This window comes from Rutidosis leptorrhynchoides, chromosome 2 (genome assembly GCF_046630445.1).
Source record: "Rutidosis leptorrhynchoides isolate AG116_Rl617_1_P2 chromosome 2, CSIRO_AGI_Rlap_v1, whole genome shotgun sequence".
NCBI classification, from domain to species: Eukaryota; Viridiplantae; Streptophyta; class Magnoliopsida; order Asterales; family Asteraceae; genus Rutidosis; species Rutidosis leptorrhynchoides.
This window is the reverse complement of record NC_092334.1, coordinates 496,816,662-496,888,750: the sequence shown is the minus strand read 5'-3', so window position 1 is coordinate 496,888,750 and position 72,089 is coordinate 496,816,662. Positions and strand designations below refer to the sequence as shown.

Sequence of the window (72,089 nt, the reverse complement as noted above, 5' to 3'; positions counted from 1 at the left end):
ACGATCAATAATCTTGAATGGTCTAATATACCTTGGATTTAATTTCCCTCATTTACCAAATCGAATAACGCCTTTCCAAGGTGCAACTTTAAGCACGACCATCTCTCCAATTTCAAATTCTATATCTTTTCTTTTAATGTCAGCGTAGCTCTTTTGTCGACTTTGGGCGGTTTTCAACCGTTGTTGAATTTGGATGATCTTCTCGGTAGTTTCTTGTATAATCTCCGGACCCGTAATCTGTCTATCCCCCATTTCACTCCAACAAATCGGAGACCTGCACTTTCTACCATAAAGTGCTTCAAACGGCGCCATCTCAATGCTTGAATGGTAGCTGTTGTTGTAGGAAAATTCTGCTAACGGTAGATGTCGATCCCAACTGTTTCCGAAATCAATAACACAAGCTCGTAGCATGTCTTCAAGCGTTTGTATCGTCCTTTCGCTCTGCCCATCAGTTTGTGGATGATAGGCAGTACTCATGTCTAGACGAGTTCCCAATGCTTGCTGTAATGTCTGCCAGAATCTTGAAATAAATCTGCCATCCCTATCAGAGATAATAGAGATAGGTATTCCATGTCTGGAGACGACTTCCTTCAAATACAGTCGTGCTAACTTCTCCATCTTGTCATCTTCTCTTATTGGCAGGAAGTGTGCTGACTTGGTGAGACGATCAACTATTACCCAAATAGTATCATAACCACTTGCAGTCCTTGGCAATTTAGTAATGAAATCCATGGTAATTTTTTCCCATTTCCATTCCGGGAATTTAGGTTGTTGTAGTAGACCTGATGGTTTCTGATGTTCAGCTTTGACCTTAGAACATGTCAAACATTCTCCTACATATTTAGCAATATTGGCTTTCATACCTGGCCACCAAAAATGTTTCTTAAGATCCTTGTACATCTTCCCCGTTCCAGGATGTATTGAGTATCTCATTTTATGAGCTTCTCTAAGTACCATTTCTCTCATATCTCCAAATTTTGGTACCCAAATTCTTTCAGCCCTATACCGGGTTCCGTCTTCCCGAATATTAAGATGCTTCTCCGATCCTTTGGGTATTTCATCCTTTAAATTTCTCTCTTTTAAAACTCCTAGTTGCGCCTCCTTTATTTGAGTAGTAAGGTTAGTGTGAATCATTATATTCATAGATTTTACTCGAATGGGTTCTCTGTCCTTTCTGCTCAAGGCGTCGGCTACCACATTTGCCTTCCCCGGGTGGTAACGAATCTCAAAGTCGTAATCATTCAACAATTCAATCCACCTACGCTGCCTCATATTCAGTTGTTTCTGATTAAATATGTGTTGAAGACTTTTGTGGTCGGTATATATAATACTTTTGATCCCATATAAGTAGTACCTCCAAGTCTTTAATGCAAAAACAATCGCGCCTAATTCCAAATCATGCGTCGTATAATTTTGTTCGTGAATCTTCAATTGTCTAGACGCATAAGCAATCACCTTCGTTCGTTGCATTAATACACAACCGAGACCTTGCTTTGATGCGTCACAATAAATCACAAAATCATCATTCCCTTCAGGCAATAACAATATAGGTGCCGTAGTTAGCTTTTTCTTCAATAATTGAAACGCTTTCTCTTGTTCATCATTCCATTCAAATTTCTTCCCTTTATGCGTTAATGCAGTCAAGGGTTTTGCTATTCTGGAAAAGTCTTGGATGAACCTTCTGTAGTAACCAGCTAGTCCTAAAAACTGGCGTATGTGTTTCGGAGTTTTAGGGGTTTCCCACTTTTCAACAGTTTATATCTTTGTCGGATCCACCTTAATACCTTCTTTGTTCACTATGTGACCGAGGAATTGAACTTCTTCCAACCAAAATGCACACTTTGAAAACTTAGCGTACAATTCTCCCTTCCTTAATACTTCTAACACCTTTCTCAAATGTTCACCGTGTTCTTGGTCATTCTTTGAGTAAATAAGTATGTCATCAATGAAAACAATGACAAACTTGTCAAGGTATGGTCCACACACTCGGTTCATAAGGTCCATGAACACAGCTGGTGCATTAGTTAAACCAAACGGCATGACCATAAACTCGTAATGACCGTAACGAGTTCTGAAAGCAGTCTTTGGAATATCATCTTCTTTCACCCGCATTTGATGATACCCGGAACGTAAGTCAATCTTTGAATAAACAGACGAGCCTTGTAGTTGGTCAAATAAGTCGTCGATTCTCGGTAGTGGGTAGCGGTTCTTGATGGTAAGTTTGTTCAACTCTCGGTAGTCGATACACAACCTGAATGTACCATCTTTCTTGTTGACAAACAAAACAGGAGCTCCCCACGGTGATGTGCTTGGTCGAATGAAACCACGCTCTAAAAGTTCTTGTAATTGGCCTTACAGTTCTTTCATCTTGCTGGGTGCCAGTCTGTAAGGAGCACGAGCTATTGGTGCAGCTCCTGGTACAAGATCTATTTGAAATTCAACGGATCGATGTGGGGGTAATCCCGGTAATTCTCTCGGAAATACATCGGGAAATTCTTTTGCAATGGGAACATCATTGATGCTCTTTTCTTCAGTTTGTACTTTCTCACGTGTGCTAGAACAGCATAGCAACCTTTTCTTATTAGTTTTTGTGCCTTCAAATTACTAATAAGATGTAGCTTCGTGTTGCCCTTTTCTTGGTACACCATTAAGGGTTTTCCTTTTTCTCGTATAATTCGAATTGCATTTTTGTAACAAACGATCTCTGCTTTCACTTCTTTCAACTAGTCCATACCGATTATCACATCAAAACTCCCTAACTCTACTGGTATCAAATCAATCTTAAATATTTCGCTAACCCGTTTAATTTCTCGATTCCGACATATATTATCCGCTGAAATTAATTTACCATTTGCTAATTCGAGTAAAAATTTACTATCCAAAGGCGTCAATGGACAACTTAATTTAGCACAAAAATCTCTACTCATATAGCTTCTATCCGCACCCGAATCAAATAAAACGTAAGCAGATTTATTGTCAATAAGAAACGTACCCGTAACAAGCTCCGGTTCTTCCTGTGCCTCTACCGCGTTAATATTTAAAACTCTTCCGCGGCCTTGTCCATTCGTGTTCTCCTGGTTCGGGCAATTTCTAATAATGTGGCCCGGTTTTCCACATTTATAACAAACTACATTGGCATAACTTGCTCCGACACTACTTGCTCCGCCATTACTCGTTCCGACACCATTTGTTCCTTTCATTCTATTAACCCCTGGTCCGTAGACCTCACACTTCGCCGTACTATGACCATTTCTTTTACACTTGTTGCAAAATTTGGTGCAGAACCCCGAGTGATACTTTTCACACCTTTGGCATAGCTGCTTCTGATTGTTGTTGTTGTTGTTGTTGTTGCAGTTATTATTGTTGTTGGGATGATTGTTGTAGTTGCTGTTGTTGTTGTTGTTGTTGTTGGGCCGTTTGTTGTAGTTGCGATTGATGTTGCGATTGTTGGGATAATTGTTGCGATTATTGTTGTAATTGCTGTTGTTGTTGTATTGGTGATTCTTATCACCGTTTTCCTCTCACTTTCTTTTGACTTGCTTCACATTGGCCTCTTCAGCAGTCTGTTCTTTAATTCTTTCTTCAATCTGGTTCACTAGTTTGTGAGCCATTCTACATGCCTGTTGTATGGAGGTGGGCTCGTGTGAACTTATATCTTCTTGGATTCTTTCCGGTAATCCTTTCACAAACGCGTCGATCTTCTCTTCCTCATCTTCGAATGCTCCCGGACACAATAGGCACAATTCTGTGAATCGTCTTTCGTACGTGGTAATATCAAATCCTTGGGTTCGTAACCCTCTAAGTTATGTCTTGAGCTTATTGACCTCGGTTCTGGGACGGTACTTCTCGTTCATCAAATGCTTGAATGCTGACCACGGTAGTGCGTACGCATCGTCTTGTCCCACTTGCTCTAGATAGGTATTCCACCATGTTAACGCAGAACCTGTGAAGGTATGCGTAGCGTACTTCACTTTGTCCTCTTCAGTACACTTACTTATGGCAAACACCGATTCGACCTTCTCGGTCCACCGTTTCAATCCGATCGGTCCTTCAGTTCCATCAAATTCCAAAGGTTTGCAAGCAGTGAATTCTTTGTAGGTGCATCCTACACGATTTCCTGTACTGCTAGATCCAAGGTTATTATTGGTATGTAGCGCAGCTTGTACTGCGGCTATGTTTGAAGCTAGAAAAGTACGGAATTCCTCTTCATTCATATTCACGGTGTGTCGAGTAGTCGGTGCCATTTCCTTCAAAATAGTCAAATGGAACAAGTTAATCATACAGAATATTAAGAGTAGTTAATAGTATTTCGTAGCATAATATGAACTCATTTATAAAAGCTTTTTCTTCATATTAGCGTTTTATAAGTTTAAATTCGGGTAGTACCTACCCGTTAAGTTCATACTTAGTAGCTAATATACAATTCAACTACTACAATTCTATATGAAAAACTGATTATAATAATATTTCGCGTTCAAACTTTTATACAATATTTTACAAACTTACAATACCGCTTATTTTACATATAGCATGAAATATAGCACACAATAAATTTAATACAAGATGGTTGTGAAGATAATTCTAGCTAATACACAAGTCGTTCAGCAAAGGCAATAAAGACACGTAATTCATACGTCTAGAAACAAGTTATGCATTCTGGTTTTACTAGGATTACTTCCCATCCTTGGTCTTGTGGAACATAACCGTTATGGCCGTTGATAAGACAGCGTGTTGTAACGTCGTCAAAGGGACGAGGGTTACGTAATGTCCAACAGTCCCGTAACAATCTAAAAACCTCATTTCTTACCCCAATTACCGACTCCGTCACTTGTGGGAACGTTTTGTTTAATAGTTGTAGCCCGATGTTCTTGTTCTCACTTTGGTGAGAAGCGAACATTACTAATCCGTAAGCATAACATGCTTCTTTATGTTGCATGTTAGCCGCTTTTTCTAAATCACGAAGTCTAATATTCGGATATATTGAGTCAAAATAATTTCTTAACCCATTGCGTAAAATAGCATTTGGGTTCCCCGCAATATATGCGTCAAAGTAAACACATCGTAAGTTATGGATTTCCCAATGTGATATCCCCCATCTTTCGAACGAAAGCCTTTTATAAACCAAGGCATTCTTGGAACGTTCTTCGAATGTCTTACAAACTGATCTCGCCTTAAATAGTTGTACCGAAGAATTCTGACCGACTCTAGACAAGATTTCATCAATCATGTCTCCGGGTAGGTCTCTTAAAATATTGGGTTGTCTATCCATTTTGTGTTTTTATACTGTAAAATAGACAAGAGTTAGATTCATAAATAAAAATACTTATTAATACAAGCAATTTTTACATATATCATAAAGCATAAGCACACTATATTACATATATTACACCACACGAATACAACTATCTTATTCCGACTCGCTTGTTTCTTCTTCTTCGGTTTTGGTTCGTTTTGCCAAGTTTCTAGGGATATATGATGTTCCCCTAATACGAACCGTCGTTTTCCACATTGGTTTAGAAAAACCTGGTGGTTTAGAGGTTCCCTAGTCATTGTTACAACTTAAGGACTTCGGGGGTTGACGATACATATAAAGTTCATCGGGGTTGGAATTAGATTTCTCTATTTTTATGCCCTTTCCTTTATTATTTTCTTTTGCCTTTTTAAATTCAGTTGGGGTAATTTCTATAACATCATCGGAATTCTCGTCGGAATCCAATTCATCGGAGAATTGGTAATCCTCCCAATATTTTGCTTCCTTGGCGGAAACACCATTGACCATAATTAACCTTGGTCGGTTGGTTGAGGATTTTCTTTTACTTAACCATTTTATTATTTCCCCCACCGGTTCTATTTCTTCATCCGGTTCCGATTTTTCTTCCGGTTCTGATTCTTCTTCCGGTTCCGACTCTTCTTCCGGTTCCTCTTCGGGAACTTGTGAATCAGTCCACGAATCATTCCAATTTACATTTGACTCTTCATTATTATTAGGTGAGTCAATGGGACTTGATCTAGAGGTAGACATCTATCACATAATATCAAACGCGTTAAGAGATTAATATATCACATAATATTCACATATTAAAAATATATAGTTTCCAACAAAATTTGTTAAGCAATCATTTTTCAAGTAAACACGGTCGAAGTCCAGACTCACTAATGCATCCTAACAAGCTCGATAAGACATACTAATGCAAAATTCTGGTTCTCTAAGACCAACGCTCGGATACCAACTGAAATGTCCCGTTCTTATTGATTAAAAACGTTCCATATTAATTGATTTCGTTGCGAGGTTTTGACCTCTATATGAGACGTTTTTCAAAGACTGCATTCATTTTAAAACAAACCATAACCTTTATTTCATCAATAAAGGTTTAAAAAGCTTTACGTAGATTATCAAATAATGATAATCTAAAATATCCTGTTTACACACGACCATTACATAATGGTTTACAATACAAATATGTTACAACAAAATAAGTTTCTTGAATGCAGTTTTTACACAATATCATACAAGCATGGACTCCAAATCTCGTCCTTATTTGCGGAAGCTCTTAATAATCACCTGAGAATAAACATGCTTAAAACGTCAACAAAAATGTTGGTGAGTTATAGGTTTAACCTATATATATCAAATCATAATAATAGACCACAAGATTTCATATTTCAATACACATCCCATACATAGAGATAAAAATTATTCATATGGTGAACACCTGGTAACCGACATTAACAAGATGCATATATAAGAATATCCCCATCATTCCGGGACACCCTTCGGATATGATATAAATTTCGAAGTACTAAAGCATCCGGTACTTTGGATGGGGTTTGTTAGGCCCAATAGATCTATCTTTAGGATTCGCGTCAATTAGGGTGTCTGTTCCCTAATTCTTATATTACCAGACTTAATAAAAAGGGGCATATTCGATTTCGATAATTCAACCATAGAATGTAGTTTCACGTACTTGTGTCTATTTTGTAAATCATTTATAAAACCTGCATGTATTCTCATCCTAAAAATATTAGATTTTAAAAGTGGGACTATAACTCACTTTCACAGATTTTTACTTCGTCAGGAAGTAAGACTTGGCCACTGGTTAAGTCAGCTGTCCTCGTTAGTAACCTACAACTAGTTGTCCACAGTTAGATGTACAGAAATAAATCGATAAATATTATCTTGAATCTATCTACGACCCAGTGTATACGTATCTCAGTATTGATCACAACTCAAACTATATATATTTTGGAATCAACCTCAACCCTGTATAGCTAACTCCAACATTCACATATAGAATATCTATGGTTGTTCCGAAATATATATAGATGTGTCGACATGATAGGTCGAAACATTGTATACGTGTCTATGGTATCTCAAGATTACATAATATACAATACAAGTTGATTAAGTTATGGTTGGAATAGATTTGTTACCAATTTTCACGTAGCTAAAATGAGAAAAATTATCCAATCTTGTTTTACCCATAACTTCTTCATTTTAAATCCGTTTTGAGTGAATCAAATTGCTATGGTTTCATATTGAACTCTATTTTATGAATCTAAACAGAAAAATTATAGGTTTATAGTCGAAAAATAAGTTACAAGTCGTTTTTGTAAAGGTAGTCATTTCAGTCGAAAGAACGACGTCTAGATGACCATTTTAGAAAACATACTTCCACTTTGAGTTTAACCATAATTTTTGGATATAGTTTCATATTCATAATAAAAATCATTTTCTCAGAATAACAACTTTTAAATCAAAGTTTATCATAGTTTTTAATTAACTAACCCAAAACAGCCCGCGGTGTTACTACGACGGCATAAATCTGGTTTTACGGTATTTTTCGTGTTTCCAGGTTTTAAATCATTAAGTTAGCATATCATATAGATATAGAACATGTGTTTAGTTGATTTTAAAAGTCAAGTTAGAAGGATTAACTTTCGTTTGCGAACAAGTTTAGAATTAACTAAACTATGTTCTAGTGATTACAAGTTTAAACCTTCGAATAAGATAGCTTTATATGTATGAATCGAATGATGTTATGAACATCATTACTACCTTAAGTTCCTTGGATAAACCTACTGGAAAAGAGAAAAATGGATCTAGCTTCAATGGATCCTTGGATGGCTCGAAGTTCTTGAAGCAGAATCATGACACGAAAACAAGTTCAAGTAAGATCATCACTTGAAATAAGATTGTTATAGTTATAGAAATTGAACCAAAGTTTAAATATGATTATTACCTTGTATTAGAATGATAACCTCCTGTAAGAAACAAAGATTTCTTGAGGTTGGATGATCACCTTACAAGATTGGAAGTGAGCTAGCAAACTTGAAAGTATTCTTGAATTTATGTAACTAGAACTTGTAGAATATATGAAGAACACTTAGAACTTGAAGATAGAACTTGAGAGAGATCAATTAGATGAAGAAAATTGAAGAATGAAAGTGTTTGTAGGTGTTTTTGGTCGTTGGTGTATGGATTAGATATAAAGGATATGTAATTTTGTTTTCATGTAAATAAGTCATGAATGATTACTCATATTTTTGTAATTTTATAAGATATTTCATGCTAGTTGCCAAATTATGGTTCCCACATGTGTTAGGTGACTCACATGGGCTGCTAAAAGCTGATCATTGGAGTGTATATACCAATAGTACATACATCTAAAAGCTGTGTATTGTACGAGTACGAATACGGGTGCATACGAGTAGAATTGTTGATGAAACTGAACGAGGATGTAATTGTAAGCATTTTTGTTAAGTAGAAGTATTTTGATAAGTGTATTGAAGTCTTTCAAAAGTGTATAAATACATATTAAAACACTACATGTATATACATTTTAACTGAGTCGTTAAGTCATCGTTAGTCGTTACATGTAAGTGTTGTTTTGAAACCTTTAGGTTAACGATCTTGTTAAATGTTGTTAACCCAATGTTTATAATATCAAATGAGATTTTAAATTATTATATTATCATGATATTATCATGTATGAATATCTCTTAATATGATATATATACATTAAATGTCTTTACAACGATAATCGTTACATATATGTCTCGTTTAAAAATCATTAAGTTAGTAGTCTTAATTTTACATATGTAGTTCATTGTTAATATACTTAATGATATGTTTACTTATCATAGTATCATGTTAACTATATATATATCCATATATATGTCATCATATAGTTTTTACAAGTTTTAACGTTCGTGAATCACCGGTCAACTTGGGTGGTCAATTGTCTATATGAAACATATTTCAATTAATCAAGTCTTAATAAGTTTGATTGCTTCACATGTTGGAAACATTTAATCATGTAAATATCAATCTCAATTAATATATATAAACATGGAAAAGTTCGGGTCACTACAAAGTAAGGGCTGGTTTAAATCATAAATGGGAATTTAACGCACTACAATACAAACTAAGCTTATAAATCTTTAAGGATGACTGAGAACTATCAGAAGTTCTAATTTGTCTACAAACCCTTAGATTTTACCAAACCATTGACAGAAAGGAATTCGAAACACAATCATAACCACTCACTTAGGTGATACACTAAGGTGTTAAGAAAGGTTGGATATTATCTTTATAAGGCTATGCTACTTTATTCGTGCGCCCAAGGTATGCATTGCATCCAAGATGGGCCGCTTATATCCTTAAACCGGATAAAGCGTCAGAAGTCGAGCATAGTCCATCCGATCAGAATCACGATAGCCTAGTTCCCCGTGACATGCTAATCGAGAAATCAATTAGTAGGGAATCTAGTGTTTACACCAAGGTATATCTAACCAATGAGTGTCTCGCAATCATCCCGACATTACGTTATCTTAAATCATGGTGAACTACGTCTTCTCTGTCCTTAGATGTTGCATGCTAGCTAGCTTATTTTAATTATGTTGTTTTAATATTTTAAATACAATTATAAAAACTATTCAACCCACTATTTCCTTTACACAATTTGATATTCCGGATAAAAGTGGTATCTAGAATAAACCAGTTGGACTTGGTTGTTGGATTTTCCGAACAGTCGCCAATTTATTGGGACCAAAAGGATCCTGCCTCTCCACACAAGGTATACCTGGACACTAATCTTGGATACTAAATTGTGTACACCTAATCTTAATTACCAAATTAGCTGAATAAGCTCTGTTTCAAATTTGACCGCTCAAGGAACGAACCTAGGTCATATTTGCCCTTGCTAACCCATATGAAGGAATAATAGATTTAGGCCCAGCAATATATATAAATTAAATAATCAACTTCTTCTATTGATATCATGAATTGGCGTTTTGCGACCTAACGACACCGGATAAATAAACCGTTCGATTCGGGCATATCAGTGATCATTCCCCATCAAAATTCTATTCTTCATACCTATCTGTCTTTATCTTTATAGTTATATCATCGTACTAGTAGTTAATCTTAATCTATCACCACTTGTCAACTAGGGTTAACTATTTAGGCACTTTTGTCCCACGTTACTGAGCAAACATACAAAAATACGAACCCGAGTTATATTTACCACTTTACTCGTTAAAAGGAAGATAAGTAGGTGAGTTATAGCTAGGAAACCCCAGCTAAATATAAATAATAAAACCATTGTTACTCTCTTGATATCTAATACTAACGTAGTGCGATCTAACGAAATCGCACAAATAAAACCGTCCGTTTTGGCCATATCAATGAAAATGTGGGAGCTGAATTGAGTAATTATAATAAACGAGTTCGTAACTTGGCGGGGCAACATAAGTTGCAGCCATGGCGATTGATTATTTGTTGCTTAAGTTATGCACATGCCTGAGCCCTAATCTTATTACTTCTATATACTATTTCTTAGAATTGCCTACTGCCCCTCTTGAGTTACTGTCTGCTTTGGAGTGAGTTGTCTTTTTACAATATTTTTTTAGGTATTTTGGTCAATTTGCCTCCTGCTCCAGCCTCATATTTAATGATGATAGGGTTTTGAGACCCCCATTTCATTGTCTTATCTACCAGATTCTTTTTGGCGGTGTGTATGGTTTCATTTATCAGTTGGTTAGTGGCTATTAATGTGGTGAGAGTGTACACTTATTCAGAATCGGCAACGCGGTCTTTTCACTTAATAACTACGTTAACACTACTTGCAGTTCCTAGGTTACACAAAGGAAAGGCTGTGATGATAAACACGCGGGAACTCGGCCGAGTGATGAGAAAGAATGCATCCGCATCTTGGCGAGGCAACTGTGACGACCCGGGAATTTCTGACCAAATTTAAACTTGATCTTTATATGATTTCGACATGATAAGAAAAGTCTATTAAAATGAATTATAAAATTTTTGAACTAGTTTATGAAATCATTTGATCTTTGATCATTTTCGACGATTCACGAACCTTTAATCGTAACTAGAAATGTAAACATATAATAATTATATATGTAAATAATTATATTGAATATATTAATGAACTATTAAGTAATTTAGTTATTATGAAAGATGACTTTAAATAACTAAAGCTTGTTATTTTGAATATATAGGGTATGTTGTATATAAATGGTTCAAACATAAATTGTCAATGTTATCAAGATAATAAATGTATAATGTTATACTTGTGGTTAATTGCTTATTATATATACAGTTATCTATTTAATATTTGAAACATAATTGTATATATATATATAAATATATATATATATATATATATATATATATATATATATATATATATATATATATATATATATATATAAACCTATATATAAATAGATATGATTCTATGTATAATTAAATGTACATTGTAATACATATAATGTATAAATATTCAGTTATATATTATATAATTAGAAAACATTACATAAATAATAAATTGTAACACTAATATATTAGAAGTAATTACAAGTTAAAATATAGTTATTGATATTACTATATACTATATAGATATGAATAATGAATCATGTAAATTGTAATATTTTCATTATTAATTATAATATAATTAGATGTTATTATTATTAGTAAAGATATTATTATTAATAACGAAATAATACAAATTATTATTATCATTATTTTTGTTACATTTATTATTATCCTTATTATTATTATTATTATCACTTATTATTATTAATATTAACAAATTTATTATTATAATTAGTGTTAATTAATAAGATTAATTAACATATATAAATACAAATAAAAACAATTATATAAGAAAATTACGCGTAAGAGAGATATATATATATATATATATATATATATATATATATATATATATATATATATATATATATATATATATATATATATATATATATATATATATATATATATATATATATATATATATATATATATATCTGTATCAGTTTTATATGCTGCCTTCTGTACACTCGTGATGCCAGGTCGAGTTCAGCAACCCTACAATTGACTTGATCGATATTATATTTTTTTTTTGGATTCAACCGTTCAAATCACATCATATATGCATTTCTATTAATTGATAAGTGAGAGGGGTTCGTCATATTTTTTTTTCTTCCTTTCTTTTTCTTTCTGTCTTATAAACTCAAACCCATTTAACCTTGAAATTGATTCAAAACGAATTGACCAGAAGTAAAATTGCAGAAGTGTCCGAAATCATGTCGTGAATGTTTCCTCAAATTCGCAGGTCTTAATTCGTTATATCAAACACGAATTCTCGAGTCAAAGTTGAAATTTTAAAAGTCAACAGATTGTTCTTCACAAAAATTCGAGTTCGTGTTTACGTTTTAGGATCAATTGATGATTGAGGAAAACTATATAAATGTTTTAAAACCTAATTTGTGTTGTAACTTTTGTCCAAAACAAGCTTGAAATCAAAATCATATATATTTTTTTCTTCTGTAGCGACGAGCAGACCAGCAGCATATATATATATATATATATATATATATATATATATATATATATATATATATATATATATATATATATATATATATATATTATTTTCATTTTGTTTTAATTCAGTTAAACACTCAGCTGAATCTTTCTGTTTACTAATAAATCTGAAAACGTATTTGGTTTATTCATCTGTCGTGATTAAATGGGTGTTAGTCGATTGAATTATGAAGATGATGATGAAGGAAATAGAAAACAGGATATGTAGATATAGGTTGGAGATAATAACAGAAAAACTGGGCAGAGTGAATGGTTAAGGTGTTATGTTGGGTGAGCGGGAGGTCGGGGGTTCGAGTCCCTGCCTGGACGGTTTACCATTTTTTTTGAAGCCCTTAAAGGTAGTCACATATCAACTTAATATTATTATTATTATTATTATTATTATTATTATTATTATTATTATTATTATTATTAGTTTTATTATTATTATGATTATAAATAAATGTTATTATTATTGTTATTATAATTATCCGTAACATGATTATTACTAAGATTATTATTAATTTTAGTATCATCATTATGTATTATCATGATTTATATTATCCTTATTATTAATTTTATTAGAATATTATTATAAGTATCATTAATATAATTACTATTATTAATTTTATCAATTTAAGTATTATTATTATTATTATTACTTTTATAATTATTATTATGACTAGGATTACAAATTGAGATTATAACAACTTTAGTTATTAGTTTAGAGATTAAACATGAAGACTAGGATTATAATCAACATAAGTATTGTTATTATTGTTAATATTATTATTACTACTAATAGTGAAAGGATTATTATTATAGATATTATAATTATTATTATTAATACTGTTATCATTAAAATTACTATCATAACTATCAACGACTGTAAAATTAATATTTTTACAAGTATTATTATTAATATCAATGTTACTATCACTAATAAAGTTATTATTAACATAAGTATATTATTAATATATTATCATTATTTTTACTAATATTAATTTAGTATAATTAGAACTACTGTTTTGATAAACAAATGAAATACATAAATATATATATATATTTAACACATATAACATAACAAAATATTTTATTATATAAAAGGAATATATGAAAAATAAATATATTATTAATATAAAAATAACATCATTAATAGGTTATATATATATAAACTTATTCGATTACAATTATGTGTATTAATATATATACACAAATGATATAGGTTCGTGAATCCGAGGCGAATCCTGCATTGTTCAATATAGTCATATGTATTTTTACTACAAAATACATTAGGTGAGTTTCATTACTCCCTTTTTAAATGCTTTTGCAATATATATTTTTGGGACTGAGAATACATGCGCTGCTTTTTAAATTTTTTACGAAATAGACACAAGTAATCGAAACTACATTATATGGTTGAATGATCGAAGCCGAATATGCCCCTTTTACTTGGTAACCTAAGAATTAGTAAACCAGTCTACTAATTGACGCGGATCCTAAAGATAAATCTATTGGGCCCAACAAACCCCATCCGTTGTAGCGGATGCTTTAGTACTTTCGATGTTGTTTTTATCATGTCCGAAGGATTTCCTGGAATGATAGGGGATACTCTTATATGCATCTTGTTAATGTCGGTTACCAGGTGTTCAATCCATATGAATGATATTTTTGTCTCTATGCATGGGACGTATATTTATGAGAATTGGAAATGAAATCTTGTGGTCTATTAAAATATTGAAATGATTGTTATGATAAACTAATGAACTCACCAACCTTTTGGTTGACACTTGAAAGCATGTTTATTCTCAGGTATGAAACAGATCTTCCGCTGTGCATTTGCTAATATTAGAGATATTACTTGGAGTCATTCATGGCATATTTCAAAATATGTTGCATTCGAGTCGTCGAGTTCATCAAGATTATTATTAAGTCAATTATAGTTGGAGGTATTATGAAATAGTATGCTTGCCGTCAACTTTCGATGTAAAGAAAGTTTGTATTTTAAAAATGAATGCAATGTTTGTAAAATGTATCATATAGAGGTCAAGTACCTCGCGATGTAACCAAATGTAATGTATTCGTCCAGATGGATTAGGATGGGTCGTTAGAGTTGGTATCAGAGCGGTGGTCTTAGCGAACCAGGTCTTATATTAGTGTGTCTAACTAATAGTTGTTTAGATGCATTAGTGGGTCTGGACTTCGACAGTGTCTGCATGTCAAAAGTTTTGCTTATCATTTAGTGTCAAAAATTAATTGCTTATCATCCTTAAAGTCTAGACATGTCTTACTGCATCTATTGCATAGACAGTGTATAAATAAATTCATATCTTAGCGTATCTGTTATTGTTACCTTTGCCTGACAGCTTCCGTAGATTACTCCGTAACTTATGGGATTTTAGTATTATATATGCATATGTAAACTATGTATCGCAGGGTACGAATCTACATCCTATAATCTAATTCTTATCGAAAATCTTTCATCTGATCGTACGAGATGGATTCCTTCACCAGTACGCATTCCTCGGATTCCGACAGCTATTCCAACATGGATGTTCACCTAAGCTCCGAAAGCAGCGTCACCAGAATGAATCAACCAATCATCCATCCCCAATTCATCTGATGAGTTCGTAGTTGACTTAATTAATGAAGACGCGAAGAAGGCGATCCTTTTCACCAACCGAATTTATCTATTGACGATGAACCTGAAGCACTTATCAGCGAACCAGTCCGAAACACCATATTTACCCTCATTTCAAGGATATCTCGCAATGCTTATATGATATCCAAAATCCCAAACCTTATTCATTCACTCGTTCTTACCGACAATCATCCCGGAGTAATCAAAAAAGTCAACGAACTTCGTGCTCGAGTAATTAATTTGGAAAACGTGGTTCAAAAATTACCAGCTTCAGCAACATCACCGATATCAACAGCACCACCAGCATCAGCACCAACAACACCAATACCACCAACATCACATGCCCCAATATCTCATTCTGTACCTCGAGCATAATCATCGTTCTACGAATCATTCTACATTATTAATCTTCGTTCGACGTGGCGATTATATAATCTTTAATGTTTTAGAGATTATATACTCTTATTCTAACGGTAAATTAAATGAGATTAATATCATATTGACTCATTAAATCCATGATTACATCTGAAGAAAATGTATATGTATATATATTTTCATAAAGATTGTAATTGATAATTCTTTTGTACAAACTGTTAATGATGAAAATATTTTAACGGGTAGGTAATACCCGAGGAATATTTAGATTTCACATTAATAAATTACATTGTACATTCTTCGAATCTAATTCAACAAGTCATTTACTATCCTACTTACAACCACAGCTATATGAATCCGTTCACCGCAGAATAACCATTTCCATTCGATTTCATATTTGGATTTTGACTTATCAGAATCCAACAAGTGGCATAATGAAGAAAACATTGGACAAAATAAAATTTGTTAGAAACAAACAAATTAACTACGAGAAATTTTGTTAAGAATCCACGCTAACAAAATCCTAGCTAACTGTTCCTAGCTAACTGTTAATTCCATATTACATTTTATTTATCGCAATTTAATTATCTTAATTTATTTTATCGCAATTTAATTTATTGTCATTTAATTTCTGTTATTTACTTTACGCACTTTATTTATCGTCATTTAATTTTTGTTATTTATTTTTACGCACTTTAAATATCGGGACACGTATACAAGGTTTTGACATATCATATCGACGCATCTATATATATTATTTGGAATAACCATAGACACTCTATATGCAGTAATGCTGGAGTTAGCTATACAGAGTTAAGGTTGATTCTTCAATAATATATATAGTTTGAGTTGTGATCGAGTCTGAGACATATACACGGGTCACGATACGTATTAATTAATTCAAATATTATATATTAAGCTATATATGAATTATTAGACTGTTAACTGTGGACTAATGACATCGGACAATTAAAATGAATTAAAATATTGATTATAACATATGAAAGTAAACATCTCTTCAAGTTTGCCACTTGATTTCATCTTAAACCTCATTTGTATCTTGACGATTACAATCTGCGTTCAAACTTTTCATGATTCTTGAAAACACCTTAATCCAGAGGAATGAACCAACCTCACTTCATCTACGGAAGAAAAGATTGATGCGTATAGTTATGCACCTGATAACTCTCGAAAACTGAGTAAACGTTTAACACGTAGCTGTGCTAATTCCTTTAGTGTTATTATTACCTAAAATAACTTGGTAATCCCTTTCAAAGTAGCAAATTTTGTCACAGCTCCAGCAAGTTAATTTTGACTTTTTGATCGAAACAACCTTATTATAATCTTGATATATCTGCGTGCTCTTTTATTGTTACCGGAGAACCTTTTATATTCCGCCATATTACCATCAGCGTTTAATCATCTAAAAACACAATTCTCTTGAAACCACCTCAGATTGATAACCGATGATTCAGTTATGGTAGCATTAAATGCAGAGGAAACAGCAAAATCGTAGATGGTCTAAATGGCCAAAAGTTTGATAATAAAGAATGGAATGTTGGGAACGCTCGATAGAAAATTTGGAACGGAAAAAAACAGATTGAGCTAACCATGAAGGAGACCAAGGACAAATACAAGGACTATACCCTATATTCAAAGAATCCAAGTAATTCTGGATCCGTTGAAATCTTTAGAGAATATCTTGCTCTGAAGTCATGTTAAAATCTTGCGAAAAATTCTTCTTCATCAACCTTCGAACTTGGAAATTCCAAAATATCATCATAAATATCTTTGATATTTCTGAGGATATTTTCATAAATACTCTCGTCCGAAATTATTTATCTCTTTGTGCTATCTATACTATCTCATAAAGGAAACTACTTTAGTTTCTAAATTTCTTTAAAATTCGAGTTTGAATTATGAATGATTTTGAAGTAGTGTTGAAAATTGATGCATGAGTTAGTATAATATAATGACACTTGATCAACATGATTATATTACAGTAAGTCATGCTGAGTTTCTAATGAAATGTGATGATTTACAGATCATAACGTCATCATGTGCCATGTTACACAACTCTTGTATTCTATATAACCTCAAAAATATCAAGAAAAAATTTTCTTGATGATTCGGTCTTTTCCAGATATTCTGGTAATTCGACAAATCAAATCATGCTACTACCTTTCCTTTCTACCTTGTATATTATGATAATTCATACCTACGAATTCTGGACCATTACTTGCGAAAAGAAAACAAAAGCATGAAGAACCGAAATAGAAATGGGGTATAAATCGCAGCAAATAAGAGAGAGCATTAACTGTGAATGATGATGATTATAGAAGACGGAAACAGGGATTCCAGAATATAAGGGAGAATATGAAGCTCAATAATAACACGAAAGTTACAAACCGTGGATATTAATAGGAATAGCAATATAAAGACACGGCATAATTAAGAATAGTATCACCCCAAGGTTATATTAAAAGTAAACAGATTTTTCTGGTGGAAGATTGAAAAGAAGGATGACAGAAATGATAATTAGGAAAATATTAGGGATTAGAACTGGACTAAGCATTTTTACAATCTTTTGGATGTATGAACTAAGAAAGAAAGTATAGGAATGGAGAGAATAATGGAACGGAGGAGTTTAATTTATAATGGAAATATCAGACAGAGTAATCGAGGTATATCACCGTATTTAATTATAGAGATCTTAATCTCCTTATTCGCCGAAGAATCAAATCTCTCAGATTTCGAAGATTTATTTAAATCCCTTGAATTCCGGAATTTAATCGTGACTACGTCAAAAGTTATGGAAAATCTCCATTTCTTCATCTCGATCTTTTGTGATAACTTCACTCATACACTTCGAATAATCGAATTGTTTTATCTTTATTACTCAATAATGATAAAACACTACTTTTCAACTCATATTCGTCATGAAAACATTTTTATTGTTAGCCATGACCACCTCACTCAAATTTCGGGACGAAATTTATTTAATGGGTAGGTATTGTTGTAAGACCCAAATATTTATTGTACATAATGTATTTATGGTGTACGATGCGTGTATGAAGTTTACGTGTTGCTTGCTCGGACGCCGAAGGAAACTGGACGTTGTCTGAAGTGACAAGGTGTGTACGTATCCTTTCAACCCCAAATAAAGTTTGTGTTGATGTTCCAAAGCCTTACCATTGGAAAGGAAATCTTATCACGTTTCCAACGATATTTGATTCATCGAAAACGGAGCTACGGTCAAAAAGTTATGGCCAAAACAAGAAACTGAAAACTGACCTGAAGGTTGGAGCGGCGCTCCACCTTTCGGCGCGGCGCGCCGAACCCGTCTGATGCAATTTTCAGACTTTTTAAAAGGTTTAAATGAGGGGTACTTTGGTCTTTTCACTTGGGGTCGGTTTGGGGTCATCAAAACTGATCCATTGATCAGTTTGGATCACATCTCACTCATCAAACACTCCCATCCTCAAACCCTAGAGAGAGATTGAGTTCTAGTGAGAGAGAACTCCATTTGGAGAAGAAGGAGGTTGTTTCGGGTCAAACCTCAAGCATTAAAGTTGTTCTACTCGTCAACGGCATCATTTTGGCAGTATTGGTAAGTTCTAACTCCGAATTTCATTGTTGATTTTGCTATTCAAAGTTAGGGATTGAACTTGATTTGTTGATAAACCCATTTAAACTCATGAAGTGGGTTTAGTGATGCTAGTAATCGGGTTTATTGTTAGTGTTGGTGGATTTTGGGTTGGTGAACAAATTGGCCTTGATTAGGACTTGTAATTGGGTTTAATCACTAGGTTTAGTGATTATGGAAGTGTTGGAACACTTTTAGGTGTGTTGGTTGACTAATTTTGACTTTGGGTCAAAATTAGGGTTTGGTGATGATTATGACCCAATTGTCGAATTAATAAGGTTTATAAACTTAAAATGGATTAGGTTGAAGCATAGAACCGAGTTAAATATGTTTTGGTGTCAAAACTTGCTAATGGCGTGATATTGACTTCTTATGGGTCAAATTAGGGTTTAAGTGTCATTTTGGGCAAGATAGGTATTTAACACCTATGATGGGGTTTAATTGGCATATTAAGACCATTCTCACTTGTGTTAGTGATTATTGGTTAATTTTGGGCGCGGTTTGTACTTGGAAGTGCATTTGGGTCAAATTTGCACTAAGTGTCAAATTGGGTTGGTTTGTAAATCCAATCTAAGTGTGTTGTTGAATTTGTGATAATGGAATAGGTACTTTTCTTTGACGAGTTGCAGATTATTCGGTAGCATTCTTCAAGGCGACAAGGTGCGTGTTAATATCCTATGTGCATATGTATGTGTAGGATGGGTGCGGGTCGGGTGAAGTGATTCTCGGCTATAGAGCTCACTTCACATATAGGTGGATTTGATGGACTTGTGTATGGGTCCAATTGGCACGGTTGTGCGTTTTGGTTGACCACCTTTGATGAGGTGCACACTTTGTGTGTACGTTATCACATGGGCGTGTGATGTGGATTATATAACCCCAATGGCGAAGGGTTGATATTGTGAGTGGGATAAATATGCGTTCATGTTTATGGTGTATTTGTTTGTGGATGTTATGGTATGAACCACGTGCCGGTAGTACCATAACATGTATGTGACGGAAGTAATTGATGTGAACCACGTGCCGGTAGCATCGAGTGTGAACCACGTGCCGGTAGCACTATAAAATAATTTATGTGAACCACGTGCCAGTAGCATCGAGTGTGAACCACGTGCCGGTAGCACTATAAAATAATTTATGTGAACCACGTGCCGGTAGCATCGAGTGTGAACCACGTGCCGGTAGCACTATAAAATAATTTATGTGAACCACGTGCCGGTAGCATCGAGTGTGAACCACGTGCCGGTAGCACTATAAACGAGTGAGACTCAAATGCGTATGGTGTGAACCACGTGCTGGTAGCACCATAGCGTTGTGGTTAACCTTGGGTGTTTTTACGCATTGTTATATATGTATATGGTATACATATAATGTTGTATTGTCGTAATGTAGCTAATCTTATGAGTGTAGCTTATTGGCATTGTTCACATCGTTGCTTGTGAACTTACTATATTGTTGATGTTGTTAGCTTGTGCTTAGTGAACGTGCGGTATGCTAGGTTTAGCTTGCCTTATATTTGGACGCTCCGGTATGCGTTAATTGATTATTATTGTGGCGTGTCCATTTTATGCATATATATGTATGTAGTATATTATCACTCACTAAGCTTTAGCTTACCCTCTCGTTGTTGACTTTTCTTTTATAGATTTGCATGGATGCGGTGGCTCGGGTAAGCGTGGGACTAGTGGACTCGCGTAGTTGCTTTAGAAGGCTTGCTTTTGGATTGATTAGGAAGGGGTAGCGTATCCCCAATCGCCATGCTCGGCTTTATTTTGTGTTAACAGTCGTGTGATTGGAAACTTGTATTTTCGTATGAAAGTCGTAAAACGGCCGATGTGGGCCCGGCCTCGTAAAACTTATTTTATGAATGGAACGTGTTAGTTTTTCATATATGAATAGGTTGTGAAAAGCGTTTTGTCTAAATACGTCGGGAAGTGGTCAAACATTTTCGCATTTCATGACTTTTTGGACAGGCCAGTTTGGCGCGCCGCGCAGCCATATGGCGCGCCGCGCCATGTGCTGTACCAGCAAAATATTTTTTTTTCTGCGTTATTGGTTGGTTAATGGGTTGGGTTGTTACAAGTGATATCAGAGCATGGTCTAAGGGATTTAGGTGACTTGAGATAGGTGCCTAGACTTAGACTTGTGTGTGTGCTTAATTGTTGCGGGACTTGTAGGATTACGTGTCGGAATGGGTTTAGTTAGTGCCTTGTTTATAGATTGACTAACGTGTATATTAGTAATGCAGATATTATTAATATATTATTGTGATGTGATAATAATTCTCGCGTGTGTTTATATCGCGTAGGATTTTGTTTGTGCTTTGTTTATGTTGCGGTTGCATATATCATCGAGCGAGGCGGTCGTTGTACTAACGAGCCGATACGGTGTGTATGCGTAATAAGGACTTGCAAACCTTATTACGGGTGCAAATCGTGTCTAGCAAGTGATGTACGACGAGTGTTTAGAAAGATGGGACGGTGTTGTGCGTGTGGTTTATACGTTCGTGATCTAATCGTTTGCATTCCTTAGAATGAAAACGGAAGATGGATGCGGAACGAGTGAGCCTATTCACGAAGAGAAGGATGAGTTAACGTTAAAGATTGAGGCTGTGTTTGAACGATATGTCTCGATTTTCACCGGCAGAGTTAGAGAAGTAACCAAGGAGTTGGTCGAAGGACAAATGACGAAAGTGGTTCGAGACCAAGTGACTAAAGTTGTAAAGGAAGAGTTTGAAAAGAGGTTTCCCAAACCTCGAGGTAGCGATGATAAAGATGTACTTGCAAGGTTAGGATTACACGGTGCTCATGGTAAGAGGGCACGAAGTACGCCTGAAGGCGTTGGGAATGTGAAGAAGAAGAGTAAGAAGGGTTACAAGCTTACGTGCTTTAAGTGTGGGGAACGGGGTCATTTGACACAAGATTGTACGGTAGTGCCTTTAGGCTCAATCAGGTGTTTCATTTGCCGGATGGAGGGACACCGGAAGTCAGATTATTCCGAATCGCATGACAATCGGGTTAGGAGGTTAGAGCGTGAATATATGATGGGAAGTGGAGCACGGAAGCCCAACAGCGCTACATCAGGTACTTTTAGTACGAAATCATATGTCATTCGTTTGTATTAACATGCGGTATGTGCGTAAGTCTTAGCTAAACTTTATTCTCCGTTGGAGATAATTTGTAGCAAGCGGGCGGTTTACGTTTATGGTTCCGGTTTGCTCTCAGCAGAGCGTATAAGTGGTGTGTTGTGCCTTGACTCTATGGTGTGAATCCTTGGGTGCTTAGGCATTTTGGTTGGTATCGGGTTGTTTAGCTCGTTCGAGTGAGACCCTTAATGTAACGACCCGGAAATTTCCGACTAAATTTAAACCTTAAACTCTATATGTTTCCGACACGATAAGCAAAAACCTTAATGTTGAGTCTAGAAAGTTTAAAATCTATATTCGGATAATTAGTTACCCTTTGACCAAGTTCCGACGATTCACGAACAATTGTATGTAATCAAGTATGTAGTATATATATATAACATTTTGAATTATTAGATTATACTTTAATCAATTGAAATTAAAAATGTAAATTGATATAACAAATAATTAAGTTACTATTAAAATGAATACATATAAATATATATATGATTTATTTATTGGAATATATATATATATATATATATATATATATATATATATATATATATATATATATATATATATATATATATATATATATATATACATATGAAGTCTAAACATAAATATTATTAAATATATTGTAAAAATTAAAGATTTAAATAGGTTATTGTATTATATATGTTATAATTGATAAATATTAGACATTGATTAAATTGTAAATGTAATTATAAAGTTAACAATATAGTTATAAATATTGTCATTACTTTCATTATGATTGAAGATAAAAACTAATATCAATCTTAATATATGTATCATTGATATTATTAGTTCTGATATAAAATACATAGATACGAAATAAAAAAATAAAAAAACATGTAAGTTGTTATATTATTATTATTAATATTAATATTATAATTTTAATTAGTAATACTAATACTATTATGATTAATATTATTAGTAACATCAATAATATTTTCGGTAACATTATTATTATTATTATTATTATTATTATTATTATTATTATTATTATTATTATTATTATTATTATTATTATTATTATTATTATTATTATTATTATTATTATTATTATTATTATTATTATTATTATTACTATTATTATGTTATTTGTATTTTATTAATATTATTAATAAAATTAAAAAGTATTATTATTGTTAATAAATTACTAATTAATAATATCATTAAATAAACCGAACTATATATATAACAAAGATATAATCATACGCCTAGTATTCTGTTTCCATCATTATCAATTTGATATTTTTTTTTCTCCTTTATCTCTGTATACCCGTGAGCAAACTGAATCCTCTTTATAAAAAAAAAATTCGGTGGAAACATGTTGAGAAATAGAAGCTGTGCAACCCTACAATATATATTACCAGATAGCACTTCTTCTACTGAATCAAAATAGATTTTTTATATATATATATATATATATATATACACCGATATACCCTGTTCATGGATGCATTTCTCAAATAATTCGATTTCTTAACAAATTCCAAAATCTGTAAATGTAGTGATGTTAGGATTATTTATTTCAAACTTTCTGCAAGCTTTCAAGTTCTAAATCATGAAATTGAAGTCGAATTTTGAAATCAAACTTTAATTTTCAAAAGTCAATCATTGAGTTCATCGCAAAAATTCGTGTTTCTTTTTGTGTTTCAAGTCAAATTGGATGTTCAGAAAGCTTCTAGGAAGTAATTTCAATATTTTTCATGTTATAAGTTTTACATAAGACCTTCTAAAAATCCGAAACCGATTTGGAGATGGACTCGTGTTCTTCACAGGTGTATCAATATTTCTGTATCCATTTTTCTTCTATTTTAAATTAATTAGATCAACTTTAATCGTTTTTATACACTATAGATCATAAAACAAAGTTTTAACTCGAATGATTTTCTAATCTTGAATTATGGTCGATTAATATTGAATGATGAAGAAGAAGGGAATTGAGGTTTAAACAGATACAGATAAATAACATATAAATGAATTATAAGACAGAAAGACAGATCGGTCCAGTGGTTAGATGGTGTTTGTGTTTAGTGAGAGGTCACGGGTTCGAGTCCCGTCATGGGCAGTTTTGTTCTTTTTAAAACTACTAAGGTATAAATTGATCTCTTAATTATTATTAATATTATTATCATTATTACTATTATTAATATTATCATTATTATTATTATTATCATTATCATTAATATTATTTTTGTTATTAACATTAATTGTTATCAAGTATTATTATTTAACATTATTAAAATTAAGAGTTATTATCAAAACTATAATTTTTATCATAAACACAATACAACTTTTTATTTTAATATCATTATTGTTAAAATTATTATTTTACCAAAAACTATATTATTATTAAACATAACATTTTAATAAAACTATCATATTTTTATTTATTTACATTAGTGATGTTATTATTATTAACATTATAAAGAGATTACATTTTTTATTATTAAGTATTAATAACAATTAGTACATAACACTAAATTTAAAACATATAACAATAACTTATATATCACTAATAATATAAATTCGTTCGATTATCATATTATGTGTTAATATATATATACCTGATATAGGTTCGTGAATCCAAGGCCACCCCTACACTTGTTCAATGATGTTATATGTATTTTTACTACAAAATACAGTATGGTGAGTATATAGTCCCACTTTTAAACTCTAAGTATTTCGGGATGAGAATACATGTATTTTATGTTTTACGTTATGGACACAAGTAACTGAAAAATATATTCTACGTTGAGTTGTACCACTGGCATACTTCCCTGTAGCTTGGTAACTATTATTTACAGCGGTATTTTAAACGCGAATCCTGTTGATAGATCTATCGGGCCTGACAACCCCAACCGGGCTGGACGACCAGTATTCAACGGTTGCACAGTACTTCGTTTCGTAACTACACTTGGTACGGTGTAGTAAGATTTCATAATAAAGGGAATATGCGACGTGATTAAATGTTAAGTATGGTTACCAAGTGCTCAACCACTTAGAATATTTTTATTAAAATGTTTACATATGAAATCTTGTGGTCCATTGTTATAACGCTGTTAGCATCAAACCTATATATCTCACCAACTTTATGTTGACTTTTTAAAGCATGTTATTCTCAGGTACGAATTAAGTTTTTCGCTGTGCATTTGCTCATTTTAAGGACATTACTTGGAGTCGATCATCGCAATGGGACCAACTCTTGAAGACTTCGTCCGGATGGATAAGGACGGGTCTTTACACTTAAGGTCTCAATTACGTTGTGCATGTTATTGATATGGGTGACGTTCCTAATGGAAGTACCCTATGGTGACTTTGGATTGTCGGGCGAAGGGCGTAAGACTTGGCGTAAGAAAGCATTCCTTAGTATTTGGGAAATGTCTCTACCAAGCCATGGAAATGAGTTTTGGTGTTCGGATGTTAGAGCGTGTTCGCTCTCGTGTTGAAGTTGATGAACCATGAGGTTCGACGGGTGGGATGAAACCCGAGAAATCGAGTGTTTTGGATCTCGATGTATGTTGGTAAAGGATTCTACGTGACGCGACATTAGGTGCCTCTTTTATACCTACTAGCATGGTGTTCGACTCTGATTGTGTTGCGGTTACATTGTACTTAGGGTACCGAAGTGAAACCCTTAGGTTCATGAGTGATCGGGTGAAATTCGACAAACTAAAGCAATTGGATGATTGCGAGTGTATAGTTCGTGTAATTTGTGGTACACTTTTCGTTCGAAATGTTCAGGGATAGGTTAGGATCCTTGGTATGCTCAAAGTTGGAGCAAGACATGGTGATGGGTCGTGCGAACCCAATTATTGGTAAAGTCTACCTTTGGTAGCATTGTTCGGGTGAACGAGATGCGGTTATGGAACGTAATTCCAAGTGGAGGAGTTACACTCCCGCACGAGGAGGTTTTAGTGTGAGATTTCGGACAATGTTTTAGTAAACCGAAACTTGTGTCGGGACCTAGATTTGGTCGATTGTGGTAGAGTACAATTTTGGTTAAATTGTACTTATGATTTTGGATTTGAATTATCACCAAGGTGGTAATGTGGTAAATCTCGTTGAGAGATAATGGACGTGTTTGGCAAGCAAGGTGAAATCCCTCGGTTAAGGGATGTGTGTGCCGGATTCTCTTTTAGAGAATTATTGTTTTGTACCTATGTTTGATATAGGTGGTTCTTGCTCGATTGTGTGGATGGTTAGTGGTATCCGTTAGGGTTCACTATAGTGTAACAGAGTGCGATGTTGCACTACTCGTTGTTCGAGGCCAAAAGTACGTATGTGATTGGTGAAGCATGACCTTCGGGGTCCGCTGACTTCATCATAGTATTTTTGATTGGTGGAGCATGACCTTCGGGGTCCGCTGACTTCATCCGGTGTTGAGTGATCTATTGGTTGTTTTATACACCGATGGTGGGATCGTGAGGGCCATGTTGTGTGATTAGTGATTGCGATAGCTGTGTTTCGCTCACGTGTTGTTACGGGTGTGACAATAGTCGATTTTGGACACCTTAGGATTAGCGTTGCCATAGTCGTTTTGGGCGCTTTTGGTTTTAGTCGTTGCTTATGATGTTAGGATAGTGGCGTATTGGTTGTATTGCGCACTACAAAGGATGTTTAGTGGTAAGAGTAATCCGTGAGGATTCATGTGGTTCGATCTTCAACGTTCGGATTGTTGACTTTAGGTTGAGACTTGGTCACTTTTAGCGTTGTCCGTGGTAAAGGTACGCTAAGGAATTTATATCTCGGTACGAGGTTGGTTGAGTTTTTCCCGATATGGGAAACTGAGCAGGTTTTAGTGCTCGGATTGTGGTTTTAATAAATCACGGTTGACGATTTTAGTTGTCAAAAGTGATCCATTGGGAAGAATTGTCTAGGAAAGTTCGTATTGGGACTTGAGTGAGGATCGTTGTGTAGGTCCGGATTGGTTAAGTGGAGAAGATCACGAGGACGTGATCGAGTTTAAGTGGGGGAGAGTTGTAAGACCCAAATATTTATTGTACATAATGTATTTATGGTGTACGATGCGTGTATGAAGTTTACGTGTTGCTTGTTCGGACGCCGAAGGAAACTGGACGTTGTCTGAAGTGACAAGGTGTGTACGTATCCTTTCAACCCCAAATAAATTTTGTGTTGATGTTCCAAAGCCTTAACATTGGAAAGGAAATCTTATCACGTTTCCAACGATATTTGATTCATTGAAAACGGAGCTACGGTCAAAAAGTTATGGCCAAAACAAAAAACTGAAAACTGACCTGAAGGTTGGAGCGGCGCTCCACCTTTCGGCGCGGCGCGCCGAACCCGTCTGATGCAATTTTCAGCCTTTTTAAAAGGTCTAAATGAGGGGTACTTTGGTCTTTTCACTTGGGGTCGGTTTGGGGTCATCAAAATTGATCCATTGATCAGTTTGGATCACATCTCACTCATCAAACACTCCCATCTTCAAACCCTAGAGAGAGATTGAGTTCTAGTGAGAGAGAACTCCATTTGGAGAAGAAGGAGGTTGTTTCGGGTCAAACCTCAAGCATTAAAGTTGTTCTACTCGTCAACGGCATCATTTTGGCAGTATTGGTAAGTTCTAACTCCGAATTTCATTGTTGATTTTGCTATTCAAAGTTAGGGATTGAACTTGATTTATTGATAAACCCATTTAAACTCATGAAGTGGGTTTAGTGATGCTAGTAATCGGGTTTATTGTTAGTGTTGGTGGATTTTGGGTTGGTGAACAAATTGGCCTTGATTAGGACTTGTAATTGGGTTTAATCACTAGGTTTAGTGATTATGGAAGTGTTGGAACACTTTTAGGTGTGTTGGTTGACTAATTTTGACTTTGGGTCAAAATTAGGGTTTGGTGATGATTATGACCCAATTGTCGAATTAATAAGGTTTATAAACTTAAAATGGATTAGGTTGAAGCATAGAACCGAGTTAAATATGTTTTGGTGTCAAAACTTGCTAATGGCGTGATATTGACTTCTTATGGGTCAAATTAGGGTTTAAGTGTCATTTTGGGCAAGATAGGTATTTAACACCTATGATGGGGTTTAATTGGCGTATTAAGACCATTCTCACTTGTGTTAGTGATTATTGGTTAATTTTGGGTGCGGTTTGTACTTGGAAGTGCATTTGGGTCAAATTTGCACTAAGTGTCAAATTGGGTTGGTTTGTAAATCCAATCTAAGTGTGTTGTTGAATTTGTGATAATGGAATAGGTACTTTCCATTGACGAGTTGCAGATTATTCGGTAGCATTCTTCAAGGCGACAAAGTGAGTGTTAATATCCTATGTGCATATGTATGTGTAGGATGGGTGCGGGTCGGGTGAAGTGATTCTCGGATATAGAGCTCACTTCACATATAGGTGGATTTGATGGACTTGTGTATGGGTCCAATTGGCACGGTTGTGCGTTTTGGTTGACCACCTTTGATGAGGTGCACACTTTGTGTGTACGTTATCACATGGGCGTGTGATGTGGATTATATAACCCCAATGGCGAAGGGTTGATATTGTGAGTGGGATAAATATGCGTTCATGTTTATGGCGTATTTGTTTGTGGATGTTATGGTATGAACCACGTGCCGGTAGTACCATAACATGTATGTGACGGAAGTAATTGATGTGAACCACGTGCCGGTAGCATCGAGTGTGAACCACGTGCCGGTAGCACTATAAAATAATTTATGTGAACCACGTGCCGGTAGCATCGAGTGTGAACCACATGCCGGTAGCACTATAAAATAATTTATGTGAACCACGTGCCGGTAGCATCTAGTGTGAACCACGTGCCGGTAGCACTATAAAATAATTTATGTGAACCACGTGCCGGTAGCATCGAGTGTGAACCACGTGCCGGTAGCACTATAAACGAGTGAGACTCAAATGCGTATGGTGTGAACCACGTGCTGGTAGCACCATAGCGTTGTGGTTAACCTTGGGTGTTTTTACGCATTGTTATATATGTATATGGTATACATATAATGTTGTATTGTCGTAATGTAGCTAATCTTATGAGTGTAGCTTATTGGCATTGTTCACATCGTTGCTTGTGAACTTACTATATTGTTGATGTTGTTAGCTTGTGCTTAGTGAACGTGCGGTATGCTAGGTTTAGCTTGCCTTATATTTGGACGCTCCGGTATGCGTTAATTGATTATTATTGTGGCGTGTCCATTTTATGCATATATATGTATGTAGTATATTATCACTCACTAAGCTTTAGCTTACCCTCTCGTTGTTGACTTTTCTTTTATAGATTTGCATGGATGCGGTGGCTCGGGTAAGCATGGGACTAGTGGACTCGCGTAGTTGCTTTAGAAGGCTTGCTTTTGGATTGATTAGGATGGGGTAGCGTATCCCCAATCGCCATGCTCGTCTTTATTTTGTGTTAATAGTCGTGTGATTGAAAACTTGTATTTTCGTATGAAAGTCGTAAAACGGCCGATGTGGGCCCGGCCTCGTAAAACTTATTTTATGAATGGAACGTGTTAGTTTTTCATATATGAATAGGTTGTGAAAAGCGTTTTGTCTAAATACGTCGGGAAGTGGTCAAACATTTTCGCATTTCATGACTTTTTGGACAGGCCAGTTTGGCGCGCCGCGCGGCCATATGCCGCGCCGCGCCATGTGCTGTACCAGCAAAATATTTTTTTTTCTGCGTTATTGGTTGGTTAACGGGTTGGGTTGTTACAAGTGGTATCAGAGCATGGTCTAAGGGATTTAGGTGACTTGAGATAGGTGCCTAGACTTAGACTTGTGTGTGTGCTTAATTGTTGCGGGACTTGTAGGATTACGGGTCGGAATGGGTTTAGTTAGTGCCTTGTTTATAGATTGACTAACGTGTATATTAGTAATGCGGATATTATTAATATATTATTGTGATGTGATAATAATTCTCGCGCGTGTTTATATCGCATAGGATTTTGTTTGTGCTTTGTTTATGTTGTGGTTGCATATATCATCGAGCGAGGCGGTCGTTGTACTAACGAGCCGATACGGCGTGTATGCATAATAAGGACTTGCAAACCTTATTACGGGTGCAAATCGTGTCTAGCAAGTGATGTACGACGAGTGTTTAGCAAGATGGGACGGTGTTGTGCGTGTGGTTTATACGTTCGTGATCTAATCGTTTGCATTCCTTAGAATGAAAACGGAAGATGGATGCAGAACGAGTGAGCCTATTCACGAAGGGAAGGATGAGTTAACGTTAAAGATTGAGGCTGTGTTTGAACGATATGTCTCGATTTTCACCGGCAGAGTTAGAGAATTAACCAAGGAGTTGGTCGAAGGACAAATGACGAAAGTGGTCCGAGACCAAGTGACTAAAGTTGTAAAGGAAGAGTTTGAAAAGAGGTTTCCCAAACCTCGAGGTAGCGATGATAAAGATGTACTTGCAAGGTTGGGATTACACGGTGCTCATGGTAAGAGGGCACGAAGTATGCCTGAAGGCGTCGGGAATGTGAAGAAGAAGAGTAAGAAGGGTTACAAGCTTACGTGCTTTAAGTGTGGGGAACGGGGTCATTTGGCACAAGATTGTACGGTAGTGCCTTTAGGCTCAATCAGGTGTTTCATTTGCCGGATACTATATAGATATGAATAATGAATCATTACATAAATAATAAATTGTAACACTAATATATTAGAAGTAATTACAAGTTAAAATATAGTTATTGATATTACTAGATACTATATAGATATGAATAATGAATCATGTAAATTGTAATATTTTCATTATTAATTATAATATAATTAGATGTTATTATTATTAGTAAAGATATTATTATTAATAACGAAATAATACAAATTATTATTATCATTATTTTTGTTACATTTATTATTATCCTTATTATTATTATTATTATTATTATTATTATTATCATTTATTATTATTAATATTAACAAATTTATTATTATAATTAGTGTTAATTAATAAGATTAATTAACATATATAAATACAAATAAAAACAATTATATAAGAAAATTACGCGTAAGATATATATATATATATATATATATATATATATATATATATATATATATATATATATATATATATATATATATATATATATATATATGTATCAGTTTTATATGCTGCCTTCTGTACACTCGTGATGCTAGGTCGAGTTCAACAACCCTACAATTGACTTGATCGATATTTTTTTTTTTTTTGATTCAACCGTTCAAATCACATCATATATGCATTTCTATTAATTGATAAGTGAGAGGGGTTCTTCATATTTTTATTTCTTCCTTTCTTTTCTTTCTTTCTTATAAACTCAAACCCATTTAACCTTGAAATTGATTCAAAATGAATTGACCAGAAGTAAAATTGCAGAAGTGTCCGAAATCATATCATGAATGTTTCCTCAAATTCGCAGGTCTTAATTCGTTATATCAAACACGAATTCTCGAGTCAAAGTTGAAATTTTAAAAGTCAACAGATTTTTCTTCACAAAAATTCGAGTTTGTGTTTATGTTTTAGGATCAATTGATGATTGAGGAAAACTATATAAATGTTTTGAAACCTAATTTGTGTTGTAACTTTTGTCCAAAACAAGCTTAAAATCAGAATCATATATTTTTTTCTTCTATAGCGACGTGCAGACCAGCATACATATATATATATATATATATATATATATATATATATATATATATATATATATATATATATATATATATATATATTTATTTATTTTCGTTTTGTTTTAATTCAGTTAAACACTCAGCTGAATCTTTCTGTTTACTAATAAATCTGAAAACGTATTTGGTTTATTCATCTGTCGTGATTAAATGGGTGTTAGTCGATTGAATTATGAAGAAGATGATGAAGGAAATAGAAAACAGGATATGTAGATATAGGTTGGAGTTAATAACAGAAAAACTGGGCAGAGTGAATGGTTAAGGTGTTATGTTGGGTGAGCGGGAGGTCGGGGGTTCGAGTCCCTGCCTGGACGGTTTACATTTTTTTTTTTGAAGCCCTTAAAGGTAGTCACATATCAACTTAATAATAATAATAATAATAATAATAATAATAATAATAATATTATTATTATTATTATTATTATTATTATTATTATTATTATTATTATTATTATTATTATTATTATTATTATTAGTTTTATTATTATTATGATTATAAATAAATGTTATTTTTATTGTTATTATAATTATCCTTAACATGATTATTACTAAGATTATTATTAATTTTAGTATCATCATTATGTATTATCATGATTTATATTATCCTTATTATTAATTTTATTAGAATATTATTATAAGTATCATTAATATAATTACTATTATTAATTTTATCAATTTAAGTATTATTATTATTATTATTATTACTATTATAAGTATTATTATGATCAGGATCACAAATTGAGATTATAACAGCTTTAGTTATTAGTTTAGAGATTAAACATGAAGACTAGGATTATAATCAACATAAGTATTGTTATTATTGTTAATACTATTATTACTACTAATAGTGAAAGGATTATTATTATAGATATTATAATTATTATTATTAATACTGTTATCATTAAAATTACTATCATAACTATCATCGACTGTAAAATTAATATTTTTACAAGTATTATTATTAATATCAATGTTACTATCACTAATAAAGTTATTATTAACATAAGTATATTATTAATGTATTATCATTATTTTTAATAATATTAATTTAGTATAATTAGAACTACTGTTTTGATAAACAAATGAAATACATAAATATATATTTAACACATATAACATAACAAAATATTTTATTATATAAAAGGAATATATGAAAAATAAATATATTATTAATATAAAAATAACATCATTAATAGGTTATATATATAAACTTATTCGATTACGATTATGTGTATTAATATATATACACAAATGATATAGGTTCGTGAATCCGAGGTTCGTGAATCCGAGGCCAATCCTGCATTGTTCAATATAGTCATATGTATTTTTACTACAAAATACATTAGGTGAGTTTCATTACTCCCTTTTTAAATGCTTTTGCAATATATATTTTTGGGACTGAGAATACATGCGCTGCTTTTTAAATATTTTACGAAATAGACACAAGTAATCGAAACTACATTAAATGGTTGAATGATCGAAGCCGAATATGGCTTTTTTACTTGGTAACCTAAGAATTAGTAAACCAGTCTACTAATTGACGCGAATCCTAAAGATAGATATATTGGGCCCAACAAACCCCATCCGTTGTAGTGGATGCTTTAGTACTTCGATGTTGTTTTTATCATGTCCGAAGGATTTCCCGGAATGATAGGGGATATTCTTATATGCATCTTGTTAATGTCGGTTACCAGGTGTTCAATCCATATGAATGATATTTTTGTCTCTATTCATGGGACGTATATTTATGAGAATTGAAAATGAAATCTTGTGGTCTATTAAAATATTGAAATGATTGTTATGATAAACTAATGAACTCACCAACCTTTTGGTTGACACTTGAAAGCATGTTTATTCTCAGGTATGAAAGAAATCTTCCGCTGTGCATTTGCTCATATTAGAGATATTACTTGGAGTCATTCATGACATATTTCAAAAGACGTTGCATTCGAGTCGTCGAGTTCATCAAGATTATTATTAAGTCAATTATAGTTGGAGGTATTATGAAATAGTATGCTTGCCATCAACTTTCGATGTAAAGAAAGTTTGTCTTTTAAAAATGAATGCAATGTTTGTAAAATGTATCATATAGAGGTCAAGTACCTCGCGATGTAACCAAATGTAATGTATTCGTCCAGATGGATTAGGACGGGTCATTTCAGCAACCTACAGGTTGCAGCCATGGCAGTTCGTCTTTCCTTGCTCGACTTTCTACATACCCGAGCCTGATTTCTCTTTCTATAAGTTATGAATGTTTAATGCTACTTGCAGCTCCTAAGTTTTGAAAATTAAAGGCCGTGATGATAAATATGTGGGAACTCGGCCAAGCAATGAGAAAGAATGCGTTCGCATCTTGGCGGGGAAACCTACAGGTTGCAGCCATGGTCATTTATGTTCCCTTGCTTGGCTTTGTACATATCTGAGCCTCATTTTTTTCCTTACAAATCTTTGTTACAGTTGTTAAAGAGATGTGGAATACAATGCAAAATTTTTTCCTTATAATTTTTGTTTATCTGATTTTTGTATAGTTATATTCGATCTAAAAAAAAAGGAAAAACAGGAAGTAGCGAATGAATGTTTAGCCTCTAGCTATTGACCCAAGTTCGGGTGCAGCTTCTGTCTCCTCTAGACAGAATGCAATAAGACAATCGATGTTGTTTTGTAAAACTGGTCATACTCTCAGCTGTTAATAGGCTGTGACTTTGTTTATTTGCCTTATGATTTCAATGTTATGTGGTTCTTTAGTATTGTACGTTAACAGTTTGTTTTTTTTTTTTAATTTTATTTTGTGTATCAAGTTATTAGTAGCAATTCTGAAGGACGGAGTTAACACAAAAGCCATCTGCAGAAAAAAAAATACACCGTATGTTCTTACTGCTTCCTTTCGTATGCTATTTGCTTCATATCGACTTCCCTTATCATTTGAATGGTAATAATTGCGTAAGTCTTTTGTGTTAATTAAATGTTTTATTTTCTTCAAGTTATTGGTACCAATTTTTATAGTCCGAGTCACCAGCCATCTGCCGTTAATAGGTATATTACTACTACTTTGTTGCTTCTTATGGAAGTTTCGCACAACTCTTTTGGCTCCTCTACTTATATTGATATGCTTTTGGATGTGTATTATAATAGGGTTTCTTTTTCCTTCTAACTTGATGCCGTTGCTTTACATAATGGTGTCGCCTACAATGCGAGTTCTTACGGTTGTTGATCTGCTGCTGCTACTTTTGGTTCGACTGCTGGAATTACTGCTGTAGCTGATACTATTTGATGTAGAAACAAAGACGTAGACTGCATTATATTCAGCAAAAAAAGAATATTGTTATTATTCTTGGTATGTAAAAAAACATGTAATAAAGTAGTACGGACTTTTCGGTACACGACCAGTCGCAAAAAAGCGCGGCAACGAGCTGAAACGACCCGTCCTAATCCATCTGGACGAAGTCTTCAACAGTAGGTCCCATTGCGAGGTTCTGACCTCTATATGCCATGAACGACTCCATGTAATATGAACAAATGCACAGCGGAAGATTTCTTTCATACCTGAGAATAAACATGCTTTAAAGTGTCAACCAAAAGGTTGGTGAGTTCATAAGTTTATCATAAAACAATAAAATTCATCATTTTGATAGATCACAAGATTTAAATCCTGCATGGTACAAATGGGCCCGAATCCTATACCCACCTGTAATGTACATGCGATATTTTTAAATACAGTACACCTTTCTCGTGTACAAAATCATCTTTCATAAATCTTAGTATCCGTACACATATCTTGTGCACAAAAATAACATACACATAACCTGTGTATAAAATCATTCTCTCGATACATAACATTCATATCAATTGGTGGCAATTATCATGTCCACATAATTCAATGGTGGCAATTATCATGTCCACATAATTCAAGGGTGGCAATTATCATGTCCACATAATTCAACGGTGGCAATTATCATGTCCACATAATTCAACAATAATCCGCAGAACTTCTGTCTGCATAATAATTCATCCGAGAAATGTTTTGCTTGTGTCTATCTCGTCAAACATTTATAAAAGCATTTTATGTATTCGCAGTTCAAAATATATTTCAAAAACATCTAATAAAGCAGTTGTAAAAACAATGCATGTATTCTCAGTCCCAAAAATGTAAAGAGTAAAAGGAAATCAAATGAACTCACCGTATTGTATTTTGTAGTAAAAATACATATAACGACATTGAACAACTAAACAATGCAAGGTTGGCCTCGGATTCACGAACCTATATTAATTATATATATTAAAACATATACTCGTAATCAAACAATTTCATAGATTACAACTTTATATATTATATATTAAATTTGTATATATTTATACATTTGAAAATGATCTTTATTTATATAGTGTATATATATATATATATATATATATATATATTTATATAGTGTATATATATATATATATATACACTATATAAATAAAGATCATTTTCAAATATATATATATTTTAAAAATACCTAATTGGTTATTTATGAATATTCATAAAAAAATTGTTAGTATGATTAATACATACTTATATGTAGTATTACTTATATGTATAGTTTTATACATAATATTTATTTTGTAATATAATATTAATAATAGTAATAGAAATTGTATTTGTTTATAATGATAATATTAATAATAACAATACATAATGATAATACTAATAATGATAGTAATACTAATATTTATGAAAATAATAATAATAATGATCATAATTATAATGATAATAACAATACTTAAATGATAAAATTTATAGTAATATTAACAATACTTATAAAAATATTAATGATAATAATGTTTCTAACACTTATAGATATAAATATGATATTAGTAATAATATTATTTATAATACTTAATAACACTAATAATAATAATAATTCTAATACTTTATGATAATAACAAAAATAACAATAATGATAAGTGTAGTAATAATAATAATAATAATAACAATAATCATAGTAACAATACAAGTAATAATAATAATAATAATAATAATAATAATGGAAGTTAAATTAAAAGTGTATACCCTTGTAAATGTTTTTCTAAAACGAAATGCCCCAGACGAGGCTCGAACCTCCAACCTGTCGTTACCCGCAAACGCCCTTAACCATCCATCCAATTCGGTTTTTCTGTTATAAGTCGAATTCCATATATATTTAACCCGATAGCATGACAGTTCTACTTCCTCAATAACATCTATCCTAATCTTAAACTTAACATTATCAATATCATATCGTAATGATGATCATCATCATCGGATAATCATAACCCCATCATCAATATGCATAATCATGTAGTGATTTAATACCTTCATAGAATCATAACAATAACCCTAATCATAATCATATCATTAACATATTGACTATCATCACCATCGTTTCTAATCTATTTCTATTGTCATCGCTACTAGATTTTTCGGTCATCACTTTCTCCTCTTCGATATATAGAAACAAAAATCGAGTAGTGGTAGCAGCAAAAGTAGAATTAATTGTGGTTATCGGTGGGATTTCAAATGGGTTTTGGGTTTGGTTATTTCACCGAAACAAATCATAACATCATACTTCTTGTATTCATGGTTCCAACTCCACTGTATCATCATTGTTTACTTGTTAATGTATAACACCGGTATAGCTGCAATAGCAGTCATTTTATATCGAGCAGAAGGAGGAATTTTGGTGACTTCGGCCCAACTTGACAGGCCTGATATAACTGATCTTCCAGCCCAAGTAACAAAAAGAAAACTCGGCCCATTTCACAGATATATAAATACAAGAACGCGTCTGTGATTAAAACCCTGCTATCATGTATACCATTTTAATTAAATCAGGTAGTGGGGTTCGGTTTTCCAATCAAAACATAAAGAGTTGTTGTTGTTGATGTCGACTGGAAGTGGAGTTCAATCAACATAAGCTTTATGTAATTTATTAGCCGTACATATTTAATTATCACCTTTGTATTTAATGTAATATATCTTTGTATTTAATGTAGGATATATCTTCCCCTTATATCATGGTATAATGGTGAGATTTTCCACAGACATCATAGATTTTCCACATGCTATCTTTGTATATTTACCCCACAATTGTGCAATAAGAATTCAAGCAAATTTATCAACACCTTTATAATTATCAAAGAAAAGTAGTACGTTCCTTTTTCTAATTCCCATTTGTATAACTTGTGTCCCGTTTCTTTTTCTTTATATATTGCAATTCATAATGAACTTCCATATAATTACATGATGAAGTGGGGTTGTTGGCCAAAGTAAAAGCAAAAGAATCACGTGTATTAAGCTATTATTGCTTAAACCCATGGCTCCCACATGTTCTTCCACTAACCCTTATGATATATAAATATAGTTTGGATTTCGGTTTATGTGATATCCAGAAAAAAAATATGGCGGTGAAAGATCACGAAGAAACAATTGTAGCAGTAGCAGTAATACATGAGAAATATGTTGGTTCAAATAGAGAGAATGGTATAGAGAAAGAGAGAAGTGACTCACGTTTGTTGATGGTTTACAAGGTGGCGATGGTGGTTTCATGGGATGGTGGAAAAGGGTTAGTGGTGGCGATGGATGTTTATGTTCATGGTGGAGGTGGTGATCGATTAAACATAAACGAACACAAGGTGGTTTGTTGTAGTGTTGATGAAGCGAAAAATATATATTATGAAGGTGGTGGTTAATGTTTGTTCACCAAGAAAGATTAGAGAGAGATAAAGAGATTGGTGATCGAACATTTTGCAGTGATTTAACATGGGTTAGATGGATGTGGTGGGTTATAATTGTTGAGATAAAAATCTATCAAATCTTGTATTGTTGTGAAGATATTAGTCGACAAGAAGATCACGAATAAGAGGAGGAAGGACAGAACAAGAGAAAAAATACAAAATTTGATTCTGATTTATAACAGAATTTGTGTTTACGCGTTTGGCTTTTTGCAGTGAAGATTGGATTGATAACAAATTGCAGATATGAAGTACCAATTAAGAACAGAAGAAGAAAATAATTTACAACGATGGTGATGGCTAACAGAATACGTATTGGATTGTATTTAATATGTATATACTGTTTTTATATAGATATATATCTGTATATATCTTTGAATATATATATATATATATATATATATATATATATATATATATATATATATATATATATATATATATATATATATATATATATATATATATATATATATATATATATATATATATATATATATATATATATATATATATTGTATTTTGTATATGTTTACATGTGTATTTAATTATAGTTTATATAAATAAATGTATACATTAATTATTAATAACATTACTACTAATAATAAGTATATAAATAATATTAATCATAATAACACTAATTATACAATTTTAATATCTAATACTAATGAAACAGATCATAATAATAACAATAGAATTAATAATGATAATAATACTAATATTAATAATAATACTTGTACATATCAAATTTCATATATACATTATATAATAATATTAATGATACAAATATTGATAATAATAATAGTGAAATCAATGGTAATAATATTAATATTACAAATATATTACTATCAATTATATAACTTACTGACTCTTTAATATTTATAATTTACAATATATATATATATATATATATATATATATATATATATATATATATATATATATATATATACATATTTATTTACACACAATTGTTCGTGAATCGTTGGGCACAGTCAAAGGGTAAACGATTATATGAACACAGTTCAAAGTTTTTGAGATTTCAACAATACAGACTTTGCTTATCATGTCGGAATTATATAAAGATTAAGTTTAAATTTGATCGGAAATTTCCGGGTCACTACACGCGCGCCCCTCCTTACTAGTTACCTTCTAAATTTGTATCACATTTCTCTAATTTATAATACATTTACAACTAAAATGTGTATGTACACTCACTCATTTTATTTCGAATGATAGTATTTAGTGATAGCGTTAGTATACATAAAAATGTTATACATAACGGTTATTTATTGACTTTAACTTAATTATTATAAGGAGTATTAATTTAAACACTTTTATGTACATTAACGATAATTTTACTTTAAAAAAAAAAATAACGATAACTTTAAATACTTTATACAGTAGTATTTTTAATTTAATTTAAGTAGAACACATATTACAAGACTAAACACTCGGTGTAATAGTAATAGTAGTTTCAACAACAAGACAAAATTGCTGAAATGGTCCCTGTAGTTTGTATCAAAATGCTGGTTTAGTCCCTGTAGTTGTTTTTTGGCGTGATTCATCCTCGTGGTATGTCAATGTTGCTGATTTAGTCCCTATTTCTGACGGACGTCTAAATCAGCCGTTAAATCAGAGTCATGTGCCATGCATGTGAGGGTACTATAGTCTTTTATATTTTCTTTTTATTTATTATCACTAATATCCTCTCCATTCCTTTTTCATGTGAATAAGTGATGTGACATCCCACTCACCACTCAAAATAAACTTTAACCTCTCTCCTTTCTTCTTTCATGGCTGCTAGCTACTGTATATTCTCTCTCTCATAAACAGACCCACCTAACCACCATCTCAAATAATCTCAAAGATTTATTCAATTCAGGAGTTTTTTGCTATCACTTTCACTTTTAATTGTATAATCCCCAAAAGGCTGTCATCGTTCACACAACAACAAGATCACAAAAATCTTTACTTTCACCCATGTCGGCACTTACAAATATTCCTTCAATTACAAATACTCCGTCACTGGTTCCGTTTGATGTCATTATAAACCACGAAGATGAAGTGAATCACCATAGTCAATCGAAGTCATTGAACTATTGATCAAGATGAAGTGAATCACAACAGTCAATCGATTTATATAATTACACATCGATTTATAAAATTACAAATCGATTTAATCATCGGTAAATCGATGGCGTATACTCGATGTTTAACCCCTTCAATTGGAAATCTGAGTTGACTGGGGTTCAAGAGTCTAAACCCACAAAAATCGATGGTGGCTAGATTTGTGAAAAACCCAGGTTTTTTTTTTTTTTTTTTTTTTTTTTGTTCAACAAAAGTCTAAAAAAATAAATGAATTCAAGATCTAAACTTAGTGCATAACTCTAGATATCGATTTGTAGTGTTTGTCTGTGTAAGGCTTATGTGTGTATGTGTGTTATCTTTACAACATGTATATTAAATTGAAATGGAATGAAATTATTTTGAACTGGATATTATTACGACATGTATATTAAACTGATTATTGGAACTGGATATTATTGTGAAATAAGTTGAAGTCGAACTAATTTCTAGAGATATCAGTTGCCATTTATTGAAGAAGTGATGTAAATTTAGTTGATGGATCTAGTAATTTTAATTTGGTTTTGGTTTTTTAGTGTTTTCAATTGGGGTAGATAAAGATAGGTGATAAGTTTCTGAAAGACAACCACATGGACCTTATCAGCAATTTTGTTTAAAGGAAAAGAAAAATGGACGTTTTTACCCTCATGTGCGTGGCATGTGATTGGAGTTAACGGAAGTTTTTAACGTCCGTCAGAATTAGGGATTAAATCAGCAACATTGACATACCGCGAGGATGAATCACGTCAAAAAAAAATCACAGGGACTAAACCAGCATTTTGATACAAACTACAGGGACCATTTCAGCAATTTTGTCCAACAACAATAATCAATTTCATCATGTGGGAATAGTAATAGTTGTTATAATTCAGTAGGCTTATAACTACCTTTAGTGGTTTGATTCTTGATGTTATAATTCAGTAGGCTTATAACTACCTTTAGTGGTTTGATTCTTGATGTTATAATTCAGTAGGCTTATAACTACCTTTAGTGATTTGATTCTTGATTTAGAATACTAATAATGAAGTGTAAGAACAAAGATGATAATGGAGAGAAAGAAAGAAACACTTTGTAAGTGTGAGAAAATGGTGCAAGTTTAATGCTTGCATTCATGAGTATTTATAGCCTAAAATCTCAATATAAAAATACATACTTTGTGTACCAAAATTGACTATATGTATACACCAAAATTGACTATCCATATCTATATTGTTATTATTATTATAACACTCCCCCTTGGATAGCAATTTTATTTTGTTGAAGATCAACTATAAATTACTGCCTCGTTAAAAACCTTGCTAAAGAAAACCCAGTGGGAAAAAACTTTAGCTAAGGGAAAAAGAGTGCAGCATGGAGTTGGCTCCCCCTCAAGTAGACATCGCTTCAGCTGTTACATCTTTTGAACATGTCTCATGCCAATGTTATGAACGTGTGTTCTGAAAATAGCAGTTGGAAGTGCTTTCGTGAAAAGATCAGCAGAGTTTTTGCTAGATTGCACATATCTCATTTCAATCTGGTTGTCCTTAATGAGATTTTGAGTGTATGAGAAGAATCTAGGTGGTATGTGTTTTGTTCGGTCACTTTTGATATACCCTTCTTTCATCTGTGCTATGCAAGCTGCATTATCTTCAAAGATAGTTGTTGGACTTTTATCGCGTTCTAGTCCACAAGAATCAGTAATGAGTTGTGTCATTGATCTCAACCAAAAAACATTCTCGAGTAGCTTCATGTAATGCAATCACTTCGGCATGATTTGACGATGTAGCAACAAGTGTTTGTTTTTGAGAACGCCATGATATTGCAGTACCTCCATTTAGGAATACATATCCAGTTTGAGATTTAGCTTTATGTGGATCAGATAAATAACCTGCATCTGCATAACCAACCAAATCTTGTTTTGATTCGTTAGAATAAAATAATCCTAAATCAGTAGTTCCTCGAAGGTATCGAAATATGTGTTTGATCCCATTCCAGTGTCTTTTGGTAGGAGCAGAGCTGAACCTTGCCAACAAATTAACTGCAAAAGAAATGTCAGGTCTTGTACAATTTGTAAGATACATAAGAGCTCCAATTGCACTAAGATATGGTACTTCTGGTCCAAGAATGTCTTCTTGATCTTCACATGGACGAAATGGATCAGCTTCAACATTGAGTGATCTAACAACCATAGGAGTACTTAATGGTTTTGCCTTGTCCATATTGAAACGTTTCAAAATCTTTTCAGTATATGTTGTTTGATGTACAAGTAAACCATTAGGCATATGCTCAATTTGTAAACCAAGGCAATACTTGGTTTTTCCGAGATCTTTCATTTCAAATTCTTTCTTTAGAAGTTGAATGGCTTCATGGATCTCTTTATTTGTACCTATGATGTTAAGATCATCAACATAAACAGCTATGATCACATATCCGGATGTTGTTTTCTTAATGAAAACACAAGGGCAAGTAAGATTATTTGTATACCCTTTGCTTATCAAGTAATCACTTAATCGGTTATACCACATACGTCCCGATTGTTTTAACCCATATAAAGATCTTTGTAATTTAATCGAATACATTTCTTTGGGTTTTGCATTTGATGCTTCTGGTACCTTAAATCCTTCAGGTATCTTCATATATATATCACTATCAAGTGATCCATATAGATAAGCAGTCACAACATCCATGAGATGCATTTCTAAATTTTTAGAAACTGCCAGACTGATTAAGTACCTAAAAGTAATTGCATCCATAACAGGAGAATAAGTTTCTTCATAATCAATTCCCGGTCTTTGAGAAAAACCTTGAGCTACAAGTCTAGCTTTATACCTTGTAACTTCATTTTTCTCATTTCTTTTTCGGACAAAAATCCATCTGTATCCTACAGGTTTCACATCTTTAGGAGTGAGAATGATGGATCCGAAAACTTTTCTTTTATTGAGTGATTCTAATTCAGCTCGTATTGCTTCTTTCCATTGAGCCCAATCATGTCTATTTTGACATTCAACCATAGATGTTGGTTCTGGATCATCATCATTATTCATGATGTCATATGCAACATTAAATGAAAATTTCTCATCAAGATTTTTCATTTCATTTCGGTTCCATAATATTTTTGAATATGCATAATTGATTGCAATTTCTGTATTGACATCATCAATCTCCTCTGCAGTAGGAGTACTGATTTGTGGTTCTTCTTGAACACTTTCTTTTACTTCATTATCAGCTGATTTTCTTTTTCGAGGATTTTTATCCTTTGAACCGATTGGTCTTCCACGTTTCTGACGTGGCAAAGATTCATGAGTGACGTTATTGCCAGCTTTTGGAATTTCAATTCGAGCTGGAGTATTTACTGCTGGTATATATGATTTTGTCACCGTTTTTGTATCTGTAAATGCATCAGGCAATTGATTTGCAAGTTCTTGTATATGCATTATCTTTTGAACTTCTGTCTCGCATTCTTTTGTGCGAGGATCAAGATACTTTAATTGAGGTTCACACCATGAAACATCATTTTCTTTATTTTTCATTTCTCCCCCTAATCTAGGGAACAATGTTTCATTAAAATGACAATCAGCAAAACGTGCTGTAAAAACGTCACCTGTCATAGGTTCAATATACCTTAATATTGAAGATGTTTCATATCCAACATATATTCCCAACCTCCTTTGAGGACCCATTTTTGTACGTTGTGGTGTCGCAATTGGAACATACACTGCACAACCAAATGTTCTAAGATGGGAAATATTTGGCTGTTGACCAAAAGCAAGTTGTAGGGGGGAATATTTATGACTTGCACTTGGTCTGATGCGAATCAATGCAGCAGCATGTAAAATTGCATGACCCCATATAGATACAGGGAGTTTTGTTCTCATTATCAATGGTCTAGCGATTAACTGTAAACGTTTAATCAATGACTCGGCTAAACCATTTTGTGTATGCACATGAGCAACAGAATGTTCAACAACAATTCCTATAGACATGCAATAGTCATTAAATGCTTGAGATGTAAATTCACCAGCATTATCAAGTCTCACCCTTTTAATGGTGTAATCAGGAAAATGAGCTCTCAATTTAATAATTTGGGCAAGAAATTTTGCAAATGCCACATTACGGCTTGATAACAGACAAACATGAGACCATCTGCTAGATGCGTCTATTAGAACCATGAAATATCTAAATGGTCCACATGGTGGATGAATTGGTCCACATATATCACCTTGAATTCTTTCAAGAAACATTGGTGATTCTTTCTCAACCTTAAGTGGTGAGGGTCTAGTTATCAATTTTCCAAGAGAGCAAGATGTACATGGAACCATTGTATCATGATGGATTTTTCTATCCTTTAGTGGATGTCCATGAGTACATTCAATAATCCTTTTCATCATTGTTGATCCTGGATGGCCTAATCTGTTATGCCATAAACTGAATACACCAGGATCAATATATTTTTCGTTAACTACCATATGTATTTCTGGTACATTTATATGCGTATAATGTAATCCAGAACTAAGTCTTGGCAGTTTTTCAACCACATGACTCTTGTCAGTGATACTTAAATATTTCTCATTTTCTGTTGTCACTGACTGATAATCATACCCGTTAAGGTATATGTCGGAGAAACTCAATAAATTTCTGCTTGACTTGGGAGAAAATAAGGCATCATTTATTAAAAATTTTGTACCATTTGGTAGTATGAAATTTGCCTTTCCTATCCCTTTTATCAAGTTAGCAGGTCCTGATATTGTATGTATAGTTCCTTCCGTTGGTTTTAGATCAATAAAATATTTCTCGGATTTAAGTATAGTGTGTGTAGTTCCACTGTCTGCTATACAGAGATCTCCACCACTTGATTGATGTTGTATTCCAGCAAAATTCATATTGAACTTCATATATAAGAAATAAATAGTGAGTACATTAATATTACACAATATTTTAAACGCAAATAGATAGTACTGAAACATTTAGCAAACATAATGACAAAGACAGACGATATTAAATCGTTTATTTTTCAAAAGACACACAACTTAAACATTCAAGAAATCTTCATATAAATCAGATGGTTTCTCAGTGACTGTTGGATCAATATTATCCACAAAATTTACTTCCTTTTCTTTACCTTTCAGCGAATCCTGATACATCTTAACAAGATGTTTAGATGTTCGGCAAGTATTAGCCCAGTGGCCCATTCTACCACATCTGTAGCAAGATTCTTCAGAATTTTTAGAAGAATTTTCTTCAACATCTTGTTTAATGGGCTTGTTTTGTGGTTGATATTTATATTTTCGTGGATTACTATTTCTTTGACCACCACGGCCACGACCACGACCACGTCCACGCCCATTACCATTACCATAAGGATGGTTTCTACCATAGTTATGGCTTTTGGCATGATGATGGTGATGGTTATTATAACCACGACCTTGCCCGCGTCCTTGTCCCTGTTTATAATTATTTGCAGTATTTGCTTCAGGGATTGCAAGTGTACCAGTAGGACGGGATTGCTGATTTTTCATTAATAGCTCATCATTTTGCTCTGCAACTAAGAGATATGAATTAAGTTCAGGATATGTTTTGAACTTTAGCATTCTCAAATTTCTTTGCACTGTGATGTTTGCAGCATTCATTGTGGAGAAAGTTTTCTCCATCATGTCTGCATCACTAATTTCATGTCCACAGAATTTAAGTTGTGAACATGTATTATACAGAGCTGAGCTGTATTCATTTACTTTCTTAAAGTTTTGGAACCTTAATGTTCTCCATTGTTCCATTGCAGCTGGAAGTAAAAATTCTCTTTGATTATTGAATCTGCTTTTGAGACCTTCCCATAAAACATGGGGATCTTCTACAATCACATAATTATTTTGTAAGCATTCATCAATATGTTGATGAATAAAGCAACATGCCGTAGCTTGTTCTTTTTCAGAACAAGTGTTGTTTTCATTTATGGTTTCAAGAATGCCCATTGATTTAAGATGCATTTTTACTTTTATAACCCATGGCATGTAGTTGTTTCCAGTTGATTCTAAAGGAGTAAATTTAAGCTTTTCCAGATTCGACATTTTCTATTATCAAAAATTAAAACAAACATCATGATAAATTAGAGTCAATTTATATTCATAAGTATATAAACATTAAACATAAATTTAATATAACATAAATGATAAGTAGGTGACAGTGTCGACCATGTGTAAGCAATCATAAATAAATGTTATATAACAAAAATATAAATATTAGTAAACATAAATGAAAATTTGGCGACAGTGTCGACCATATATTTTTTCAGGTGGTATAACCGACCTATATCATTCTGGTGGTATAACCGACCATATATCATTTTGGTGGTATAACCGACCATATATCATTTTGGTGGTATAACCGACCATATATCATTTTGGTGGCAGAGCCAACCATATTTAGTATTAAGATTATCGTGCTGATAACGTGTTATAATTCAGTAGGCTTATAACTACCTTTAGTGGTTTGATTCTTGATGTTATAATTCAGTAGGCTTATAACTACCTTTAGTGGTTTGATTCTTGATGTTATAATTCAGTAGGCTTATAACTACCTTTAGTGATTTGATTCTTGATTTAGAATACTAATAATGAAGTGTAAGAACAAAGATGATAATGGAGAGAAAGAAAGAAACACTTTGTAAGTGTGAGAAAATGGTGCAAGTTTAATGCTTGCATTCATGAGTATTTATAGCCTAAAATCTCAATATAAAAATACATACTTTGTGTACCAAAATTGACTATATGTATACACCAAAATTGACTATCCATATCTATATTGTTATTATTATTATAACAATAGTAGAATAATTATGGAATTATTGATATGGATTTAACGACAGGTCAAAGACTATTCTTAGAAAAAAAAACTTTAATAATTATCAATGAAATTAAATATCTACACACGGGTTACACCGTGTGATATCCGGGACCCACAATCAACGGTCTTGTATCCACATAATATATCCACCATATAAAAACACGGCATTCAGTATCTAACAACGATCACAAAACCCCCAAATTTGATCAAACCCTAACTCAAATCAAATCAGACACAATTTGACCATCAATTCTCACAATCTCACTCTCATTTTCAATACTGCTTTCATCTTCTTCAATTTATCACCCGATTAATCAACAACCATGGGTCAAGCCGAGAAACTAATGAATCAGATCATGGAGCTCAAATTCACCGCCAAAAGTCTTCAACGTCAAGCCAGAAAGTGCGAAAAAGACGAAAAAGCCGAAAAACTCAAAGTCAAAAAAGCAATCGAAAAAGGCAACATGGACGGTGCACGGATCTACGCTGAAAACGCGATCCGTAAACGTAGCGAACAAATGAATTACCTCCGATTATCATCGCGACTTGACGCTGTCGTTGCGAGACTCGATACGCAAGCTAAGATGACTACGATCAGTAAGTCGATGGGAACAATTGTGAAGTCTCTTGAGTCAACGCTTGCTACAGGTAATTTGCAGAAGATGAGTGAAACAATGGATAAATTTGAACAACAGTTTGTTAATATGGAAGTACAAGCGGAGTTTATGGAGAGTTCGATGGCTGGTAGTACATCGCTTTCGACTCCTGAAGGTGAGGTTAATAGTTTGATGCAACAAGTTGCTGATGATTACGGTTTGGAGGTTTCGGTTGGATTGCCGCAACCTGCGGGCCATGCGGTTGCGAGTAAGAACAATGAGAAGGTTGAGGAGGATGATCTTACTAGGCGTCTTGCTGAGCTTAAAGCGCGTGGGTAATTTAAAGTGTTTTTCATTGAATTTAGTAATTCGGTTTTATCTGTGGCTTTATTAATATAACTGCAAATGCGAATTGAATATGTAAATTAGACTGGTTTATGTTTGTTCTCTGTGTTATTGCTTTTATGATATGCTTGAAACTACGTCTTTTGCTCATATTATTATGAAATTATTATTATGTATCTTGTTCTTATGTTATAGATTTTAGTAAAGTTGTACTAGTTTGGTGGGTTGATGATGATGAAAAGTTAGAATCCAGATTTTGGGTACATTGCATATTTCAAAATTCATTTAGAACAATATATATATGGAATTTTGACCAAATTAGTAAGAACGAACAATGAGAGTGATAAAAGTGAACAATGAGAGTGATAAAAGTGATTAAAGTTGTACTAGTTTGGTGGGTTGATGATGATGAAAAGTTAGAATCCAGATTTTGGGTACATTGCATATTTCAAAATTCATTTAGAACAATATATAGATGGAATTTTGACCAAATTAGTAAGAACGAACAATGAGAGTGATAAAAGTGATTAATTTGATCTTGTATTGAATAGATTGATTATTTGATACAATTGAAATTAAATTTTAATACAATGATCAGCTATTCTATTTATATTGCAAAAGTTATAACGGCTAATTCTCAAGTAGAGTATCTATCCAATATGTTTTTTCTTTTTTTGGTGATTGTGCCTGACTTAGTAGCCGTTTGCTTTTGTTGCCTTCTGTCTTGGACTGTTCTGTTTTGGACTTCTTGACTTTGTGGCATCTTGTGACTTGACTCAATTGGGAAATGATGAAACTCGGTTTCTGATCCCACTAAACCAAATAACCAAACATGGTTATTTGGTTATGTTGTTGTTGCATTCTGACACTCCCCCTCAAGTTGAATAGTGGGGTTTCCGATATTCAACTTGTCAAGAACTTCATTGAAGAGTCTTCCGTTAACTGATTTGGTGAGGATGTCGGCAAGCTGATCTTCGGATCTGATTGATGGAAGAGAAATGATTTCATCATCTAATTTTTGTTTAATAAAATGTCGATCAACTTCCACATGTTTGGTTCGGTCATGTTGAACTGGATTTTCTGATATGGCAATGGCTGCTTCGTTATCACATAATATCTGAATGCTATCTTCTGGTGGAAATCCGATCTCTGTTAGTAGTTTTCGGGTCCACAATACTTCTACAACTCCTTTAGCTATCCCTCTAAACTCTGATTCTGCACTTGATAGAGAAACAACCTTTTGTTTCTTGCTTTTCCATGCAACTAAATTACCTCCGACTATTGTAAAGAATCCGGATGTAGATCTTCTATCCCCTTTTTCTCCAGCCCAACTTGCATCTGTATATATTTGAGTCTTTAGGTGGTCCATTCCTTTTAAAAACAACTCCATGATCCGCTGTTTTCTTCAAATATCTGATGATTCTCGTTACGGCTTTCATATGGTGAACCTGTGGTTGATGCATGAATTGACTCACAACTCCAACTGCATGTGCTATATCAGGTCGAGTATAAGCAAGATAGATGAGTTTTCCCACCATCCTTTGGTATTGACCTTTATCAGTAAGATCAGCTTCATCTTCCATATATAGCTTCTGGTTTGGAATCATCGGAGTATCAGCTGGTTTGCAATCAATCATACCTGTTTCTGCAAGAAAATCAAGAACATACTTCTTTTGACAGATAAATATTCCCTGTTGGGATCGTAACACCTCAATCCCCAAAAAATATTTAAGTCTGCCCAAGTCTTTCATTTCAAATTCTTTAAATAAGTTTACTTTTAAGTTAGAAATTTCCTGTTTATCATTTCCTGTTATTATCATATCATCAACATAGATGATTAAACATGTAATCAAATTTCCTTTTCGTTTAAAGAAGAGAGTATGATCCGAGTTACTTTGTTTGAAATCGTATTTTTTCATAAATAAAGTAAATCTCCCAAACCAGGCCCGTGGGGATTGTTTTAACCCATATAAAGCCTTTTTAAGTCGACAAACTTCTCCTTTTTTGAAGTTGTCACTGAATCCTGGTGGTGCTTCCATATAGACCTCTTCCTTTAATTCGCCATGTAGAAAAGCATTCTTCACATCAAATTGGTGAAGTGGCCAATCTTCATTTGCAGCGATAGAAAAGAGAACTCTAATGGTATCAATCTTTGCGACTGGTGAAAAGGTTTCGGAGTAATCAATCCCGTATGTCTTAGTATATCCCTTGGCAACTAGCCGGGCTTTGTATCTTTCAATGGTACCATCTGGTTTGTATTTTATAGTAAACACCCATCGATTCCCTACTGGTTTTTTTCCTTGAGGAATAACACATTTTTCCCATGTGTCACTTTTCTGGAGTGCTTCCATTTCTTCTTCCATGGCATTCTTCCATTTTTCAGATTTCATGGCTTGATCAACATTTGCTGGGATTTCTTCAGAATATAAAGCAGAATTGAATTTTTGTGCTTCACTGGATATGTTTCCTTGTGCAACATTAGCCATAGGATACCTCGACCTTTGCGCTTCTTTTTCTGGTGAGTATCGTTTAGGTGGGACACCTCTATTGACTCTTTGAGGTAGGACGTATTGTTGGGTGGTTTCATCGGAATTTGTGTCATTTTGTGCCTCATGGGTTTGATGTTCATTGTTCGAGGAGGTTTCACTAGTCTCATGGTTTGGTGGGATAGTTTCTGTGGGTTCATAGTCTTGTGTTGGCTCGGGGTTTAGTGTTGGAGTTTGTATAGGTTCGTGGTTTTGTGTTGGCTCGGGGTTGAGTGTTGGAGTTTGTATAGGTTCGTGGTTTTGTGTTGGCTCGGGCTCTTGTGTTTGAGGTGGTTCAGGGTTTTGTGTTTGAGGTATTTGATGTGGAACCCATGTCATCCAACTGAGAGTGTCATTACTTTCATTCTCCCCCTCACTCGTGAGTTGGGTATTTTTGTAAAAATATTCAGTTTCAACAAAATCACAGTTCGTTGTAGTAAAAACATGACGTCTTTTGGGACTGTAACACCGATATCCTTTTTGGTTTATTCCATAACCAACCATGACACATTTTTTCGCACATGGATCTAGTTTTGTACGCTCATGTTTTAGAATATGGACGAAGACCGAGCACCCAAATATTCGAGGTTCAATGCTAAATGAAGTCGGAAGGGTATGGAATTGGGAAAGCGTATCTTTAGGGGTTTTTGTGCCCAAAACCTTAGTAGGTAAACGGTTGATAAGATAGGTAGCGGAAGCAAGGGCTTCAGGCCAAAAACTTTTCGGAGCCTTGGATTCAATTAATAAAGCTCTTGTCATTTCTAAAAGTAATCGATTCTTACGTTCGGCTACGCCATTTTGCTCTGGGGTATGAGCACACGAGGTTTGATGAATAATCCCATTATTTTCGCAAAAAGATTTCATTGATGAGTTTACAAACTCACCCCCATTATCGGATCTTAACATTTGTATGTTTTTATTAAATTGGGTTTGAACCATTTTATAAAAGTGAGAAAATTTCTCAAAAACTTCTGATTTGTGGGTTAGAAAATAAATCCAAGTCATCCGGGTATGATCGTCAATAAATAAGACAAAATATCGAAAAATTTTCCCCCCAACAACCGGTGCAGGACCCCACACATCAGAATGGACTAGAGCAAAGGGAAACTCTTTTCTAGTATTACTAGGTTTAAATGTACTTCGGTGGCTTTTAGCCAAAATACAAGTTTCACATTTTAAGTTTACATTAGACGAAAAAAGACTAGGAAATAACGCGTGTAAGTATCCGGCTGATGGGTGACCCAACCTCCTATGCCATAACCAAGCTTCCCTCGTAGGTGTCCCGTGAGCAAGTGTCACGGTACCTTGTTGGGTTACTTCGTCCACATAGTATAACCCACCCCGTTCGGTACCACGCCCAATAATTACCTCAGTCCTAATGTCTTGAAGGATACAGAAAGTGGGATGTAATAAAACGGAACAATTCAATTATTTTGTAACGTGACTAACAAATAAAAGTTTATGAGACAGAGTTGGAATATATAAATAATTAGACAATTTCATAGTCGGAGTAATTTCAATTTTCCCACCCCCTTCTACTTGTACAACGCCTCCATTGGCCGTTTGAATTTTATTAACCCGAGGTTTTGATTCGGAATAAAAATTTGATTTTTCAAAAGTCATGGTGTGAATAGCACCGCAGTCAAAAATTCATTCACTATTTTTTATTTTGTTTGAAACAATATTAATTTTTCCACAAAAACTTTCATTTTCTATATTTGAAAAATTCATATCATTACAAGAGTCGATTTTTTTACTTGAGCCAGTAATATATTTTAAACACTTGGTTTTAATTGGGCCGTCATCAAATTGTTTAGTTTTAGTTGGGCCATGTCTTAATCCTTCCCTTTTATTAATATCTAAACCGACCTTAATATTTGAGACTAAGGGTTCCATCATATCTCTATCTGCTTTAATGGCAGACTCATGTTCTTGTATGGCCGCTATGTTCAGGCTAGGGTTCATCAGATCTTGCAAACAACTGAATCGATTATGGTTTACCCCTTTTTCTCTTGTACAAATCGATTTGCAGTGAGAAGGGTTTTGCCTTTTCAATTCAATCGTTTGTTGCAATCGAGGATTAGAGGCATTTTTTCTCACAATTTTGGCCGGATTATACAAATTAGTTTTAATACCAGGGTCAAAATTCGGGATTAAGGGTTTTTTCCTCACCCTTTTGTCTGATTTATGCAAATTAAAAGAGGAGTTGTTATTAGGGTTTGAGATTTTTAATCTCAACCCTGTACCTCGATTGATTGCTGAAGTGTTGTTCGTTGTTATTTCACGGTTGTCTCTGACCGCCGCTGCAGTCGCTACCGTAGCTGCCGTCTCTGCCACTGTTGTCGCCGTCTCCGCCATCTTCAACCTTTTACCTTTTTGGTGGGCTTTGAAGTTTCCGGCTCCGGTGGTGACCAGTGGTGGTTTACAGAGAGCGTTAAGGTAACTATTCTCACTCAGCTTCAGTTGTTCATATTTCATACTACTGCTGGTTTGATGAATCGAGCTACCGTCAATTTTTGACATGGAAGCTTGATTATTTTTTTTTTCTGGTTGATGATTTAAGCAAAAAAAAAAAAAAAAAAAAAAAAAAAAAAAAAAAAACGGTTGTAATGATCCCTCGATCTACACCGTTAGCTCTGATACCATGATAAAAGTGATTAATTTGATCTTGTATTGAATAGATTGATTATTTGATACAATTGAAATTAAATTTTAATACAATGATCAGCTATTCTATTTATATTGCAAAAGTTATAACGGCTAATTCTCAAGTAGAGTATCTATCAAATATGTTTTTTCTTTTTTTGGTGATTGTGCCTGACTTAGTAGCTGTTTGCTTTTGTTGCCTTCTGTCTTGGACTGTTCTGTTTTGGACTTCTTTGACTTTGTGGCATCTTGTGACTTGACTCAATTGGGAAATGATGAAACTCGGTTTCTGATCCCACTAAACCAAATAACCAAACATGGTTATTTGGTTATGTTGTTGTTGCATTCTGACACAGAGATTCTTTTATCTTTTATCACTAGTAAAAGATTAAACTTGTGCAAAACATGACACCGACGCAAATGTTCTTATATGTATTTTATATAACTGCAAATGCGGATTGAATTAGTAAATTTGACTGGTTTGTGTTTGTTCTATGTTATGTTTTTACGCTATGCTTGAAACCACGGAGTACTTCTTTTCCTCTTATTATTATGATTTATTATGCATCACGTTTTATGTCATTTATTTTAGTTTGGTGGGTTAATGATGATGAAAAGTTAGAATCCAGATTTTGGGTATATTGCCTTTTTTTAAAGTTCATTTAGAACAATATATAGATGTATAGATGGAATTTTGACCAAATACTAGGAAGAACGAACAATGAGATATTCTTTTATTACTATTTAAAGATTAAACTTGTGCAAACCATGAAATAAGCTAAAGATAACATCACACTAACGCAACAAATTGCAGACACACATATATAGGTGATATTCGTTTAGTTACTTGTCACAACTATAACTGTAGAGCCTTTTGTTTTCTGTTGCTCGGCATCTTCGACAGCAGTAGGTTTAGATCCTGTGAACATCATTCGGAATCTTTGGCAGAAGGTTGGTTTAGGGGGTGGTAAGTAAAACCCGAATGAGTCCACAAACCAACCGGCTCTTCCATAAAAACCTACAATGTGGCCTCCGTTTGCTATGAAATTGAAGGGTGTTCCTTCTTAACCCCGAATGGCCCATATGTTCTTATATTGCTCTTAAAAGTGAGTGATCGAATCACAGGGCCTGCTCCGTAGACCACAGGGCAATAGTACCCGCCAACACTTGTCAAAATTTCTTCAGGAAATTGCAGCTTAACCTGAAATAAATCCCATAGAAATTCATATCAGGCCATACTAAACCAATTTAATTAACGCACGTGGATATATGATGAAAACTTACCTGAGCAACTTTGGTCCCGCCCATGCCTCCGTGCTTTTCAACCGGAAAGGGTTTACCATTATCATCATATGTTGTATATATAGCATCGATACAACTACCATAGACAATAGTGATTTCTCTAACTCCTGCGTGTACTCCATCATCCCATAGCTTTCCTCCATTTCCTCCCCATGGTCCCAATTTCATGCTTTTATCCTGTTGTTTTCAAATATCATGATATCACTGAAAAGAAAATGGGTCGAATAACAAGGTTAACGAAATATAAGTACACGTAAGGGATTCATACCATTGTTAGTCCAACAAATTGTTGCAAACAAAGATGTAATTAAGTCTAACTGTAACAGTAACTGTATACTTAACACAAATTGCTGTCGACGTAAAGAGAATAAACAAAGTACTAATTACCGTGTAAGTAAATTGCTGTCTATATAAAGGGAGTAAACAACTACTGCGCTAAGTATCTGATTCCTAATTTTGTATTATACTCTCGCACACATAAAACATGCACAGATTCTGATAACACAATTTGTTACATAAAACATGTACCTTCCAGGACAGAGGATCCATAAATCGTGCTTTTCCAAAAGGTCATGTACCTTGACCAACGGATATATCATATATCAAATATCCATAACTAATGCTGGTAAAGATTGATATAAATTCTGAAAATATAATTAAATAAGAATAGTAGTTTATAAATTAAGGAAAGTGATTGCATCATTATATACATGTATAGTCAAAAAAGTTCAAACAAAAATCCCAAAAGGTACATAATTACGAGACTATTTAAATTACAAGGATTTTCATATATGAGTAAGATCAATCACATATGAATGCCGATGGAGATTAAGATTGAACATAAAAGAATTTAAGATCACCTATTAATTTACCTTTATAATCATATATAAATTTAGTTCACATTTTGTAAACACGTGAACATTTCATATTATTTAGACATAAACATGTGATTTGTGGTTTTTAAATTTAGTTTGTCAATATGAGCATTAAATAACATTATTATGTAACGTAATTTGTTGCATTTAAGTGCATAAAAATGAAACTTGAAGCCTTTGAGTTATGAACGTTTGTGTTTTTGAATCAACAAATCGGAGTCCGTATGACCAATAGCTCGCTAAATCCATAATATAAATCAAAAACTTCACATTTTCTTCATAATATGGACATGATAATAAATTCTAAACTAAATAAGTATCGGAAATTTAAAAAATTATCCTAGATAATGTCTAATCAAAAACGATATGCTTCTAAAAATATAGTCGGCCTTGTACATATTCAAGCTCCCCGATGAAAGTTTATCAAATTACATTTTTTCTTAACTCGATCGCCAATATGTTCAACTCCGTCCCTGGTCCTGTTTATAGGAAGATGAATAGAGTCAGTTACAAGTTAGCGATAAGTTCAACGAAATCATTATATGTTACAAATATTTGTTCGTCTTCTGTCTTCGTCCTACTCAAATATTTATCCAGCTTTTATCTTTGGTCCTATGTTGAAGTTCGGTTAGGCTAAATTCCATAAATCTGTTCTTTCCAGTTGTGATTTTTTCCATTGTGATTTATGTATCACATATCATGATTCATAAATATCCATCATCACTCTACATATATAATTTCAAGATTAATTTCTTTCATTTTCAGTTTAATCAATGTTTGCCCGTTCAATTGTAAGTTGTTTGTTGCAGACTTGTAGATATGTTAAGTATTCTTTTAGACCACTCCGAAGTCCGAACCACGACGCCGTTTTTCCACATTAAACACCGCCACATCAGCACTTCCAATTCCTCCCCATCACATACCCCACCAAATTAATTAAATAGACTAGTTTACAAGTGTTAAAGCTATGAGTACAAACAAATATAACACAAATAAATAAATATAAGTACAAGCGGAGTTTATGGAAAGTTCGATGGCTGGAAGTACATCGCTTTCAACTCCTGAAGGTGAGGTTAATAGTTTGATGCAACAAGTTGCTGATGATTACGGTTTGGAGGTTTCTGTTGGATTGCCGCAACCAGCGGGCCATGCGGTGGCGAGTAAGAACAATGAGAAGGTTGAGGAGGATGATCTTACTAGGCGTCTTGCTGAGCTTAAAGTGCGTGGGTAACTGAAAAAGTTTTTCATAAATTTTAGTAACTCAGTTTCATCTATGGCTTTGTATAACTGCAAATGCGGACTGAATGTGTAAATTTGACTGGTTTATGTTTGTTCCCTCTGTGTTATGCTTTTATGCTATTTATGCTATGCTTGAAACTACGTCTTTTGATCATATTATTATGAAACTATTATTATGCATCTTGTTCTTATGTTATTTATTTTACTAAAGTTGTACTAGTTGATGGAATTCAACATAATAACAAGTTTCTTAATGTTAATAAAATATGAAACCAATTCATTTTAAGTTATAACAAGCGGAAGCATAATTACTAAGAAAACAAGTTTATATGCATAACCATTTCAATTGAATTCCATATAGTTATCAAGTTATGAAATAATGCTTACATATAACAAAGAAGGAAGAAGATTATACCTCCTCTAAGATGAGTTAGGAGCTGAATTTGGACAGCAATATGGATGATAAAGATGATGGAATAAAGCCTCTAACTTGAAGCTTCAAGTTTGTAATACCCACAAGCCTTGATCACCAACACACCCTTTGTTTTGGTTAGGATTTAGAACACTTGAATGTAATAAAATAGCAAGCAATGAACCCTCCCTTTTGCTCAAAACAGTTCGGCAATTAGGAGTGCTGAACCAGAATTTTCTTGTCTATTTTATGTGTATTATTCCCTCTCTCTTGAGTCAAGGCCTTGGTTAATACATAAGCATGTACCTTGGCACTTGTGTGTTATTAAAAGTAACATTAACAAGGCATGCTTGTGAGTCTTGGAGTCCCAAAATTCTGCACTATCTATATTATATAACAATGTATTTATACATATATATAAACTAGATATATATATATATATATATATATATATATATATATATATATATATATATATATATATTTATGTTACTCTTATATTTTATAAACCTTTTATAAAATATAACACAATATAATCATTTAAACTTATAAACAATTATATATAAATTATCCAAATAATTTATCTCAAGTGATATTATTTTAGAAAACCGATTTTTCTAAGATCCAAGTGTCGCGTATTTATTTAACGATCCAACCGTTAAGATTAAATACTTGTAAAGTGTCGGTAAGCTTGTTATTGGGTATGACCCGACTTGGATCATAACACATTAGCCACATTAATTCAATATGTCTCTCGGGCATACGAAATACCTTCAATCTCCCACTTGCACGAGAAACATAAGAAATTAATGCAAGTGACGGATACCACCTAACGACCGTCCATCACCCCCAACATGTTATGACTTTGTGCCATTCAATAACATCATCCCTTTCGAGTTCCCATCTCGAATATGAATAGGTGAATCTTTCATTACATCCTTTCATCCTAGATGTCATGTTAAATCCAAGAGACACAGAGTGATCACTCTCTTCTAGATTTAACTTTATCAGGCCTTAGACATCCGACTCTCAACGAATAAGAGGGACAAATTCCATCTTGACTACATACGTCCTAAATATACACCTTGCATTATACCTGAGCTCTTCCTTATGAACTACCATATTTCAGAATAGCGAAGGAAAGAATCAAGGCACAATACTTGGTAAATATCCGAACCCAATATGTATCTCAGGTCAGAGGATACAATGATATTCGCCTTTACTCAAGATTACATGTGATCAACCACAAAGGCTCCATTTAGTAAGTCTTGAGAGCGGGTCTTCCAATATTTGTGTCCCACAAATATCTATGAACCTTGGTTGCAACCTTGCCCCACATTCATCCCGTGAATGTATATCAGTCCAAGTTCATAATAGTCTAAACCTCACACTTGTTCCCACGAATGTGATCAACTACGGAATTTAGAATAATTACTTATTCATGAATAAAATATGCAAAATAGGAACATGACTCAAAATAAATTAATACCATAATTATATTAATGAGTTTGAACAATTTCGATCCGTTACAATACTTAAAACAGATCATGACCAATCACTAGAATATCGAAGCCCTAATGCACAAACATGTCCTGTATGTTTTGATCCATGGAAGAGCTTCGTGAGAGGATCCGCTATATTAAGATATGTGTGAACTTTGCGAATACATATCTTTCCCTTTTCAACTTCATCCCTTATGTAGTTGAATCTCCGCTCAATGTGACGGGTCTTTTGGTGAGCACGAGGTCCCTTGATTTGAGCAATCGCACCCTCGTTGTCACAAAAGATCTCAAGAGGGTCCTGAATGGAAGGGACTACTCCTAAGTCGTCAATGAATTTCTTCATCCATGCAGCTTCCTGAGCTGCCAATGATGCGGCGATGTACTCCGACTCTGTAGTGGATAAAGCAACAACATCCTGTTTTGAACTCTTCCAAGAGACTGCACCTCCATTTAACGTGAAGACATAACCGGATTGTGATCGAGAATCATCTCGATCAGTTTGGAAACTCGCGTCCACGTAACCTTTTACAGCGAGTTCCTCCTCACCAGACCCATATATAAGAAACATATCCTTAGTCCTCCTAAGGTATTTCAATATACTTTTAACAGCAATCCAATGACTGTTTCCTGGGTTATTCTGGTATCTACTTGTCAGGCTAAGAGCGCATGACACATCCGGTCTAGTGCATATCATTGCATACATGATTGACCCAATGGCAGACGCATATGGGACTTTCTTCATTCTCTCCTGTTCATCTTTCGTGGTGGGGCACTGAGATGAACTGAGAAGTGTTCCCTTTTGAATAGGTACCAAACCTTTTTAGAGTTCTCCATCTTGAACCTTTTCAAGATCTTTTCAATGTATGCACTTTGATTCAAACCTATCAGTTTCTTGGATCTATCCCTGTAGATCCCAATCCCCAAAACGTATTGTGCTTCTCCAAGATCTTTAATGGAGAAGCATTTACTTAGCCAAGTTTTAACTCCTTGCATTGCCAGAATATCATTTCCAAATAACAATATATCATCCACATATAGTACAAGGAACATGATAGTGCTCCCACTAGCTTTCTTGTATACACACGCTTCATCACCATTTTTAATGAAGCCAAATTTCTTGGCTTCCTCATTAAAACGGTGATTCCACATTCTAGATGCTTGTTTCAATCCGTAGATTGACTTCTTTAACCTGCATACCTTTTTAGGATATTTAGATCAACAAAACCTTCAGGCTGAACCATATAGACATCTTCCTCAAGATGTCCATTTATGAAAGCGGTCTTGACATCCATTTGCCATATTTCATAATCATAATGAGCAGCAATGGTAAGTAATATCCTAATAGACTTTAGCATTGCCACAGGCGAAAAAGTTTCATCATAGTCAACCCCTTGAGTTTGAGTGAAACCTTTTGCTACAAGTCTAGCTTTATATGTATCCAAGTTTCCACGTATGTCGGTTTTCATTTTGAAAAGCCATTTACAATCAACTAGCCTTGAGCCAGTAGGTTGTTCAACAAGTTCCCAAACTTGGTTGTCATACATGGATTGCATCTCAGCGTTCATGGCTTCCTACCATTTATTCTTATCAATCCTAGATAAAGCATCTTGGTAGTTTGTTGGTTCATCCAAATCAACCACATAGCAACCATCCATGAGAAACCCATATCTCTCAGGAGGATTACTAATCCTACCAGATCTGTGAACGTCTTGTGTATTTTGATCATCCATTTGATCACTCTCAACATTTTCATGTTGAGTGCTTGTGTCAACCAATTGTGTATCATCTACTTGATCTTGAACCTCTTCAAGATCTATCTTCCTATCACTATTTCCTTCCATTAGGAACTTAGTTTCAAGGAATTCAGCCTTTCGAGCAACAAATACATTTTGCTCGGTTGGATCATAGAAATAGTATCCCATATCATCCTTGGGATACCCTATGAAGATACACTTCGTGGATCGAGCATTCAACTTATTAGGGACGTAACGCTTAGGGTAAGCTTCACATCCCCATACCTTTAAGTATGATAGAGATGGAGGTTTTCCAAACCACATCTCATGAGGTGTTCGTTCCACTTTCTTGGTTGGGGCCATATTTAAAATACGAGCTGCGGAGCATAGACAATAACCCCAAAATGATAGAGGTAACGAGCTTCTAGCCATCATAGATTGAACCATATCCATTAGGGTTCGGTTCCTCCTTTCGGAAACTCCATTCAGTTGTGGTGTCCCGGGTGGAGTAAGTTGCGAGATAATCCCACAACTTCTAAGATGATTTTGGAAAGCATCGCTTAGGTATTCACCTCCTCTATCGGTACGAAGTACCTTGATTGTCTTATTGAGTTGATTTTGTACTTCGTTTTGATATTCTTTGAATGCTTCAAAAGTTTCGTCCTTATGTCTTGAAATGTCCCGTTCTTATTGATTAAAAACGTTCCATATTAATTGATTTCGTTGCGAGGTTTTGACCTCTATATGAGACGTTTTTCAAAGAATGCATTCATTTTTAAAACAAACCATAACCTTTATTTCATAAATAAAGGTTTAAAAAGCTTTACGTAGATTATCAAATAATGATAATCTAAAATATCCTGTTTACACACGACCATTACATAATGGTTTACAATACAAATATGTTACATCGAAATCAGTTTCATGAATGCAGTTTTTACACAATATCATACAAACATGGACTCCAAATCTTGTCCTTATTTTAGTATGCAACAGCGGAAGCTCTTAGTATTCACCTGAGAATAAACATGCTTTAAACGTCAACAAAAATGTTGGTGAGTTATAGGTTTAATCTATATATATCAAATCGTAATAATAGACCACAAGATTTCATATTTCAATACACATCCCATACATAGAGATAAAAATCATTCATATGGTGAACACCTGGTAACCGACATTAACAAGATGCATATATAAGAATATCCCCATCATTCCGGGACACCCTTCGGATATGATATAAATTTCGAAGTACTAAAGCATCCGGTACTTTGGATGGGGCTTGTTGGGCCCGATAGATCTATCTTTAGGATTCGCGTCAATTAGAGTGTCTGTTCCCTAATTCTTAGATTACCAGACTTAATAAAAAGGGGCATATTCGATTTTGATAATTCAACCATAGAATGTAGTTTCACGTACTTGTGTCTATTTTGTAAATCATTTATAAAACCTGCATGTATTCTCATCCCAAAAATAATAGATTTTAAAAGTGGGACTATAACTCACTTTCACAGATTTTTACTTCGTCGGGAAGTAAGACTTGGCCACTGGTTGATTCACGAACCTATAACAATATATACATATATATCAAAGTATGTTCAAAATATATTTACAACACTTTTAATATATTTTGATGTTTTAAGTTTATTAAGTCAGCTGTTCTCGTTAGTAACCTACAACTAGTTGTCCACAGTTAGATGTATAGAAATAAATCCATAAATATTATCTTGAATTAATCCACGACCCAGTGTATACGTATCTCAGTATTGATCACAACTCAAACTATATATATTTTGGAATCAACCTCAACCCTGTATAGCTAACTCCAACATTCACATATAGAGTGTCTATGGTTGTTCCGAAATATATATAGATGTGTCGACATGATAGGTCGAAACATTGTATACGTGTCTATGGTATCTTAATATTACATAATATACAATACAAGTTGATTAAGTTATGGTTGGAATAGATTTGTTACCAATTTTCACGTAGCTAAAAGGAGAAAAATTATCCAATCTTGTTTTACCCATAACTTCTTCATTTTAAATCTGTTTTGAGTGAATCAAATTGCTATGGTTTCATATTGAACTCTATTTTATGAATCTAAATAGAAAAAGTATAGGTTTATAGTCGAAAAAATAAGTTACAAGTCGTTTTTGTAAAGGTAGTCATTTCAGTCGAAAGAACGACGTCTAGATGACCATTTTAGAAAACATACTTCCACTTTGAGTTTAACCATAATTTTTGGATATAGTTTCATGTTCATAATAAAAATTATTTTCCCAGAATAACAACTTTTAAATCAAAGTTTATCATAGTTTTTAATTAACTAACCCAAAACAGCCCGCGGTGTTACTACGACGGCGTAAATCCGATTTTACGGTGTTTTTCGTGTTTCCAGTTTTTAAATCATTAAGTTAGCATATCATATAGATATAGAACATGTGTTTAGTTGATTTTAAAAGTCAAGTTAGAAGGATTAACTTTTATTTGCGAACAAGTTTAGAATTAACTAAACTATGTTCTAGTGATTACAAGCTTAAACCTTCGAATAAGATAGCTTTATATGTATGAATCGAATGATGTTATGAACATAATTACTACCTCAAGTTCCTTGGATAAGCCTACTGGAAATGAGAAAAATAGATCTAGCTTCAAAGGATCCTTGGATGGCTTGAAAGTTCTTGAAGCAGAATCATGACACGAAAACAATTTCAAGTAAGATTTCCACTCGAAATAAGATTGTTATAGTTATAGAAATTGAATTAAAGTTTGAATATGATTATTACCTACTGTAAGTAACAAAGGTTTCTTGATCTTGGATGATTACTTGGAATGGATTTAGAAAACTTGGAAGTAAACTTGCAATCTTGGAAGTATTCTTGATTTTATGAAACTAGAACTTTTGGAATTTATGAAGAACACTTAGAACTTGAAGATAGAACTTGAGAGAGATCAATTAGATGAATAAAATTGAAGAATGAAAGTGTTTGTAGGTGTTTTTGGTCGTTGGTGTATGGATTAGATATAAAGGATATGTAATTTTGTTTTCATGTAAATAAGTCATGAATGATTACTCATATTTTTGTAATTTTATGAGATATTTCATGCTAGTTGCCAAATGATGGTTCCCAAATGTGTTAGGTGACTCACATGTGCTGCTAAGATCTGATCATTGGAGTGTATATACCAATAGTACATACATCTAAAAGCTGTGTATTGTACGAGTACGAATACGGGTGCATACGAGTAGAATTGTTGATGAAACTGAATGAGGATGTAATTGTAAGCATTTTTGTTAAGTAGAAGTATTTTGATAAGTGTCTTGAAGTCCTTCAAAAGTGTATTAATACATATTAAAACACTACATGTATATACATTTTAACTGAGTCGTTAAGTCATCGTTAGTCGTTACATGTAAATGTTGTTTTGAAACCTTTAGGTTAACGATCTTGTTGAATGTTGTTAACCCATTGTTTATTATAACAAATGAGATGTTAAATTGTTATATTATCATGATATTATGATATATAATATATCTTAGTATGATATATATATACAGTTAAATGTCGTTACAACGATAATCGTTACATATATGTCTCGTTTCGAAATCATTAAGTTAGTAGTCTTATTTTTACGTATGTATTTCATTGTTAATACACTTAATAATATATTTACTTATCATTTAACATAATTAACCAAGTGTATCAATATCTTAATAAGATTCATATGTACCTAGTAAGACGTTGTTATAACGATAATCGTTATATATATCGTTTTCGAGTTTCTTAAATTAATAGTCTCATCTTTATGTATATAACTCATTGTTAAAATACCTAATGAGATACATACTTATAATAAAATCATGTTAACTATATATATAATCATATATATGTCATCGTATAGTTTTTACAAGTTTTAACGTTCGTGAATCACCGGTCAACTTGGGTGGCCAATTGTCTATATGAAACCTATTTCAGTTAATCAAGTCTTAACAAGTTTGATTGCTTAACATGTTGGAAACACTTAATCATGTAAATAACAATTTCATTTAATATATATATATATATATATATATATATATATATATATATATATATATATATATATATATATATATATATATATATATATAAACATGGAAAAGTTCGGGTCACTACAGTACCTACCCGTTAAATAAATTTCGTCCCGAAATTTTAAGCAGTTGGAGGTGTTGACGTATCTTCTGGAAATAACTGCGGGTATTTCTTCTTCATCTGATCTTCACGCTCCCAGGTGAACTCGGGTCCTCTACGAGCATTCCATCGAACCTTAACAATCGGTATCTTGTTTTGTTTAAGTCTCTTAACCTCACGATCCATTATTTTGACGGGTTCTTCAATAAATTGAATTTTTTCATTGATTTGGATTTCCTCCAACGGAATAGTGAGATCTTCTTTAGCAAAACATTTCTTCAAATTTGTGACATGGAAAGTGTTATGTACAGCCGCGAGTTGTTGAGGTAGCTCCAGTTGGTAAGCTACTGGTCCAACACGATCTATAATCTTGAATGGTCCAATGTACCTTGGATTTAGTTTCCCCCGTTTACCAAATCGAAGAACGCCTTTCCAAGGTGAAACCTTAAGCATGACCATTTCTCCAATTTCAAACTCTATATCTTTTCTTTTACTGTCCGCGTAGCTCTTTTGTCGACTCTGGGCGGTTTTCAATCTTTGTTGAATTTGGATGATTTTCTCGGTAGTTTCTTGTATTATCTCCGGACCCGTAATCTGTCTATCCCCCACTTCACTCCAACAAATCAGAGACTTGCACTTTCTACCATAAAGTGCTTCAAACGGTGCCATCTCAATGCTTGAATGGTAGCTGTTGTTTTAGGAAAATTCTGCTAACGGTAGATGTCGATCCCAACTGTTTCCGAAATCAATAACACAAGCTCATAGCATGTCTTCAAGCGTTTGTATCGTCCTTTCGCTCTACCCATCTGTTTGTGGATGATAGGTAGTACTCATATCTAGACGAGTTCCCAATGCTTGTTGTAATGTCTGCCAGAATCTTGAAATAAATCTGCCATCCCTATCAGAGATAATAGAGATTGGTATTCCATGTCTGGAGACGACTTCCTTCAAATACAGTCGTGCTAACTTCTCCATCTTGTCATCTTCTCTTATTGGCAGGAAGTGTGCTGACTTGGTGAGACGATCAACTATTACCCAAATAGTATCATAACCACTTGCAGTCCTTGGCAATTTAGTAATGAAATCCATGGTAATGTTTTCCCATTTCCATTCCGGGATTTCAGGTTGTTGTAGTAGACCTGATGGTTTCTGATGTTCAGCTTTGACCTTAGAACACGTCAAACATTCTCCTACATATTTAGCAATATCATCTTTCATACCTGGCCACCAAAAATGTTTCTTAAGATCCTTGTACATCTTCCCCATTCCAGGATGTATTGAGTATCTGGTTTTATGAGCTTCTCTAAGTACCATTTCTCTCATATCTCCAAATTTTGGTACCCAAATTCTTTCAGCCCTATACCGGGTTCCGTCTTCCCGAATATTAAGATGCTTCTCCGATCCTTTGGGTATTTCATCCTTTAAATTTCCCTATTTTAAAACTCCTTGTTGCGCCTCCTTTATTTGAGTAGTAAGGTTAGTGTGAATCATTATATTCATAGATTTTACTCGAATGGGTTCTCTGTCCTTTCTGCTCAAGGCGTCGGCTACCACATTTGCCTTCCCCGGGTGGTAACGAATCTCAAAGTCGTAATCATTCAACAATTCAATCCACCTACGCTGCCTCATATTCAGTTGTTTCTGATTAAATATGTGTTGAAGACTTTTGTGGTCGGTATATATAATACTTTTGACCCCATATAAGTAGTGCCTCCAAGTCTTTAATGCAAAAACAACCGTGCCTAATTCCAAATCATGCGTCGTATAATTTTGCTCGTGAATCTTCAATTGTCTAGACGCATAAGCAATCATCTTTGTCCGTTGCATTAATACACAACCGAGACCTTGCTTTGATGCGTCACAATAAATCACAAAATCATCATTCCCTTCAGGCAATGACAATATAAGTGCGGTAGTTAGCTTTTTCTTCAATAATTGAAACGCCTTCTCTTGTTCATCCTTCCATTCAAATTTCTTCCCTTTATGCGTTAATGCAGTCAAGGGTTTTGCTATTTTGGAGAAATCTTGGATGAATCTTCTGTAGTAACCAGCCAATCCTAAAAATTGACGTATATGCTTCGGAGTTTTTGGGGTTTCCCACTTTTCAACGGTTTCGATCTTTGCCGGGTCCACCTGGATACCTTCTTTGTTCACTATGTGACCGAGGAATTGAACTTCTTCCAACCAAAATGCACACTTTGAAAACTTAGCGTACAATTTTTCTTTCCTCAATACTTCTAGCACTTTTCTCAAATGTTCTTCGTGCTCTTGATCATTCTTTGAGTAAATAAGTATGTCATCGATGAAAACAATGACAAACTTGTCAAGATATGGTCCACACACTCGGTTCATAAGGTCCATGAACACAGCTGGTGCGTTAGTCAATCCAAACGGTATAACCATAGACTCGTAATGACCATAACGCGTCCTAAAAGCAGTTTTTGGAATATCATCCTCCTTTACTCGCATTTGGTGATATCCAGAACGTAAATCGATCTTCGAATAAACCCACGAGCCTTGTAGTTGATCAAATAAGTCGTCAATTCTCGACAGTGGATAACGGTTTTTGATGATATGTTTGTTCAACTCTCTGTAGTCAATACACAACCTAAATGTACCATCCTTCTTCTTGACAAACAAAACAGGAGCTCCCCATGGTGATGTGCTTGGTCGAATGAAACCACGTTCTAATAGTTCTTGCAGTTGGCTTTGCAGTTCTTTCATCTCGCTGGGTGCGAGTCTATAAGGAGCACGAGCTATTAGTGCAGCTCCTGGTACAAGATCTATTTGAAATTCAACAGATCGATGTGGAGGTAGTCCCGGTAATTCTTTCGGAAATACATCGGGAAATTCTTTTGCGACGGGAACATCATTGATGCTCTTTTCTTCAGTTTGTACTTTCTCGACGTGTGCTAGAACAGCATAGCAACCTTTTCTTATTAGTTTTTGTGCCTTCAAATTACTAATAAGATGTAGCTTCATGTTGCCCTTTTCTCCGTACACCATTAAGGGTTCTCCTTCTTCTCGTACAATGCAAATTGCATTTTTATAACATATAATCTCTGCTTTCACCTTCTTCAGTCAGTCCATGCCAACTATTACATCAAAACTCCCTAACTCTACTGGTATCAAATCAATCTTAAATATTTCGCTACCCAGTTTAATTTCTCGATTCCAGCATATATTATCTGCTGAAATTAATTTACCGTTTGCTAATTCGAGTAAAAATTTACTATCCAACGGCGTCAATGGACAACTTAATTTAGCACAAAAATCTCTACTCATATAGCTTCTATCCGCACCCGAATCAAATAAAACGTAAGCAGATTTATTGTCAATAAGAAACGTACCCGTAACAAGCTCCGGGTCTTCCTGTGCCTCTGCCGCATTAATATTGAAAACTCTTCCGCGGCCTTGTCCATTCGTGTTCTCCTGGTTCGGGCAATTTCTAATAATGTGGCCCGGTTTTCCACATTTATAACAAACTACATTGGCATAACTTGCTCCGACACTACTTGCTCCGCCATTACTCGTTCCGACACCATTTGTTCCTTTCATTCTGTTAACCCCTGGTCCGTAGACCTCACACTTCGCCGCGCTATGACCATTTCTTTTACACTTGTTGCAAAATTTGGTGCAGAACCCCGAGTGATACTTTTCACACCTTTGGCATAGCTGCTTCTGATTGTTGTTGTTGTTGTTGTTGCGGTTGTTATTGTTGTTGAGATGATTGTTGTTGTTGTTGTTGTTGTTGTTGTTGTTGTTGTTGTTGTTGTTGTTGTTGTTGTTGTTGTTGTTGTTGCTGCTGCTGCTGCTGCTGCTGCTGCTGCTGCTGCTGATGCTGCTGCTGCTGCTGCTGCTGCTGCTGCTGCTGCTGCTGCTGCTGTTGTTGTTGTTGTTGTTGTTGTTGTTGTTGTTGTTGTTGTTGTTGTTGGGCCGTTTGTTGTAGTTGCGATTGATGTTGCGATTGTTGGAATAATTGTTGCGATTATTATTGTAATTGCTGTTGGTGTTGTATTGGTGATTCTTATCACTGTTTTCCTCCCACTTTCTTTTGACTTGCTTCACATTGGCCTCTTCAGCCGTCTGTTCTTTAATTCTTTCCTCAATCTGGTTCACTAGTTTGTGAGCCATTCTACATGCCTGTTGTATGGAGGCGGGCTCGTGTGAACTTATATCTTCTTGGATTCTTTCCGGTAATCCTTTCACAAATGCGTCGATCTTCTCTTCCTCATCTTCGAACGCTCCCGGACACAATAGGCACAATTCTGTGAATCGTCTTTCGTACGTGGTAATATCAAATCCTTGGGTTCGTAACCCTCTAAGTTCTGTCTTGAGCTTATTGACCTCGGTTCTGGGACGGTACTTCTCGTTCATCAAGTGCTTAAATGATGACCACGGTAGTGCGTACGCATCATCTTGTCCCACTTGCTCTAGATAGGTATTCCACCATGTTAACGCAGAACCTGTGAAGGTATGCGTAGCGTACTTCACTTTGTCCTCTTCAGTACACTTACTTATGGCAAACACTGATTCGACTTTCTCGGTCCACCGTTTCAATCCGATCGGTCCTTCGGTTCCATCAAATTCCAAAGGTTTGCAGGCAGTGAATTCTTTGTAGGTGCATCCTACACGATTTCCTGTACTGCTAGATCCAAGGTTATTGTTGGTATGTAGCGCAGCCTATACTGCGGCTATGTTTGAAGCTAGAAAAGTACGGAATTCCCCTTCATTCATATTCACGGTGTGTCGAGTAGTCGGTGCCATTTCCTTCAAAATAGTCAAATGGAACAAGTTAATCATACAGAATATTAAGAGTAGTTAATAGTATTTCGTAGCATAATATGAACTCATTTATAAAAGCTTTTTCTTCATATTAGCGTTTTATAAGTTTAAATTCGGGTAGTACCTACCCGTTAAGTTCATACTTAGTAGCTAATATACAATTCAACTACTACAATTCTATATGAAAAACTGATTATAATAATATTTCGCGTTCAAACTTTTATACAATATTTTACAAACTTACAATACTGCTTATTTTACATAAAGCATGAAATATAGCACACAATAACTTTGATACAAGATAGTTGTGAAGATAATTCTAGCTAGTACACAAGTCGTTCAGCAAAGGCAATAAACACGTAATTCATACGTCCAGAAACAAGTCATGCATTCTGGTTTTACTAGGACTACTTCCCATCCTTGGTCTTGTGGAACATAACCGTTATGGCCGTTGATAAGACAGCGTGTTGTAACGTCGTCAAAGGGACGAGGGTTACGTAATGACCAACAGTCTCGTAATAACCTAAAAACCTCATTTCTTACCCCAATTACCGACTCTGTCACTTGTGGGAACGTTTTGTTTAATAGTTGTAGCCCGATGTTCTTTTTCTCACTTTGGTGAGAAGCGAACATTACTAACCCGTAAACATAGCATGCTTCTTTATGTCGCATGTTAGCCGCTTTTTCTAAATCATGAAGTCCTATATTCGGATACATTGAGTCAAAATAATTTCTTAACCCGTTGCGTAAAATAGCATTTGGGTTCCCTGCAATATATGTGTCAAAGTAAACACATCGTAACTTATGGTGTGATGACCCGGAAAATTTCGACTTATTTAAACCAATTCTCTATATGATTTAATATTTTCGACATGATAAGCAATGAATTTTGAAACTTTTGAAAATGATTTTTTTTTATATATAACGGTTGACCACCCTGTTTGTCCAACAATTCACGAACGTTATAACATGTATTATATACATATTTTAATAAATATAAGAGTTTTCGATATATATGGAATCATGCGAATAATATTTATATACGAAATGATTAAAAATTTACTATTAAACGATGCTATTTAAAATTAAAAATTTTACGTATTAAGTCATTTTATTTTTATGATATAATTTTTGTATTTTTTTTAAGAAACAAAGTTAAATTAATAATGTACAATTTGTAAAGCACAACGTACAACGTGTAGCTTAAATAGTTGAATTTAAATTAATTCATTTACTATTCACATGAAAACGACATGATAGAAATTATTAATTATAAGTTACATAGAATACCCCTGAAGTATTTAATAAATACGACTTTTTAAAATTTTAAATTCAATTTACGATTATAATATATGTCGACGAGGTACACGATAAAATATTATGAGCTATAAAACCAATCCATGCGATCGCATGGGAATTGGTCATGGGAGCCATGCGATCGCATGGTGACAGATCCCAGCAAACATCTATAAATTTCGACGATTTTTGTTCATTTGTTGCACAATTACTCCCTCTGTTATATTATTATTATTATTATTATTATTATTATTATTATTATTATTATTATTATTATTATTATTATTATTATTATTATTATTATTATTATTATTATTATTATTATTATTATTATTATTATTAAGATTAATATTATTATTAATCTTATTATTATTAGTATTATTAATAATTAGTATTATACATAAAATACTACGACGAGGTTATGAGCGTGTCACTTTCAAAAATGGGTTTTCGAGCGGGATAGAGCTAAGGAAAATATGGGTTATTACTAAGGAGGTTATGGGTATTGTTCAAGGGTTTTGTTTGCAAGTCAAAACTAGTGTTTATCATCTCCGTTACATCAACGTACTTTCCTACAATATTGAATCTCAATATTGATATGTAAGTACT

General features: G+C 33.8%; 2 protein-coding genes across 2 annotated transcripts; one reads left to right on the top strand and one right to left on the bottom strand.

Annotated features, from left to right (window-relative positions):
- The first annotated feature begins 48,231 nt into the window (after nt 1–48,231).
- On the top strand, nt 48,232–49,137 carry LOC139892704 (ESCRT-related protein CHMP1B-like). The gene has a single exon (XM_071875819.1). The coding sequence runs from the start codon at nt 48,370–48,372 to the stop codon at nt 48,979–48,981; it is 612 nt and encodes a 203-aa protein (XP_071731920.1). The 5' UTR covers nt 48,232–48,369; the 3' UTR covers nt 48,982–49,137.
- Nucleotides 49,138–55,197: 6,060 nt separating this feature from the next.
- LOC139889482 (jacalin-related lectin 19-like) lies at nt 55,198–55,628 on the bottom strand. Its single transcript, XM_071872430.1, has 2 exons — nt 55,443–55,628; nt 55,198–55,359 (listed from the first exon to the last, which is right to left on the bottom strand). Exons 1-2 carry the CDS (start codon nt 55,626–55,628, stop codon nt 55,198–55,200), a joined length of 348 nt encoding a protein of 115 aa, XP_071728531.1.
- Between the last annotated feature and the right edge of the window lie 16,461 nt (nt 55,629–72,089).

Coding starts and splice junctions, on each gene's coding strand:
- LOC139892704 (XM_071875819.1), top strand. CDS start 48,370: ATGGGTCAAGCCGAGAAACTAATGAATCAGATCATGGAGCTCAAATTC.
- LOC139889482 (XM_071872430.1), bottom strand. CDS start 55,628: ATGAAATTGGGACCATGGGGAGGAAATGGAGGAAAGCTATGGGATGAT. Junction 55,360..55,442: donor GCGGGACCAAAGTTGCTCAG/GTAAGTTTTCAT, acceptor GATTTATTTCAG/GTTAAGCTGCAATTTCCTGA.